The 61,420-nt window shown below is 42.3% G+C and overlaps 7 protein-coding genes across 16 annotated transcripts; 4 read left to right on the top strand and 3 right to left on the bottom strand.

Moving 5' to 3' along the window:
- Positions 1–5,968: 5,968 nt before the first annotated feature.
- On the bottom strand, positions 5,969–11,553 carry cndp1 (carnosine dipeptidase 1). The gene is made up of 12 exons (XM_053881049.1): positions 11,490–11,553; positions 11,109–11,216; positions 10,762–10,905; positions 10,004–10,166; positions 9,574–9,662; positions 9,026–9,223; positions 8,829–8,913; positions 8,424–8,584; positions 7,087–7,251; positions 6,866–7,007; positions 6,323–6,470; positions 5,969–6,247 (listed from the first exon to the last, which is right to left on the bottom strand). Exons 2-12 carry the CDS (start codon positions 11,214–11,216, stop codon positions 6,169–6,171), a joined length of 1,482 nt encoding a protein of 493 aa, XP_053737024.1. The 5' UTR covers positions 11,490–11,553; the 3' UTR covers positions 5,969–6,168.
- Positions 11,554–17,870: 6,317 nt separating this feature from the next.
- tcaim (T cell activation inhibitor, mitochondrial) lies at positions 17,871–22,905 on the top strand. Its single transcript, XM_053880690.1, has 11 exons — positions 17,871–18,006; positions 18,391–18,454; positions 18,960–19,092; positions 19,188–19,338; positions 19,668–19,914; positions 20,904–21,026; positions 21,404–21,501; positions 21,583–21,674; positions 21,740–21,972; positions 22,040–22,171; positions 22,390–22,905. The coding sequence occupies exons 2-11, from the start codon at positions 18,420–18,422 to the stop codon at positions 22,613–22,615; spliced, it is 1,470 nt and encodes a 489-aa protein (XP_053736665.1). The 5' UTR covers positions 17,871–18,006; positions 18,391–18,419; the 3' UTR covers positions 22,616–22,905.
- A 1,739-nt stretch (positions 22,906–24,644) lies between these two features.
- On the bottom strand, positions 24,645–36,826 carry cnot10 (CCR4-NOT transcription complex, subunit 10). 5 transcript variants are annotated; one of them, XM_053880685.1, is made up of 19 exons: positions 36,614–36,826; positions 36,043–36,137; positions 33,897–34,058; positions 33,542–33,692; positions 33,169–33,305; positions 32,381–32,464; positions 32,233–32,316; positions 31,849–31,966; positions 31,620–31,769; positions 30,152–30,354; positions 29,951–30,072; positions 29,418–29,594; positions 29,057–29,137; positions 28,186–28,299; positions 27,968–28,098; positions 27,707–27,739; positions 27,484–27,611; positions 24,993–25,068; positions 24,645–24,918 (listed from the first exon to the last, which is right to left on the bottom strand). In XM_053880685.1, the coding sequence occupies exons 1-19, from the start codon at positions 36,627–36,629 to the stop codon at positions 24,773–24,775; spliced, it is 2,208 nt and encodes a 735-aa protein (XP_053736660.1). In that variant the 5' UTR covers positions 36,630–36,826; the 3' UTR covers positions 24,645–24,772. The 5 variants fall into 5 exon arrangements, with proteins under 5 accessions (XP_053736660.1, XP_053736659.1, XP_053736661.1 ...); XM_053880684.1 differs by having other exon boundaries at positions 33,169–33,308; XM_053880686.1 differs by lacking the exon at positions 36,614–36,826 and adding an exon at positions 36,323–36,470 and having other exon boundaries at positions 33,169–33,308.
- On the top strand, positions 34,832–39,665 carry LOC128768094 (calcium homeostasis modulator protein 6-like). Of its 4 annotated transcripts, none has more exons than XM_053880693.1 (3): positions 34,832–35,307; positions 37,881–38,097; positions 38,583–39,659. In XM_053880693.1, exons 1-3 carry the CDS (start codon positions 35,273–35,275, stop codon positions 39,000–39,002), a joined length of 672 nt encoding a protein of 223 aa, XP_053736668.1. In that variant the 5' UTR covers positions 34,832–35,272; the 3' UTR covers positions 39,003–39,659. The 4 variants fall into 4 exon arrangements, with proteins under 4 accessions (XP_053736668.1, XP_053736667.1, XP_053736669.1 ...); XM_053880692.1 differs by having other exon boundaries at positions 34,833–35,307; positions 37,878–38,097; XM_053880694.1 differs by having other exon boundaries at positions 34,834–35,307; positions 37,905–38,097; positions 38,583–39,657.
- Positions 39,666–41,441: 1,776 nt separating this feature from the next.
- On the top strand, positions 41,442–44,687 carry LOC128768095 (calcium homeostasis modulator protein 5-like). Its single transcript, XM_053880695.1, has 2 exons — positions 41,442–42,111; positions 42,746–44,687. Exons 1-2 carry the CDS (start codon positions 41,569–41,571, stop codon positions 43,133–43,135), a joined length of 933 nt encoding a protein of 310 aa, XP_053736670.1. The 5' UTR covers positions 41,442–41,568; the 3' UTR covers positions 43,136–44,687.
- A 2,540-nt stretch (positions 44,688–47,227) lies between these two features.
- rwdd1 (RWD domain containing 1) lies at positions 47,228–50,182 on the top strand. Its single transcript, XM_053881335.1, has 7 exons — positions 47,228–47,514; positions 47,860–47,925; positions 48,081–48,211; positions 48,586–48,729; positions 49,227–49,359; positions 49,557–49,619; positions 49,813–50,182. The coding sequence occupies exons 1-7, from the start codon at positions 47,442–47,444 to the stop codon at positions 49,923–49,925; spliced, it is 723 nt and encodes a 240-aa protein (XP_053737310.1). The 5' UTR covers positions 47,228–47,441; the 3' UTR covers positions 49,926–50,182.
- A 1,310-nt stretch (positions 50,183–51,492) lies between these two features.
- Positions 51,493–60,423, bottom strand: LOC128768446 (amine sulfotransferase-like). Of its 3 annotated transcripts, XM_053881333.1 has the most exons (7): positions 60,288–60,423; positions 58,924–59,078; positions 56,065–56,282; positions 54,104–54,230; positions 53,714–53,808; positions 53,471–53,651; positions 51,493–53,065 (listed from the first exon to the last, which is right to left on the bottom strand). In XM_053881333.1, the coding sequence occupies exons 2-7, from the start codon at positions 59,072–59,074 to the stop codon at positions 52,947–52,949; spliced, it is 891 nt and encodes a 296-aa protein (XP_053737308.1). In that variant the 5' UTR covers positions 59,075–59,078; positions 60,288–60,423; the 3' UTR covers positions 51,493–52,946. The 3 variants fall into 3 exon arrangements, with proteins under 3 accessions (XP_053737308.1, XP_053737307.1, XP_053737309.1); XM_053881332.1 differs by lacking the exon at positions 60,288–60,423 and having other exon boundaries at positions 58,924–60,257; XM_053881334.1 differs by lacking the exon at positions 60,288–60,423 and having other exon boundaries at positions 56,516–59,072.
- Between the last annotated feature and the right edge of the window lie 997 nt (positions 60,424–61,420).

The following is a 61,420-nucleotide window of genomic DNA, read 5'->3' on the forward strand; positions in this document are numbered from 1 at the left end:
GTTCACCTGGGGTCACCAACTTACAAGCCAGCAGTTTAGTTCACGTTATTATATGTGTGTGTGTGTGTGTGTGTGTGTGTGTGTGTGTGTGTGTGTGTGTGTGTGTGTGTGTGTGTGTGTGTGTGTGTGTGTGTGTGTGTGTATATTTTGAAACGGCTTGTGGGCCTCTCCCTTGGTCTCCATAATGGTGAAGGTCTGAAGTATTGTGTTCCATTTGGTAGAATTTCTGATTATACCATGAATGCCGAGGGAAATTCTATCCAAACCAGTCAAATAAAATCACTGGTATTGAAGTTCCCCTCATCTACTGCAGTCCAGCAGGAGGTTTGACTGGCAGGCTGGTCGGCATCGTGCCTCTCTCTTTTCCTGCTCAGCAGCCAGATGCTGCTTCTCTGATAAGGGCAGGATGTATTAGGGGTCCCAAAATGCTAGCTTCAGTCCACATACCAACCTCTCGGCCTGTGTTCACAGAAATCTGTCTTCCTCACTCCTGTGTTGAGCAAGATTTAGCCCAGGACCTGTTTAATTAATCTCATGACAGAACAGGACGTGCCTATGAAGACGGATTATTCATCAAAAATATCTGTAGCAGTGAAACTCTGAGATGAACTCAATGTGGAACAGTGTAGTGAATAAGCAGACACACAGCTTCTACTCTGGTAAGACTTGCAAACAAACTCCTTACAACACAACAAATATGATAGTTTTCAGATAATTGGAAAAAATAAAAACACATGGCATTTTAAACATACCTAAGTTGGACAGTTGGAAATGCCCTGACTGAAGGTAGGCAAGCGAGAAGCCATGGGCAGGATTTCTCAGATAACAGTTCACCTCATTGAAGCTGAGTTCTAAAACGTGTGCAGTGCCCTTAGAATTCCATTGTGGGGTCATAGTTTTTGAAATACATTTCAATGGTGACCGCTGATAACAGTGATGATTTAATGGTGACCATGGTAACCAACCGTGCAACAATACGGATTGGACTACCCTGTAAAATAGTACACATTTGACCTCCCGAAACTGAAACACACTAAAAAGTTCTGTATAGAAACAATAACGACAGACCAGCATTAATGTGAGATTCAGATTTCCATACATGTGTAATTCTGTATTAACATTTAGTGAATCTGCTCTTCAACTGCATCACTACAAATTCAAGCACTGTGCAGGGCAAGTCAAGCTTTATATACGGGTTGTTCACCACCTGAAATTGGAAGTGAAAAATAGAAATACGACTAAGTCTGAACCTTCCAGTTTCTGAAATAATGATCTTACAGAAAGCCAATTTCAGCCAGCACCGCTTTGGTTTTGGAACTCCTTCCATGAAACTGCTATAAAGAGGAATGCTGTTTAGTTGAAAGATTAAAATACACACAGCAGTTATGGCATTAAAAAATGGAGGCTGATGAAACAAATTCAATGCAGGTTCTAGCATATTAAGGCAGATTGAGTGAGCTGATTTCATGCAGGTACTGGTGCAACATATTTAAACAGGAAGTTTCTCTCTGCAAAATTTTAAATCTTTGTTTTGTTTTGGTGAAAGCATTCTAAATTAGGTGGAAGAAAACAAGATTCATTGAAAGAAAAAGCACTTGTGATAGCAGGAGAAAATACAAACAATTTGGAGGTTAGCTTTTTAAAATATATTTATTTATTCTCACATCTTTCCTTGTTATGGCCATGCTGTGATTCCATCTTTGTGTAATGGAAAAGCACATCATACAGTAGATAAGTGGCTTGATGAATGCAGCTTCACCTCCTCGTTTTCCTCCTCTTTACTAAGTGACTGATGTTTAATCAATGCAGTGAATGTCAGGCGCTGTCTGTGTGATGGAGCTCAGGAAAAGGACCACAGCTCCACTGGGAAACTAAAGACTGCTTTTATCAAGCAGCCTCGCCATATCTCTCTTCATTTAGGGCACATTGTGCATGTTAGCAGAGCTGTATAGTGAGGGGTGGATGGAACCGGAGCTCACTGGACATGATGACCACACACAGTAACAGCTCTTGTGGGGTCTTCTCTGTCCTGTTGTCACTGCTCTTCAAACAAGGCAACCACCTCATCTGATTCGATGTCTGTATTCAGTAGCAAAAATGTTTTACTCTCAAATACAATGTGTTCCAAATAGAAATCAATCACAAAAGGATTTTATAGCTGACTCACTGTCAACCTCTGACCTTTTAGTTTCTGTTTGGAGAACTAACATGTTTATTTCTAAATGATGACATGACAGTTAATGTTGTGAATATTTTCTTAATGAGAAAAGTCATATTTGAGGAGACCAAGTGGCACCACTCAGTGACATGGTGTTTTGGTCATGAGGTATAAACTGATCTGCATGTTTTGTGGTGTACAGGGCGACATAGGAAGGCAGGGGGCAGTAGAGCACCTTCTTTACAACTGAGTTAATCCGATGCTGCTGTTGGCAGAAACCTTATTAACTTGCCCTAATTATGACTGTAGCAAGGTCTTTCGTTTTTTTTCTTTTTCCTTTTCTTTTAATGTTTTCACTAAAAACACACTCCTCTTTTTTCAGGTGAAGTCCTGGCAGCTGACTGACGAAGGAACATAGACATCCATCGCATCCAGTTGCTTCTCTATACAGCTCTGCTTCAGTCTCTTCAGCGTGTTCAGTGGGACTGCAGTCTGTAGGGTGGCCTGCACAGTGGGGGTCCAGAAGTAGTTCTGCAAGAGTGGTGGGAGTAGCTCGCTAACATCCAGTGAACCAGCGATTAAACGCAATTGGTTGACTCCATTCCGAGGCGCCACCTTGCCACTGGTAATAATGTCCTCTCCACCCTGCAGGGGCCAGTAGCTACCCCCTATATCAACCCATCAACCCCATTGCTCTCCTCTCTCAGCACTCAGGAATGAGTTCATTTCCTGCTGCCAACAAAAAGAATGAGTTGTAAAGGTGAGTCGACACTGATCCCAGCACACCAAGGGACAGAAATTAGTGGTCACGTGATCTACTTCAGCCCTGGGGGGGAAAGGTGCTGATTCAGTTGGTTGTTGTAACTAACATTTTCACTCCCAAGGCATCAGACAGTCACCATTTTCACAAGGACTTTTGCATCCCAATGTGACACTGAAGTCACATTGGGATGGTGGAGGTTAGCCATGGGATTGTGCGCCTTTCACTCTGTACCGTATACTTGGGTTTGAGCATAGGGTTGAGTGAAAGGCCACTGGAAATATAGGACCCAAACACAGATAGTGATTGATGCAAACACAGTTGGTGAAGGTGCTGCACGGTTGTGATGAAGGTAACAGAGAATCACAGTGACAGAGCTCGATTCCACGGCAGCAATACTTTGAAGGGTGGACAAATGGAGAGGGGAGCCACCATAGCCCTCTGCCTGAATCGGCGTGTGTGGGAGTAACAAACATTGACATTCCGACACTGTTTGATGTGGAATTATACATCATATATTATGAAACCATAGCCAGTGCAGCATATCAAAAACTAAATGGTTGGGGTAAAGGTGAGGTCACAGTTAAAAGATGTCGCTGATAACCCCTAATTTGGTCATGTACTTTACTCATGGTGCCAGGTGAGTGAAGCACAACACCATATTAGGTACCAAATATACCAAGCAACATCGCAAGTAATGTAGTAATGACAGCTGTGGGTTGTCTACATGTTTGTGACTGCAGTTCCTCAGTGGCGAGGAGGAGCTTTGGAGTGAAGTAAACCTAGGGTGAATTCCAATTTCTGCCTGAATGCTCAATCCTCAGCCTTCGCCCATAGCCGTCAAAAGTGTTAAGGACTATGTGTAACTCAGAAATGGGACACCCCTCAGACACCATGGACAACGTACAAATGATCAAAAAACAGGAAACATGTGAGACATGGGTCAGAAAGTTAAAATCATTAGGACTTGTGTTGAACCACTACTAGTCGACCAGGCTTTGAGCCGGGCAGTTTGTGCTGTGGCCACTAAAATGCAGGGATAATTCCATTATGTGGCATAGTTTTGCTTTTGAGAAACATTAATTTGAAGCCTATGTCATCTTCTTTGGATGCTTGTGTCATTGGATACAGAAGCTGAATGTTGCTTTTTTTTGGCGCTATTTGGCCACCAAATATAACCAGTGCATCCCTACTGGGTAGTCTGGGTCTTCCTCATTCCTAAGGTGGGTGCCGGCAAATCTCATAATTGAAGAAGCTGCTCGCTCCTCAAGTCAGCTTCCTAAGAATCGTTGAACATTTTTGAGGTGGAGGACTGAGGCTGAGGATTAAGGAAGGAGTTGGAATTCAGCCCAAATAGCGCTTGAAGGCTGGGCATGTACAAGAGAACTGCGTGTTTTGTTATTTATGTGCTAAAACATGTCCATCTTCATATCAGAAATGCCAACATTGTTATTTTGTGCGACTGCTTGTGCCGGTGCGGCGGGTCAGCTGGTGTTGTGAATCAGGCCGGTGGAGTGTCAAGACGCGGCTTCTTCACAACACCAGCGTTCCTCTGTGTCACTGTCTGCAAGAATGAACCACGTTCAATCTTATGTACTGTACTTATGTACTCGTATTTATGTACTGATCACAAGCCTTATATTACATGTGTTCAATAAAGCTTACATCTGTGGAGCGACAGCCTGCCTTTTGTCTTCCTGTAACAAAACTGAACTGCAAACAAAAAATGCAGAGTGACATTTGGAAGGCAAATGTTTACAGTTAGGATTAAAATATTGAGTGTTCCTCCAGAAGCATAACATTACTGTCCCTGCCAACCCATATAGGTCAACACTTTCAGCATCTTTTCACACAGTTCATTATTTTCAAAGCTCATTGGGGGGTTGCCTAGTGCAGTTCACCTTTCCAACGGTGGTCCAAAGGTCAATGTGGAATAAGTAAAGTGATTAAGAGGAACTTCTGAATGCTTATCACAGAAATGGCACACCGTTTGATGACCACACCTGTCAACTCAACTGTGATAGGACTTAGTTACAGGCCTTTAGTGAAGCTCTTTAATGTGAAATAAAAACAAGCGCGTCACCATCAACTCAACCATTAGAAAGAAAAAATACTATTTTCTTCCTGTTTATACAAAAAAAAAAATCAATAAAATTACACCGTGATGCAGATGATTGTGCTGCTTTGTCATCATAACTGGGTCAAACACCATCGCCATCTTGTGATGTAACCGGAGGTATGATTCTGTAAACAAGCACTGAAACAGAAGAAGTTGTGTGCAATATCGGTGAATAAAGAGGGATATGTCAACGGAGGTTCATGCAAATAAAGGACTTATTTTTATGGGTACCACATGTGGTGGAAGAAATGACTCGTGTATATCAGAGCATTAAGGTTCTGACGCTGCGGGGCTGGTGAGAATTGGACATGGGTCAGCTCCATTACATTGAGTGGTCTTCTAAAAATAAAGACGAAAATGAAGTGACTGGTAGACCCTCCTAAGACCAGCACAATATATATAATGCATGTCGGTAAACCATGGACATAGCAGTCAGTTTCAGAACCTGTTTGAGGCCAACTTTCAGTCCGAAAGATGCAGAGCAGTGCAGAGTACCAACAATGCCAATGGTCGTCCCTCGTACCTTACTGTTTAAACTTGCTTCATCATTTCTGATGACTCTCCTCATCTTTTGGGGAGAACTGGTTAACATGCTCACCTTTAGAACATCCAGCCGCCATGCAAAGGTTTGGCATCTCGTCTCTGATACTGAAGCTTAAGAGCATGTTTACCTGCTCATATTGCATCCACCAGAGCTGACTTTGGTGACGTCATCGAGGCATGTTTCAGATGTTTCTTATTTGGTGTTCTAATTTAAACAGAACCTACTACCTTGATGAACGACGACATTAAATCCATTACACCCTGTGAGCGGCTCATGCAGGATGAGATTCAGCAAGATTCTAACCTGACACCGGGAACCCAACATCGCTGACTCTGGATGATAAGGTTGCTGCTGTTTCCTTGGTTCACCACACAAATTGCACACTACCATGTTCTGCAGATTTTATTTCATCACTTGCTATCGTACATTGTATGAATAAGAATAACACGTTGACACACCTGGCACCCCACCACACCACACAGAAGGCTGAAAAGCTTTTGAATTGGCACGCACCTATCATTTAAAGTTGAGAGTGGATACATGCAAAACAATGAAATTGGTAAGACGAAAAGAAGCCGAGTGAAACATCACACCGTGCTCTCCCTAATCTGGGCCACTTCATTCAGGTAAGCGACAAACAACTTGGTTCCTTCGATGTAGTTGTACCTGGAAGAGAGGGAATCAAGACTCATACTGGTATCTTTCTGGATTATAGAGTGAATATCCATATAAAATAGTCACCTGTTCATTTTCTCATTCTGAGAATGCAGTCCATCATCAAAACCCCCAATCGGTAACATAATGATGCTTTTCCCAGTCACGTCCTGGAAGGTTCTGGCTATGGGGATGGTGCCTCCCTCCCGGATGAAGTCAGGATCCAGGTTGAACACTGGAGGAGAATAATATGTTTCTGTTATGACCAAGACGTGTGAGCCGAGGAACTCTGGAATGTTACCAAGTGGAGGCGTCAATTTAGTGTCACTGAAGATTGAAAGTAGTTTCTTTGTGGCCACTAAATGGCTGTGACTAAAATGATGAAATAAACTCTATGGCCCCGGTTTCAAACAGCCTTTCTATCTCCAGGAGCTTTTTTCTGTCGCACTCTTGACTGTAGTCTGCTGGGGGTCTGTCTCTTGCTGGATGCTCTTCAGTTTTAAACAGGTGTCAATCGATGTGAGAACTGTGTCACTTTTTGACAGATGTCACATGGCACCTTAAGAGTTTCTCATTACCATTATTCGACCAGTCAGTGATCAACTTCATGATGACCATCAAAAATGTTACCTCTCTTGACAGCTGCCTTTCCCGCCTCATACAGTGGATGGTTAGTTTCAGCCAGCCAAGGCTTTGCTCCGATTACCATCGTGACTTTTAGCTTGTTTGGACTCTTTCTCTTTGCAAACACTGAGTGTAGGTAGTCTGTGACCTAGATCAGATGAGACAATGGAAAGAAGGAGGCTGATTTCCTGACTCGTGGATGGAAGCAATCTTTCTGTAGCAATTACCTGCTTCTTGACCTGAGCAGGGTCCATGTTAGGCACCTGTCGAATGGAGAATTTGGCCGTCACCTTCGCTGGAATAACGGTTTTGGTTCCAGGATCGGAGAAAGCGCCCTCAATGCCATGGATTGAAACAGTTGGGTATCGCCACCTATGAGCCAAGAGGTCCACCTGGGATAAAGACATCAGTCAAGAGTCTTACTTTACCTGCCGCCTGCATCTGGGTCCAACCATAAACAGCATGATACACTGCATGACTATATGCAAGACCAGACCTCACAACACGAGGAACATTGTGAAGTCAAGTGATACAGGAAACTAAAGGAATCTAAAGCTAAACATCACAATACATACCAAGAATCTTCGTCTACAGTTTGACTTCTGATCCTGGAAACTGACCTGCCACATGATCCTGAACCTAGCCTGTCAGTCTGTTCTTTGAAACCAACCTTCGATGTCACTTCCTTTGCCTGCTGTATACGATTCCACTGCCTGACTTCTCCCTCTTTCTCCCTTACATGCTCTGGACCATCCTCCTTTCCCTTACCCACCGAACTGTCCGTCATCTCTTTTCCAGGGTTGCCACATCAAACACAATATAAAACCGGACGAGCTGGATAAAAAGCAGGCTCAGTCAAAACCTCAATGGTACTCAGGGTTGGGGTTCACTGGGAATAAAGCCATTTCTTCCAGCCCAAAATGTTCAAGCCCAATTTGACTGAAATGTGCCAGCCTGGATTTTTGCACTCACGTCTCAAACTAGTCTGGCATTGCCCCATTTGTGTTGTTTTGGGACCAAATCAGCACCTCACGACAGATGCACTGCTGCTGTTGCTACATAAATATAGGAGTACAAATGTTTCCCATTTGGCTTGTTTCTTTGTTTTCATATTTATCCAGAAACACATTTCTGTGCAGATTGTTTACAAGTTGAAGCTTGTCATAGTAATAGTTACACACACAAAAAAATGGACTTTGTTCGTTCGCTCTGATATTGATGGGGGTAAAGTTAAAACTGTCAACTGATCACGCACTGAGGGAGATTTTGGTTCAAATTTAGTTTAGGGAACAAATATTAGCTTAAATAAATGACTGTGCTGATTTATACGTGTATTAGCAGCATATTAGCCAGTAATTATCAATAATCAAACGCTGATTAGCATTGTTATGCCTGACTAAATTTAGCATTGACATGGAAACCAATAATTCACCTGAAACAACACCATAATGACTGATTATTAACAGTGAGTCATTTGCTTATAAATAGATAATATATGTTCCCTAATCCAAAATGTAACTGAGATTTTAATGCTAACAATAATTATAACGAAAGAAAGTTTTACCTTGTTGCTGTACATGAGTTGGCTTACGCCAATTTTGTTCTTGTAGTTTTCCATGTCAAACTCTATATCCTGGTACATTTTCCATTCCTCATCAGAGAGGGGCGCGACTGCCTCCCGGATCCCTGGAATCAAGATCTTTCCAGCAGGGCTGATCAAAGTGTCTGAGCAGGGAAAAGACAAACACAAATGCTGTACTGTAGTTGCCATTGCAGCTATAGCACAATGATGTCCTGGACATTAAGAACCATATTTTTCCCCACTGTCAGCCAACCATAAATAACTTCATATTTTTAATTTTGGCTTCAAAGTTGTTCACAATTGTTGTAGACTGAGTACCTGTCATGGACACAGACCTGTTTACTTTTTGACTCTTTGCTTGAAACCGACACCGTGTGAGTGACTCACCAAGTATTCCAATGACATCCGTCATGGGTTCTATCACAGTGCCTCCATAGACCCCAGAGTGCAAGTCCTGCTTAGGGCCTTCAACCTAGGCACAAACCAATCCAGTTTCTGTATGATAGCCTCTACACCATGTAAAGCAGAGGTAACCAACTCTGGAACAGTTTGGCTACACCTGACGTAAAGTGTGGACAAAAAACCTCTGCAAAGAAGTAGCAGTTTCCCCGAGTGCCATAGGTCAGTGCTGGACGCCTGCTCAGCCAGCCACAGTCTGAAATAATGATGTAATCCACGTCAGAGAAGAAGGTGTCTCTCTGAGCGAAGATCATGGCATCCAGCCCATTGGAGCCGGTCTCTTCCATGCCCTCAATGACGAATTTCACGTTAACAGGCAGGTCCTGAGACACACACACACACACACACACACAATGTCATTCAAACTCCGATGATGGTTGGCGCTTTTTAACTCAACATCATTGTGTTTCTTTAGTAACAGTATAAATATGAATCTTAAAAATGTAATTTGCAAATGTTTTACTGCAGGGAGACAAACCCTTATCAGCCAACAGCCAAAAATCAACACACAACATTGGTCAGTGATGATGCCTCAACTAATACACAGCAAATTAACATAAAATATCCCAACAGCAGTTCCAATTTTTCATACATATGATTTGCCGTCAGCAATCGATCTATCTCCATAAAACTACTGAGGGGTATGAGTTCATGACTGCTGATGATCACGAACCATGTTGAGTTTCTGGTATGCCTCCACAGCATGGATCCATGCTAAGACAGGAGCTTTGTTGTCCGACGCTCCTCTTCCATACAAGCTCCCTGGAAGACGAGGTGTTTTACGTACATTAACAAGCTGCAATCCATATTACAATGACAATATTTATTACCTTTTCTGAAAACTCTCTCTCTGCTCTTTGCTTTCTCTTAGCTATGTAACATTTTTCCATAGTTTATTTAGTTCATAAGTTTATTTCATTCATGGTGAATCAAATAACAAATAATTTGGTGTGTTCTGCCAGCAAATAAAAAAATTTACATTAACATTTTTTGCATTCAGGTCGGCAACTGAAATTCTGTGCACTTTTGACTGTGATTTCTCATTCATGATGAGCGCTTCATGCGTTCACACAAGGATGAAATTTTGTCCTCAGTAGTATTACCATTGATTTCGGTCAGATTATAAGGATCAGTGAGCCAACCGTCCTCCAGCTTTGCGGGCTGCACATCCACATGGCCGTAGACACACACTGTGTGCTTGTTGGAGTCATTTCCAAACTGAGCTGTGACAACTTTAGGTAGTGCGATTGTTTGACCATCGGGGAGCTGTAAAAGTACAGTAGAGTCACTGTCACTGTGGCGGTCGAGACAATACTATGCAGATCAACGCTCAACTTCCTCAGTTTCTGAAGGTTGGTGTGAAGTGACAAACATTCAGTGGTTTGTGCTTTTTAAAGGTGTTGGCCGAGTCAAGACTAACAGACTTAAGTCCTCAACGTATTGGTCTTGGATTCAGTATGCTCTGGTTAGGGTCTTGACACGCACTCTGGTTGGTGGTCTCCACTGCAGCACTATTTAAAGGCATGAGCACATACTGTACAAAGGTACGGAGTCCTGCTTGGCCCTTCATACTGTAGTATCTCCGAGATTCGATGAAGGAGTGAGTGCACATGCACACTAGGCAACACCAAGCACAGCACACTTGAGGCGCTACTTATTTTAGTTAGCCTCAAGACAGTGGGTCCAAATGATAAGAAATTAGGTACAACTTTGAAAATGAGTCTTTCTGGCATGTGACAGTGATGAGCATGAAACCACAGGAATCATAAGATCACTGCACATGCAAGGTATAATGCATACTACACACCAACATTCCACCTCTTTTTGTGATGTTAGGTATGTTTGTGGTATACATACTGACCTCCTGCTCTCCAATGTCTACCATTTCCACGTTTCCCCTCATCAACCGAAGTTTCTCAGCAACCACCTCCATCATGTGGTGCAGTAGTGGTCGCTTCAGCACATTGCTGGAGTCACTCTCGATGGCGACCCACTCACGGAGAGACTGAAATGAGCACATGATAATTGTAGCATAAAAGTAGTGTTTGCAGCTTGTGTTACCCACAGTCCAATTGCCATAAACAGCGCATGAAAGAGCCAGCATTTAATGACAATCTTTTGATGAACAGTGGAAAGCATAGTGTTGTCTTGCAAAAACACTCCCCAATATTCCACAATAAAAATTAAGGAAGAAAACATGTTATGCACCTCTACGTATCGCTCCTTTTGGCTCTCGACATATTGAGCCAACTCACTGTACTGGAAGGCGTTGGCACCAGGAATCAGCAGGACGAACAGCAGCACAAAGACTCTCATCTGGTGGAGAAGAATTCATTGTTGATAATTAATAAAACTACTTTCTGGGTAGGCATCCACTCCAGATGCAGTCTGAAGAAGTGTTCAATCAAACTACAGAGAAAGAACTTTTTGTCTCTGTGCGTGCACATTGCATTCTCTCTCCATAGCCAGTAGCAAAAAAATAGCAATCAAGATGATTTTCCAAGCCTTTCTCTAAGCGGAAAAAGCAGCCAAACTTTATGTTTTCAAAATGTAAATCCGCTCTTTTCAAGTATAAAGGAATGGTCAGACCTTGATGGTTCCCTGCTGGACGTCAGTGTGTCCTTCTCTTTCAGCAGATGGACTCTGCACTGTGTTGCTGTCAGGCATTTATACACCCCCTTCCCTCACATCTGTCCCCTACTGGGTGCACCGGGGTCACATGTTTGCTCAGAGTCCAGCTACAAATGAGAAACTTCATGCTGACAGGCACAAATTAAACCTAATCTATGGATCCTGTGCCAAAAGCGCGCAGTGCGTGTGCTGGAGCAGACTTATTTGTTCCATATTAGTCAGGTATCACGGCGCGAGGCACTTCACAAGCAATCCCGACTGACGTGCTGCCGCTGTGTAACCCTGCCTGCTTGTAATCCCTTCACATTCTCGTGTGCATTGATTAAATTGTCAACCCCCCCACTGTCCCTGTCGTATGCTTGCACTCAGTCTGACCATAACTGAAGCACTCAACGGAACAGACAGCTAAAACTATTGGCCATAAACCATCACGTGCAGCCGTTACAGCAGCGCCACTGGACCGAGTAATAAAAAAGGGCTTAAAATTCACCCCTTGATGTGTCACCCCGGTTGAATACAGATTCATTCAGTCTCAAGAAGTACTCATTCAACCTGTTTTTGACCATCATATCTGTAAAAACTAGTAGGGCTGGACAATCCCAGAAAATATGAAAATGCTCAGACGACCCATTACCATATCCTCTCCAACAAAAAAATGTGTTGTTGCCATAATGAGATTTTTGGACTGGTGTAATAAAATATCTGGAAACACATTTCTAATTATTTGAACAGATTAAGGCCCATTTCTCATCTGTAACTGACCCTTCACCTTCTCATTTATCCTCAATATAATCACTAGAATGTTTTTTAACTCCTATTTGTGCTATATAACGATTTTATTTCTAACCTCTCTAGAACTGTATGTCTTGTTTTTTGTGACTGTTGCATCTGTAAATATCTATAAAAATCATCCTTCTCCAATCCATATTTTTCTTTGTATGTATCGAGTCCAGTGCAGACAGCAGTGATCCCTTTTTCTTCCCAGATTTTAAGTTTCTTACCTACTTTTCTTGGGATGAATTCTGTGTCTGTATGCTATTATTACTTAGATAAGGATTAGGATTGGAGTTCTTCTTCTATCAAGTCCTCTTCAAAGAAACCCAGGATCACAAGACTGAATTACTACAGGCCTGTGGCACTGACGTCTGCAGTCACGAAGTCCTTTGAGCACCTGGTTCTGTCCCACCTGAAATCCATCACTGCTCCCCTCCTGGACTCAATGCAGTTTGCCTACAGAGCCACCAGATCTGTGGACGATGCAGTAAACCAGGCCCTTCATTTAATTCTGGAGCACCTGGACTCCCCAGGACCCTATGCCAGGATCCTGTTTGTGGACTTCAGCTTTGCTTTAAACACAATTCTTCCAGCTCTGCTTGAAGACTGTCTCACTCACAGAGTGTTTTTGTGACCCTTTTGTTACTTGAAGTATCCCTTGCAGGTTTCGCACTGCAGGTTCTGTCTCGGGTGGCCTGAGTCCGATTCGCCCCTCGCACATCTGCGTATCAGGCGATGTCCCTTTTTTCTCCTTAGCTGGTGGCGCTCTGCACAAAATAGCTGGTATGTGACCCACGGCGAAGCACGTCTCAAGGAAGTTGTCATCAGCTGCGCAACAACCTATTTACCACCAACGGCTTGACCACCTTATTTCTATGTCAATTTCTAGCACTACGAGTTGCCCTCACCTCAGATATTAACTGATGATGGAGCTCTGCCACAATTGTTACAGAATGTGGCGTTTCACAGCCAAAACTAAACACATTCAACATTGGATGTCTGGGTCAGTTCCTGGACGAGTGGCAGACTGTGGTGGTGGTTCCCCTATTTTAAAAGGGGGACCAAAGAGTGTGTTTCAACTACGAAGGAATCACACTCCTCAGCCTCCCTGGTAAGGTCTACTTAAAGGTGCTGCAGAGGAGGGTTCGAGGTGTTGAACCTTGGATTCAAGAGGAGCAATGCGGCTTCCGACCTGGCCATGGAACTACGGACCAATTGTTTACTCTCTCAACAGTTCTCGAGGGTGCCTGGGAATATGACCTGCCAGTCCACATGTGCTTTGTGAACTGGGAGAAATCATATGACCGGATGCCCAGGAGCAAGTTGTCGGAGGCGCTTCAGGAGTATGAGGTGCGAGGCTGCCTACTGAGGGCCATTCGATCTCTGTATTCCAGGAGCAGGATTTGTGTCTGGATCCTTGGCTGCAAGTTGAATGTGAGGGTGAGGGTTGGTCTCTGCCAGGGTTGTGCTTTGTCTCTAATCCTGTTTTTGGTTTACATGGACAGGATTTCAAGGCGCAGCTCTGGTAGGGAGGGTGTGCGGATTGGTGGCCTGAGGATCCACTCGCTTCTATTTGCAGATAATTTGGTTCTTATGGCTTCATCACGGCGCAACCTTCAACTCTCGCTGGATTGGTTAGCATCTGAGTGTCAAGCGGCTGGGATGAGGATCAGCACCTCTAAATCCGAGGCCATGGTTCACAACAAGATAAGGGTGGATTGCTATCTCTAAGAAATGAGTCCCTGCCTCAAGTGGAGAAGTTTAAGTATTGTGCGGTCTTGTTCGGGAGTGGGGGGTAAAGGAGTAGGAGATTGGTCAGCAAATCAATGCAGCAGTGGTGGTATTGCAGTCGCTCTACCGCACTGTTGTGTGTAAGAGAGAGCTGAGCCAAAAGGTAAAACTCTCTATTTACCGATCAATCTTCATCCCAACCCACAGCTATGGTCATGAGCTGTGGGTCATGAGCGAAAGAATGAGATACTGGATCCAAGCACCTGAATTGTTATTGGCGTAGGAACTCACTAGGAAGCACTACTTTGTCTTATAACATAATGTGTTTCTTGTACAAAAGGGAACCTGCATTAGGTGTCGGTCTTCGACTTCAGGATTTTTTTAAGATTGACAAGTAATGGATGACTTAAAGAAATGCGTGGTTTGCACAACAAAGAGGAATTCCCACTCCCGTCGTGTTCACTACCTCGGCCGAAGACACGCTGAAGCAGCGGACAGTAACTGCTATATATGCCTACTCCAAGCATACCAGGCTTTCCTCCTCTGGTAGCTGGAGGGTAACGCGACACTGGAGACCTACTTGGAGCTTCATGAGAAGATGGATTTCTGCCTCAATATTGCGAAGGGAGCGACTCAAGATGCGGGATGGATGATGGGTTTCTCTGTGGTGACTCATCGCCATCTATGGCTGAATCTGACGCAGATGTTGGAGAAGGAGATGAACAGACTCCTTGATGCGCTGGTCATGACCTCAGGGTTGTTCGGACCTGTGGTGAACTTGATCACCCATAAGTTTGAGAGAGCCCTCCACAACCTCATGCCTTGCAGGGCTTGCTCTCAGATGTGAGAACCCCGCCAGGACCCGTTATGGCAGGGACTCTTCCTTCCATGGACGAAACCAGAGCACGTCTCAGAGCCACTGAAAAACACTTCATAGTGACATTACCACCTACCTGCTCATGTGTCCTCACCGACGAAGTGTTTGCTGACACCTAAGATCCACAGACAGTACATTCTCCCACAAGACACATAGAGAATCTTTAAATAGAATGTTGTTTAAAATAAATAAAACACAACAAGCCAAAATTTTCTGTGCATTTTTATAGTATAATTTCATTTTCACACGTGGTGTCATCACTTGATTTTTATTTTCAATTTTCTTCTTTCTTTGGATTTGACGGCCCCTCTCAACGGTCACAATATATAACCTGGCCCCTGTGGAAATTCTCTGATCCTTGGATCTAAAGGATGCTTATTTCCACATCCCAGCCCAGTTGTTTCCGTCAAAGCCCAAACCAGCTCCTTCAAGGTTGGCTTGGGCTGGACTCACAGAAAAGAATGTCCAACTTTTTTATGCGCACGTAGCTGCCATCTCACTCTTTCCGGAGGATGACGAAGAGACAATGCACTCAGTGCTTGAAGAAGGTGAGTGTGGCCCCATGGGTTTGGCCCAGAGAGCTTACCCCCTGGACGAGATGACTGAGCTCTTCAGGTAGGCCGGGGAAACACTCTGAGTGCCCTTACCCACAGAAGAGGAGTCGGGAGAGGAGGACTTCTTGGCATCTATGTACACCAAGACGCAGAAGAAGTCTGCAAGGACAGTCACCATGTGCCCCAAGGTAACGTGGAATCACTCGACGAAGGACCTGGAGTTGCTGCGGGTAACTCCACAGTGTGTACTGCTCCTGAAGTTTCCCACCACTTGGAGACACCCTGGACTTCTTCCTGGTGCCATCCACCATGCTGTGGACAGACCCTAAGCAGTGCCTCCAGTAGGAGAAGGACAGCATGACTGCGCTCTTCCTGGGCAGAGCATACTCATGCGTGTCCAGATATGGCTGACATCAAGGAGCAAGAGCATCATATGCTATTGGGAGCTCCCATTATGGACAACACTCTCTTTGGGTCTACCAGGAAAAGAGGAAGAAGATGATGAAGAAAATATCAGCCTAGCTCTAGGAACACTTTTAGGTTCGAGAGGCATCGTGTCCCCTCCCTACATTTCATCGACACCATCATTGAGGCCGAGGGAGAGGTCTGGCAGGAGGGAGGTTCAAGTACAGTCCCCAAGACTGAGTGGACAGGATCAGCCCTCCTCTTCAGTGGGGACCACTCTCGCCATGGATTATCAGAGTGCAGAGGCTACAGTATGTGCTTCAGTTTGTCAGACAGCCTCCCTTGTTCAACAGGGTTCATAAGACGTCAGCTCGCTCTCATCCAGAATGGATGTGTTTGGAGCAGGAAATAACTCTGCAAGTGATCTTCTGGGTAGTTTGGGGATGCCTCTATGGCAGAACTTCAGGGACGTTGATCACCTTGGTTTCTAGATGCTTGGTCTTACGTTAAGCCATGCTTGGAGGAAACTTATCCTAATGACCTCCCTGTGGTTTTTAACCAATAGCAAAGGCCATTAGAGGGCGCAGCACATATGACGTAGAAATACTGGTTCTGCAATGTAACCCCAGTTCTGTTAATATGTGCGGTGCCCTCTAACTGGCTGCCCAGCAGGCGTGTGTCCTACTATTGAGTTTCAAAAGGAGCAGAGTAGTGTGAGACATGGGGGTTTATATATTGGTGGGCTGTGCCTCCCTGGCCAGAGAGCCGGTCAATCCAAGTCTCAGGCTGAGGCAGGTGCAACCAATAGCACAGGCTGTAATAGGGCGACGTACATAATCATAGAACTGGGGTTACATTATGGAACTAGTATTTGCTTAGGTTGACTGGCAGTTCAACTGGTTCTTTAACATACATGAAAAAACATGAGTAATGTCGCAAACAAGTTTTAAACACTAAACTCTGTGTGCTACTCCACTGACTTGTGCATCGTGGAGCCTTGAATAAAAACACCTAAAATGACATTTTTGCCTGCGAACACCTCTATATTCCTCTTAAATGAGATTTTTCAAGCATTGGCGTCACCTGGGAGCACTGATAGGTGAGATGACCTAATGCAACAGATACAGTTTTCAAATATGAATGTCAACTAAGACGATGAGGTTATAAACAGGCCATATTCACGGCAACGTTCCCAACAGAAGGTTTACCTCAACCAGGGGCCTTTCCGTCAGTAGACAGCCTGTTGTCTCCAGTCTCCCACCATCACTATCAGAGCGGTGAGGGAAGTAGCGGGCCAGAGGCAGCACGCCTTCAAAATAAAATCACAAGAGTTGAGAACCACTAGGTTACATTTTTAGGTGGGACAAATGTGCCCGTATTAAGTGCCACATGTCCGCCCTACCCCTCTTGTTCCTGTGTGTGTGGGTCCTGGCGGGTCCTGCCAAAACTGTTTTTGTTTATTTTGTTTGTTGTGTTTTTTAATGAAGAGACTGTTTGTTGATGGCCCCAGTCTTTTTAAACATCTTCAAAAGATGCAGTATGCAATCCTGAGGGGCAGCTGTAAGCAAATAAAGTGCAATGATCTCCGTCTGAATTACAACACAGTGAGAGCCGTGGTGTTGCCTAACCACAGGACATGGAGTACCTTAGTGGCTCTTTACTGAATATGTACTCATGCAACCTCATTTCTTTTAGATAACGGTGAAGAAGTTAATTTCAATCCCGCTTTACAACACACAAACTTGTGTCAAGTCAGTGATTGAAATAGAGCAGTTTGGCACTAACCCTGTTTCAGCATTCTGTTGTCCCTATGGTTTCATCCTGCAGCCCAACTGCTTCTCCTCTGAGACGAGTGGAGAAACAAGATTGTAAGTTACCTTCCAAGATAAAACTCACTGGCCCCAGAGAAAAACGAAACGGAGCTGCTTATTTCTATTATGCAGTTATTTGGCGGTTACGGTGCTGGCCGCAGTCGGGCCAGCTGGGGGCGACAGACACGAATGGACACCACCGTAGAAGAAGAAGAAATAAAAGTCAACAAACATTCGGCTGTCGTGACCCTGCTGTCTGGACAAGGTGCGCACGTCTGTCACCATCGTCCCTCGTTTGTTCATGATCTTCTCCGGCATCTCTTGTAAGTTCGCTCTGCCTCTTATTGTTGACACGATGTTGCTTGAAGGATTTGTGATTACATTACTTTACTAGCCATTTGAGCTAACTGGAACTGTGTTGGCACATTAGAGATTTATTGTTTATCTTACCTATATTTACATTTTGAAACTATCTTTGATTACAGTGTGTTTTATCAGTGGAATGTACACGCCTTGTGCAGCCGGGACAGTTTATACCGGTGAACTCAAATTAAAAACCATTTGTTTAACATCCTACTGGAAAAAAAATCCCTGGCATTTGCGTTCAACTCCCTTTGCTTCGCTTCTCTGTTTCCCGGCTGTGATTGTAGGTTTCATCCTGGGATTCAGAATTATCTCTTGTTGCTTTTTTGTCTGTTTCGCTTCAGGTGTGATAAACTGAGATCCTCATGACATCATGTCAGTCAACTCCCTCCTGCGCTGCACCATCAGGTACCACTAATGCATATGTCAGAGTAGTGTAAGTTATTATTCATGAAGACATACTGAAGAAAAATGTTGGAAAAATCTTCTGCACTCAAAAAAGAGAAAACTTTATACTGTATAACCCATGCAAAACATAAACATTTAACTGTAACTTTAAGTAAAACAAGAGAAGAGAGTTTATATTTTAGGAAATGGATCATGGTCTACACACATTCATCTTCTTTACAGGCCTGGACAATGGCCCTTGACTATAATCATCTGCTACTTTATTTTAATCATATTTATATACATAATAAAATACAGGTCAAGATATAAATCAAAGTTCAACAAAACTAAGAAGCAACGGAAGCCAACGATTTCTGCAAGTAATGGATATTATAGGTCAGAATGTGACTATTTTCTTTTGCACTTGTTTAATGTGACTGGGCCCGGGGCATCACCAGTGCGATGGTGGACCTCCACCCACTGCACTGTGGAAATGTGAAAACATCTCATGTTTCTGTGGTGACAGGCTGGAGAGGAAACATGTGGCCACACTCTTGATCCCTCGAAGAGCTCTGTCTGGAGCAGAGGCAGTTAACGCACTGCGGCCATTTTACTTTGCCGTCCATCCTGACTTCTTTGGCCAGCATCCCAGGGAAAGGGTGAGTCTGCTGTGATGAAAGTAGCCATCAGGTAGAGCTGGGATCGAAGGTCTGACAATTGAGACTGTTTTCATCTGTTTTGTTTGTGCTGGCAGGAAGTGAATGAGAACTCCCTGAAGAGGCTGAATGGCTATTTAGAGAACCTGCAGCGTCCAGGCTCATGCTCGGTGCAGCCGATGAAACTCACCTTTTTTGTGAGGAACACAAAGGAGAGCATGCATGAGCAGGAGGAACTCCTCCCCTCTGGTATTGAGCAGCTTGTGTATATACTGGAAGATTAATCAAACTTGTTACGTCAGTGGTTAAACGAGCAAACATGCTTCTCAGTAAATTGTGCTCCTCAAACAGCCTCCTAATTGGTCAGTGACGTACGAGCTTCGGCATTAAACGTTTTTATTGTGATAAAAGTCCTCCCACTGTCTGTAGCTTATATATAAAAATGTGTGTATATATATATATATATATATATATATATATATATATATAAATAAATTACAATGCAGTACACTCCAGTGGCCCTCTGAAATAGAAGTCCTTCACACACGGTCCTGATCTTTCGATGCTCTGGTTCGCAGGGTTCCGCGTGGTGAGTTTCATCCTCCGCACCAGTGACGTGTTGAGTACAGTGAAGAATGTGCTGAAGTCCTGTAACCTGCCTGTGGAGCATATGGAGCAGATGGAGGTGCCGTCGAGGAAGCCAGCTGATGAGCATGCCACGATCTACAGGCCCATTAAGTGGGACAAGAGTTACTACGCGTTCACTGGATTCAGAGATCCAGAAGAGGAGCTGCAGCAGGCCCACAGGGTGGAGCCCACGCTCGAGTCAGTAGCTACACTCTGATTTACTCTTTGGGCTGAGGTGCAGCTTCTGTCTCAGAAGGATGGTTATTTGTGGTAATGTTCTTTTATATCAGGGTTCTGTTATCTTATCGGTCCATATTTAAATACATATTTAAAAATGTAAATGTTATATATCGGATATATATTTAAATTAAGGGTGGGGATCCTTTAAAAAAAATAGATAATGTGTGATTAATTAATCTCCATTAATCGCAATTTAATGGTATAAGAATATTTGCCACAAGAAACCACATTTTTCAATTCAAATGAATATGGTATATTACTGAATCAAATGATGGATCCATACATACATTTAGACAACAAAATATTGTTTATTTTGCATCAGTATGACAATAGCACAATGAATCACAATGTTGATATTTAAACGAAAGCTATTTTAATGTCTTGAAAATATTTGTATACAAATTTCAATTTTATAAGAATTTCAAGTAAATTCAGAGTAGTGGAAACAGATGCTTTTGTTTGGTTCAGGGATTCCTCCATGTTTGTTGTTGTTGTTATCATCCGAGCTGCCACGTGTCTTGTGCATCAGTGTGATCAGTGGACCAGGAACTCCTGCACTTACAAAGGTTCCGTGTTGTCTGGAGAGCAAATTGTTAAATTTAATTAAATATTTTTTTAAAATAATTTTTTGTTGTAATGAATTAATTGTAATTAACTTGTTAAAGTCGTTGTGTGAAGTTTGTTACTCACCACAGATCACACTGACATAACCAAACAGCTTGTGTTTATTTTGGGAGATGTGGGTTGTGAACACAAGGTTACACAAACTGAAGGGGCCTATATTTTGGTTGCACAAAGGCCAGGAGTCGAAAAGCATCAGCAGCATTGATGGTGAAGTTCCCTGAATCATCATAGATGATCATGCTGTAGGTCATAGATGAGTGAAAAAACATACCAGAGTGTTCTGTAGATCATGATGCATGACTGATAGGGTCTTCTGTTTGTAGCTTGTGGCTGAGGAACAATGAGCCAGAGGCGGCCAAGAAGCACTCAGCTAGTCTTCCTCGGAGAACAGAACTGAAGCGACTGAAGAAGGAACTGTGCATGAAGTTTAACGTAGCTGACATCAGGTACTGTCCGCTTGTATCATTCTGAGATATTTCAGTCTTTCTTACTGTACCACTCCCCATTTGGACCTGACACTGCTCGGTGATTCTGCTCATTTTAAAGTTAATATTCCCGCCCAGTGGAGCATTATGGTGTGGTGGAAAAGCATTTATATATATATATATATATATATGAACATAAATGCTAGTAGTAGAATACAGTGAATACATAAATTATGAGGAAATAAACGTTTACATCTAAAAATATGACATCTTCATAATATGTTCGCATATATGCATCTAAGTATTCATTGTATTTATACTATTGTTTATTGTTTAATTTTGATCTATTAAACGGGACCGCAAACAGACATCTTTGTAGTACCATCTGTGCCCTGCAGGTGGCAGCGCAGCTGGGGAGTGGCCCACAGGTGCAGCCAGCTTCAGAGTCTGAGCAGACTGGCTCAGCAGAACCCAGACTCCATGATCAACCTGCAAGGTAGAGCTCCAGAGTCAACCTCAGATCTCTTCAGAATAAGTGTACGAGAAGAGGAGACTTCTTCTCCATGTCCCTCTGCAGGCCATACTGTGGTGTTCTCCGACCACTCTGGCATGAACGCGTCTGGCTATGTGATGCTGGGAACCACAGACGTCCATCATCAGTGGGCCAAAGTAACAGTGTGGCGACGCTTCTGCTGACTGTGTGCCGGTCCTGATGCCTCTCTCTTGTGTGTCAGCTGTTTCAGCAGCTGCCGGTGTATCGCAGCCTACAGCAGCAGAGCGAGTGGCTGAGGGAGAGGATCAGTCTCCTCTTGGGCGGGACCCAGGTGGTCCACATGGAGCCGCTGGGATTGGTCCAGTCCATCCAAGAACATTACAACACCCTCAACACCTTCCACAAGGGACTGATGTCAGGCAGGCTCCGACTGCACCCGCGCGGCCTGCAGGGGCTCACCATGACACTGGACAAGTACCGCGCTGCACCGGCCTGCTGCTGCGGCTCCTCCACACCTCTAACATGGCTGATGTCCTTTCAGCGACAGCTCCAGCTGTAGACTGCATGAGCTGGGCCACTTCGTCATCCCGGTCAACTGTGACATGCTTCAGCTGCAGGCCTTCCTCCTGAACCATGCCAGCCAGGCCAGACTCAAAACCCAGCGCAGGATTCAGTGAGTGCAACCACAATACATACACAAACACAGCAACAGTCAGGGAATTGCTACCGTGAAATGGTCTATAAAACTGAGGTCCAAGTCTGTTCTTCTCTCCCCTAACATCTGCAGGGTGCAAGTTTAAGTACGGATTGTTGTCACATGGATGATGAGAGTTGAAGTTTCTCTGTCAAGCTGTGATTCAAGTGTGTGTGTGTGTGTGTGTGTATATGTAGACTGCAGGTGGAGGAGGACGCCCTGGTCAAAGAGTGTGTCCAGAGTCTCTCTCTGAGGGAGCTGTCCAAAGAGCCCAGTCTCAGCTCCAGTCACATGATCCATTGCTGCAGACGCCTGCTGGACATGCGCCTGCCGCTGCTCCAGGGTCTCCACATCTGTGTGTCCCACTTCTACTCTGTGATGCAGGACGGGGACCTGTGTGTGCCCTGGGACTGGAAGAGCTGAAGCCCACTCTTCTTGAAAGTAGTCAACTGATCTGCTGCTAAGGGAGGAACTGTGAAGGGGTCTACATTTCCTCAATCATTACTGTTGATGCTAGAAGCACTTTCAGACTAACTGCTGCAGAGGGCAGCAGAAGAGGTCACGTTTTACTTTCTTCTGAAGTTGGAAAAGAAAGCACTTTTGAGTTGGACCGGTCAGTGTGTTCACCAGTAAGTCAGTCTTGTTTTGGCTGTGTTTGATGTGTGTTTGTATCCAGTCGTACTAACAAATGGTTCTAATAAAGTTGCATAATTTTTGACACATTTTGTTTGTTACTTTGTACTTGCTATTGAAAGGTTTGAATGAATGTTTATTTTAATCCCACATCAAACATACAGTCATGGTCGATATTTTTTCAGATAATGATGTATTACTAGCAGAAGATTATTGCGATGATACACTTATTACCTATGTGTGTATTGAAACAATACACAAAAGCAGAGAAAAAAAGATGAATTTGACATAATTCCACGGTAAACTTCAAAATTGTTGGCAGCCTCAACTTAATATTTGGTTGCACATCCTTTGGAAACAAAAATCAAATGCTTCCTGTAACCATCAACAAGCTTCTTGCACCTTTCAATTCGTCTTTTGCAAACTGATCCACTTCTCTTATATTTGTAGGGTGCCTTCTCCAAGCAGCAATTCTAAGCTCTCTCCACAGGTTTTTGAAGATCCAGACTTGCTTTTCATCCATTTCCACGTGCTTTAGTAGTAGGTTTGGGGTCATTGTCCTGCTTGAAGACCCATGACCTTGGGCACAAACTCAGCTTTCTGACCCTGGGCCTTATGTTCCGACCTAAAATACTTTGGTGTGTTTTACCAGACGGCTCTATCTTATCCCTATCTATCTATCAGTCCACAAGGCATTTTTTATGTTGCTGTGTCAGCAATGGGGTCCTCATGGGTCTGCTTCCATAGCGTTCCATTTCATTCATGACGACGGATGGTTGGTGTTGGCACTGATGCTCCTGGTGCTTGGCGCTGCTTATCCACCATTCGGACAATCCTGCGCTGCAACCTTGCATTAAGTTTTGTCTTTCATCCACGAAATTCATGATTATGAAGCGCACCATGGACAAAGGAACACCAAAATTCCTCGAACAGTATATAGTAATATAATAGTATTACTTTCATTGAATTACTGAATAATTGTTTGTCATGGAGTGTAACCTTTTGCTGTCATATGCCATATGTAGACATTAGTTGGCGACGTACAGTAGTTGTATGCGTCTCTTAAACTTACTGAATACATGTTTCAATTTAGCCCAAATATGTATGAAATTAGTGTACAGTATTCTTACTACCCTATGGTCTGGATTATACTAGTGTATTTATATTTGGTAAAATGAACTTCAAGTACACTAGTTTTTGCTAAGTAATTCTCTTCTCATAACCCTCTGTTTAGAGGCTGTATTTTTATCAACAAGCTCAATACTGCGATCTCCCTCTTTAAATCTCCAAAGAACATTTTATGAGTCATCCCTTTGTTTCTTCTCAATTTGTTGTCTTTTTTCCTCTTGCTGACTTTGATGCGTCATTGCCACCTATATTCTCTATTGGGTTCCATAACTCCTCCATTTCCTTCAGTTATTTGGACATGATGCGGCTGCACTCCCAGCTGAGCACGTAGTGGTTTCATCTGTCGGGCTCATCTTAAGAGTCAGACAGCCGTCAGGAGGCAGCAGTTAGTTTCTTTTCGACAACTCACACTTCTGTTCATCCATTTCCTTTCTTCAGAGATTCCTTTCTTCATAGTTGTCACACCTCATCTCAATATCCTAACTGAGGAAGGGACCAGAGAGAACCCATGCAAGCATGTGGAGAGCATCCAAACCCCACACAGAAAGGACAGAGGTTGCCTGGGGGTGGCTGACCATGGGATGGTGCTGTTCGGAAGTAATCTGCCTGTTTCTTAATCCAAGTTGAATCATTCTAACAGACAGCTGCAGCACAAATTCACATTCCGTCAATTAGTGAAACACTCCCCACGTTTACAGTAAATAAAATGTATTTAATTGCCAAAACAGTTCAAAATTAAAAAGACAGCTGGAGCTAGTGTGAACTCAGTCCATCTGTCAGCAGCAGGCGGCGCTGTGCTGTGGGTCGAGTGATGGGGGCTCACTTGCGCTGCACTTGTGTGAAGGATGACGGGAGCTGGATGGGCTGGATGGCTTTCTTGCGGGCTTCAGGCGGGGAGACCCTCTGGACCAGGGTGGGCATCAGCTGGTTCCTCTTGATGATCTGCAGAGCCAGTTGGGTGTTTCCTGCAGACAAACCCAGTCAGTTCCCACAGGACGCCAGATGCCAGGTGACAAATGCTGCAGCAAACACCACTCACCATTCTGCAGCTCCAAGTAGACGCCCAGCAGAATGGCTTCAGGAGGAATCTCTTTGGTGTTGACCATGGACGTGGCCTGAGGAAGGGAGAGCACATCATTCAGAACTGGACCTCAGTGCTGCAGCTGGAGGTCCCAGGACCAGGTCCCAGTGTGTGTGACCTGTACAAGGCTTGCATTGTCCTTGTGAAGTGTGAAAAGTCAATATGTAGCACTGGAACATCTGCCTTTAAAGGAACCAACGTATTTGTATATCACCTAATGAAATATGTACTAAACCAAAACTATATTGAACATTTTCCATTTTTATTTTCTGGACGTGTTCATTGATTCTTGCTCAAGGAACTGTCCCAGCAGCAGGATAAATGGAAGGCACCATATGAGAGGCCCACAATAAGCTGAAGCCACTGGATGCTGCTAATGAAATCCACAGAAATGAAGAACAACTGTTGTGTCATAACCAATAATGGAGGCACTGTGGGAAGCACTAGGAAGAACTCAGACACCATCAGTGCAGCGCAGACATTCTGTCTGGAAGCTGCAACAGACGAGCTACGGAAAGGTACATTTGGAAGAAAGGTGGGGGAGTCTGTACTGATGAAGAGTACAGAGCAGGGGGGTCTGAAGTGTTCCAGAAAGGGCCGCAGTGGGTGCATGCTTTTGTTCAAACCCCTTTAACATGCACTGTTTAACCAACCTGGTGTCAGCTGAAACAAGCAGCACCAGACGGACCATCAACTGACTACAGTCTTCAGACACCTGACAGGTGAAGCTGCGTGTAAGTGTAACAGTTGGGTCGGAACCAAAGCCTGTACCTGGTGGACCAGTTTGGGCACCCCTGGAATAGAGGCACTGAATGACCTCGTGCAAAGACAAATGAATGATACCCAGGAAGAAGTGAGAGAAACACTCAACCAAATCCCAGCAGAATTGTTCCAGATGTGCACAGAGATGAAGGAAAAATGGTGCTGATGAAGCAGACTCTCAGATTAAGATACGAGGATGTCGACAAATGAAAGGAAGAGATTGAACATGATGTGTAACAAAACATGACCTCTCACTACTGAGAGTCCAAGAGGAGAAACTTGAGAATAGTTCCACATGCAAACACTTCACTGGACAACAAGCATGTGATGTGACCAGAGGATAAAATGAAGCAAGACCCTGGGTTCATAGTCTTAGGTTTGTCAAGAGTAAGGGACATGATGATGTATTCACTGCCAGAAGAAATAGAAAATGATATCAGAATCTTTGTTGAACACTCAGCAAAATGAATCAGAAAGTCTCATGCAGAGGGTGAGAGAGCTCACGGCAGCCACGCTGGAGTATATTATGAGAGAAAGAAGCATGTGGGAATAAGCAAGAAGGTCCTGGGATGTTAGGCAGATCCACAAGCTCAGAGTTCAGTTTCAAATTGCCCCAAATCCACCCAACCACAAATGTTGTGGATGTCTTCATCTGAAGATAATCCACAGGATGAGCACCTGAGAGTGAAGAAACCAACTAAACAACCTTGCAAAAGTCACTAAACATTGTCCAGAAGAAATTGGATGAAGGATTGCACTTTGCTACCACCACAACCTTCAAACACAACATGAATCACATTCACTAGCTCATTCAAATTACTAGTACCTTTCTCTATAGTGACCCTGAAAGTGCATAGACAATAAACTGACCGACAGAAGGCATATTGCTGTGGACAAATTATATCCAACAAGTCCGTCTCATGGACCTACACAACCCACTGCCACTGGTTACAGCCTTAATATCCCTGACTTGGGTATAACTGCAAACCATGAATGTCCCTGCTACTTCGAGTCTTCAAAGCATGCGCACTACTGTGGATGTTGGGAAAAGAGCATATTGAGCGTGGTATCATAGGAATGCCCACAACCAAACTAATACTTTACTAGTACTTTTGATGGTCAGTAGTGGTTGAGAAAGAACTGGACCGGCCAATACCACAGTACCAAGAGGAAAAACAAACAAACCCTCTGACAAATCAGCAGAAAGCCCAACATCCAATCGACGACAATTTTAGTTGCCACAGCCCAGTGCTGTGTTGAGATAACACTTTCGTTTCTATCTGCAGTGAAATGTTTTTGTGTGCTGCACTTGAAGGCCACCTACTGCAGGACATTTAGCACAGGGCTGGGGAATGATAGATGTCACAAATAAGTCAATGTTTGAGATAGATAATCTACTGAAGAGCCGCTCCTTTTAATGTATGACATCACGTTAATGACACCGGTAATGTGAATGGTAATGATAACCCTGACTGAACTGACCTTTACTCTGAGGAAGTCCTCAAACAATTCAAACAGACATGGTAAACTAAGAGTTAATGAACAGTAATTCTGAGCACAAATCAAAACACAGCTCTGTTAAATCTATTTAAAAACTGACAATGAATAGTTTAATACTTTTTCATCGTCTTGGACAGAAACTTCAATGTAGCACACACGTGAAGCAGATTTTTTAAGAGATGGTCACCTGATGCAGACACTTGCGGGCCTTGTCGTACTCGCTCCTGAGGCAGTAGGCACTGCCGAGGTTGAAGAGCATCATGGCCCGGGCCGAGGTCACACAGCTGGGGTAGCATAACTGGGTCTGCTTCCCTGCTGCTCGCACGAGAAAAACAGAGCCATGTGACTCAGAATCAAAACAGACTTCAACTCTACAATTTTAGTGCAAGATAAGAGACCTTTACACTTACATGATTCCACAGGCTCATCCCCCTTTTCCGACCCTGCAGGGAAAAAAAACACGGTTAACAAAGCAAGCTTGCAGTCAGAGGTGTGGCGGTCCATCAGCAGATGCCTTTAAGACAGTATTTGGAGAGAGTTGCTTTAGACAAAATGATCTCATTTGCTCTCCCCTGGTGGTGACAATGATGTGTTCGCTCCACTGTGCTGCAAATGTGGGTCACTATTGTGTTTGTCAAAAGATGACATTGACACAGTGTGCAGAAGGTGACCTTGGTCCTGCTCCGTGTTCAGCACTCCCATGGACACGTCTGTGACATTCTCAGGATTCAGGTGGGCGATGGCATCAGAGATCCGGTCAAGTGAAATGAGGGACTCGGCTGCATAGAGGTGACCCAGGAACCTGTTTGGGAGTGAAGCCGGAGTAATGACATTGTGAAGATACAACTGATAGAAGAGTAGATACTCAGTGAAGTTTTAAGTGACTCACTTGAGTGACCCTGAGACCTTTGGCTGATACAGCAGTTTCTCTGCATGGTTTAAAGCCATCAGATTGTCTCCCAGTGCCAAGGCAACATAAGCACTGCAAGCTAGGATGGAGCACCTGCATCACAAAGGAGAGGACTCGTTCACAGTGACATGTTTCAGACCACAGCAGATCAGTCATGATGGTGTCATACTAGAAACATCAAAACATCTAAAGCTGCGATGAGCACTGGAGTTTGTACTTTTCAAATAGGAAATTCAAACCAAAAAAATGTTTCCCCTTATTAGCTGCAGTGTATTGGTTTCTTTTTGTGTTTCATTTAGACCAGCCATTTTTAGAGTTCACTTATGATGTTCAGTCTTATGATAAAGGGTGTTTAGTAAATCATCTTTCAACATTATTTTCCTACATTTGATCTGTCACTTGCACGAACAAACAAAACAAACACAGGCTTGGGGATCCTGTTCTATTAGTATATTAATGTTTCTAATTATAATTCATTTTTTAACGGAATTTCATTGAAGCAAGATATATTGTAATTGTTTCATTCGATAACAAGATTAAATTGTATTAGAATAGAAAAAAATGTTTTTCAACACATTCCTGTTGCCTTAATGCACTATTTAATAACATATTAACGGTACTTGACTCCAGAGCAGCTTTTCTGTATCACTGCAGGCATGTAATGTCATGAACAAGTTTGATAACCCCACAGCATTATAATAAATTATATTTGAACAAATCTGACCAAGATATCTCATAAATTGCTATTATAAAATATGTTGTAAATGACAAGGTGGACATGCTGATAAAATAATTCATACTGATGAGTAGAACTTGTAAGCCAGAGAGTGTCGTAGAATAATTTACTTGCCTGAGGTTTTCAACTTCCTGTTTCCTTAGAGGAGATGAAGGTGGTGCAGGAAACAACTTGTCAGATTCTGCACTCTTCCCACTGTCACACCAACACCAGTGATGAGATACATACGAGACATAATTATTCTGCACTCAAACAATGCCGCACACATTCTCTTCCACCACAACACATTTTGAAAATGCCATCACGGCTATTAATAATTGAAAATCACTTAGAAATGTTGACGAAATGAGGTATTTTTTTCAACAATAGATTTGGATTTTGTCTCCATTACTTAGACTCTCCATCAATCACAAAAAACACAACTGAATCACAGAGTAACGTGCACATGAACAACCATTATAAAAACATAACCCACCTGCAGGTGTCGCTGTTCTCGTTGCAGCTCTCAGTGCTACCTGAATGGGTGGACATTTTGGAGCTGTTCTCCGTCTTGACTTCCTGCTGCTGTTCAGGGAGGAGCAGCAGTGCGTTTCTTAAGCAGATGGCTGCAAACTCCATACTTGCTACAGGGATAGCTGCCGACTGGCCCTCACTGAGCAACACACAAATCCAGAGTACATATGAACCAGCATTCGGGTTATCACAGTCACAGGAATGATGGACATCAATAAGTTACTAATTTTCCTTTGTCCAGCACTAGGAACTGTTTTCTCATTTTGTTATTCTTTTATTTTTGCAGGAGACACTAAATATGCATTTTTATTTACCTTTTGACAATCTCCCTTTGATTCAGTGGATGCATTAAAAGACATTATCCTGCTGTTTTCCTGATATACTCAGTCTTCATTTGAGCAATCCTTAAGAGCTGTGTCATGTTTCATGAACCGTTTGCATCTGATTTTAACTGTAATTTGTTGTTGGAGATCTTTGCTGCAAAATAACACTAACCTGTAGACAGTGTTGAGTGCAGACTGTGACGCCAACACAATCTTGCGATGGTAACCTTGACCAACAACAGACTGAACAATTCCTTTTTTACACGGTAGACCTTTGCTCTCCTGCTCCAAACCCTGGAATCGAACCAAACAAAGCAACTTAAAGAAGCAGCCTAAAAATACTCACAAGACATTCTCGTAGATGTGGTCATACCCCTTTGTTAGCCAGGATACAACACTCGGCGAGCCGTAGCCACAGACGTGGATTGGAATGATAAACCTGCACTGCCTCCACCAGACACTCGAAAGCTGCTAAAGGCCGACCGATGTGCAGCAACTGGATGCCAGAGTTGTACAAAAGTTCATAGCGCTTGTTAGCTAGCAGTGCACACATGGGGATGCCTGTGAAGTTCTTAGCTGGAGAACAGAGGTGACAAAAGGGAAAAAATAACCGTCACAACACACATTACACTCAACATCTTAGATCAACAAATGTCAATACTGCAAATTCCAGACTATAGACCACACCGGAATATTAGTTGCACCCAATAAAATAGATCTTGTTCATAAACCACAATGGTCTATAAGCTGTGGGGGCAGTGTTGCACCCGGCTTAAAAATGCAAAAATGAGGATCACTTCTAAACTAGTTTATGAAAACGAGGTCCAGCATCGAGACAGACTCTTGAAACAAACTCGCCAATGTTCTGAACTTGAATCACCGTCCAAAAATCCACATATTAGCTGCGCTGCAGTATGAACTGCAGAGTTCAGAGCAAGAGAAAAAAGTAGCGGCTTATATTCTGGAAATTACGGCAATCACAAGAGGAACATGATGTCTAACCATCAGTGCCTCTAAGAGATAAGAAAACACATCAGATATAAGTTGAAGAAAAGAGGTGGATGAATATATCTCGAAACACTCAGAATTGATTTATTACATATTACATATATATTATTTATTTTACATTTTAATGATTACAATTCACTAAATTCATTGAATTTTGTGGTGCAATTATCAGCAAGTATCATCTCACATTATTAAACATTTTCGTTCTGTTGTCATTGAGCTCTTGATTTATAAATTTGTCACAGAAATATGTAATATATATACAGATAACTCAGTGACTTCAAGAATACTGCACCCATTCGAGAAAGCTACTTGCCTAAAGTTTATGGTTCTATAATGAAAAACATTTGAATTTCTTTTAAATCATATTTAATATTCTATGAATAAGCCCCTTTCTGACATAAAATAAATGACAAGGGGAGAAGAAAAAAAACAAAAACCCCAATCACTTGCATAATTGTCTCTGAAAAAAAAACTGAAATCACAGTTACAGAAAAAAGCACTTTCAGTAGTGATTGTTTTCCAACATATTTTAATTAATTTTTCTCATCCAGAAATGAATTGCATTTGTTTAAGCTATTTTCGATGAATGCACATTTGATAATTCTTTTGACATTCTGTGATTGATAACTCAAGATCTGCAGGTGTGAGGGGCGCCATTTTATCACACAGTAAACTATGTTGGCCAACATGGCAAAAATCTATGTACAATTACTCTATTCAGCGAGTCTGTTACAATTATTGATGAGGGACCGAAGCTCAATCACAGCACATATTCTTCATTGGCTTATTTTTTGGCCTGTCAGCAGCTAGTGTAGTATTATGTTACTCACATTGACCATTGCTGCCATCTCCAAGCTGCGCACAGGTGTGGTCGTTCTCCTGCAGTGCCTTCTTGAAGTAGAAAATGCCCAGGTTGTGTTTACCCATTGCAAAGTGGATGCAGCCTAGATTGTTCCAGAACATGCATCGTACACATTCACCTGACAACACACATAAAGACCCTTTTTAGTAACCAGTCCGTGACCAGTAATCATTCGTGACTACGGGACAGAACCTCACCTGTCTTGATGGGACCAGGGTGCTCCGCAATGTTCGAGCTGTTGAGCAGTTTTATGGCCTTACGGTAGTTTCCTCTTAGGTATTCGAAGTTGCTCTTGAGGAATAGTGAGGGAGCAGACTGGAGAACATGAAACAATAATCAATATGAATTGTCTGCTGTACTGTTCCTTAGTCGACAGTAAAAGCTACTGTCGCGAATATCTGGGTTCCAATGTTCAGACACAAAAGGAGGGTTCCTCCTTAAAGCTAATCTAGAGTTTTGTTTTGTTCTTTCTCTACTGGGTGACATCAGTGAGGCAGCTACGTTGCATAGTATTTAATTCGCTTCTATTGCCATACAAGACGTAATTTGTCTTGGCAAACACATTGGAAACAAGGACTTACATTTCCCGCTGTGTTCATCACAGACTTAATCTCCCTTTTACAGGCTTTGGACGACTTCATCTGGATGTAGGCTCGGACTTTGTACTTCAAACGAAAGAAATGATCAAACAACAAATCATGGAACAAATCATCCAATGCTGAAGCCTACCTGGTGGATTTTGGACTTTGCCGCCTCTATCAAGGCTGTGAACTCTGCTTTCTGGCTCCCTATGTCTTTGCTGGAACTGTTGAGCTGGAGTAAATCAGAAAAGATGGAGTTTTAGTATATCTTATTGAATTTCAACAGTATATCATTTTTATGTATTTTGAATTTTCTTATTTCTGATACTTCAGGGGGAAAGCTAATTTCTTCAACAATTGTGCGACATGATGCAAATAACGGATTAGTCTAAACTAGTCTACAAATTATTCTGAAAGATTTCCAGACAGAGCCTCATCATGTTGGCAGATTAGAAAGATGACCTTTTCAGTACCTTTTTTTTTACATTGTAGACACGGGAACCCAGTTTAAATCAGACATGACGCAGAGCAGTACGGACTGAGTCTGATTGCTCACAACCCAAAGACAAACTGAAAATGTACAGCATTATGTGGGAACTGCATCCAATAAAAGAAAATGCGGTCGGAATCACAGAGGTGGTTTTGGTTCCCTAACCATAACCAAACAGCAGATTGAAACTGGGTTTCAGACTCTCCATTACCGATATCAGTTTATTTTATGCGGCACTGTGACCAGTTGAGATTTGTCAAACACAGCTCTTGATATGAACTTGACACATTTATTTTAGATTCCTTTCAGTCTTTTTTGATTCAAGTGTGACACTTTGGGTTTGTCTAGGGAGCACATTAATTGAAGGCTCTGTTTTCTGTATTTTTCGTAACAACGAAAACAGAAAAAGCATAACGTGTATTGCAATGGCTGCTCCTGAATCATACCTCCCCTTTGCTGTTCTTATTGCCTCCTTGGACTGAGAGCTTGTCAAGCACAGCCAACAGGTGGAGCGCCTTCTCTGGCTGGAAGGTGAGCAGGTACAGGTCCACCAACAGGAAACACACTGCCTGAGCAAACTTCTCTTCTAGGACAAATTAAACAATGATTCCAGGCCAAACATTGTCGGACCAGATCAAAAGCTATCAACTGTATTGTCAGCAAAGTGGAAAGATACGTGATAAAACAATGGGCAGGTGGTCATCATGCTGCAATTCCCATTTCTATCCTATCAAACTGCATTGTTGGTGAAATTCTAAAGACAGAAAAATAGAAAAATGTTCTAAAATGTATAGGAACAGAAACAAAGCAAAACCATACCAAATGGCTCCAGAAACTGGTAGAGCTTCTCCCCGACAGAGATGGCCTCGGAGTACTGTCGCATGTGGTAATGGATGACGGCTTGATTGTAATACAGCAAACTATTCTCCACATCGTCCAGACCATCTACATCCTCTGCAGTAGTGTGTACCTGATCAGACAATTGAGTAGTCATGTGTCAATCTGGGGATTCCCTATTAAACCACTCGGATAGAGGACTGACACTTTCACAAAATTAAACACGATTAAATACAAAATTAAATACGACCATTCATCAATAATGGGATGGCATGACATTAATTAAGAGCCTCACTGAACACATGGGAACATTTACTGACAGCATTATTGAAATTACCTGGTTCTTTATTGCAAGCAGCTTCTGCTTCAGGGCTCCAGTGGTGGTCTGGCCACTTTTGTAAAACTCAACAACAGCTTTATTCATAGCAATCTTGTAGTCTGCTTTGGTTAGCTCTTGGAGAGCAGCAAGGTGTTTGAGGGATTCATCGTACCTGGCAGTCTGGGAAAAAAATAGATCAGTGGAAAAATATACATTTGTTCACAAGATGGAAAAATAGCAGACAGAAATCTACATTTTTGAACACATTAAAGAGCTTTTTTTTTTTTTACAAATACATCTTGAGGAGGAGGACAGCCACTGAGGTTCATAGGAGCACTGTGAGGTACATTAAGAGGATATGGGTGAGATGATCAAGATAGGTTGAGGTGGAGGAAGCCATCTGAGAGTCAAGACGAAGAATATAAGTGACCTGAACTGGCAAGAAAATTCACAAAGCTGATGGAATAGAAATTAGTCGATAAATAGAGTAAAACATCACCTGAAAAGTCAAAGCAAATATAATTGCATAAAACTTGACACAGAGAAGTAAAAAAAAATAAAATAAAAATACAACCAGCAATATTTATCATAGTCATTAATTTAGTATTGCCACCAAAAAAGTGATGTCGATGTCGAAATAATTCAAATCAATATCTGTTTCCACAACAAACAAGCTCCAGTCTTAATTTGACAATTAAGGCACCGAAACTGATGGATACCCATTTAGTTATTATTATGAAATTATACCTTAGGCTGTGTGTGAGTATCACAATGGGAGAGAAAGACCAGTTTCGATGATGAGTAACATTAGCTAACAAAAAGGCTTTATCATTGACCATGCATTAAAGGCAACAATAGTAGTCACTGCAAACTGTTAGAATATCCAAGAATATAAAGCAATGCTTGCAGCTAAAATGCAGACAGATATCAATATTTATCAGAAAATTGCTTTAGCCTAGCTGTAGCTTCCAAAAATGTCAGAATGTGCAAATGTAACCTTTTCCAGGCTAAAGCAAACTTATGAACGTGGAGAAAACAAAGGCAGGAAAATGGCCTTCTGATGAGCCCAACTCGCAGTGCACTGCTCTGATTGGTCCACTTGACTGTATGACTTTGTTGTCAGAAATCTGCTCACTTTGAAGAAGAAAACGTGCCTTTTAAGCATTTACTGCGATTTAAGATACTTCATCCCAAAACGGTATTGTTATGGCTTATTAGGTTTGAAGCCATGTCACCATCACAAGAAATTCACGGGGCTCAAACATCACAGACACATGAATTAATCAGCAATGACGAGTATAATTGGTGATAAATAAATTACCCTGGAACTCTGGCCTACCAGTAGTTATATATACACCACTGACAGCACACGCATTAATCTGTATCCTGGCGGCATGAACTGCACACCGACACGGTGCTCCATAACTCGGTGAGTGTGATTATCTACAAATACGTCAATTTAATTCAATTCAATTGCAACTCTTTATTCAATCCAAATGCACTCATATGATATCACGGTAAAACCATTAATTTATTAATTATTTCTTCTTGTATCTTAGATGTAGAAATGAAATGGAACATATGGAGCCTTTTCATTAAACACTACCTATTCACCTATTCCACATTGGTAATGGGAAACACCTTTTATAACACACATGATTCAAGTAATATTTCAAGTACATCAATAAATGTGGCATAATTAAATAGTCAAACAAAAAGTGAACAGTTAAATGAGATGCTGTTCATTTAGTTTTGATTTAACATAGAAATGAGTAAGTGAACTGGGAGAGTTTTCAAGTTGATGCTGTGGAGTTTTTCAACAGAGAAGATTCTGCACAATTCAGTATCATTTAGACACCATTAAAAAAAGCTAAAATTCGACCTTTTAAATAACTAAATAGGTATGTCATCTTATTACAACGTAGTTAGAACATTAATGAAGTTAACATCGATATTTAGATTTTAGGCATGTAATGTATTTGTCAAGATTGAACATTTCATAATGTAAATGAAAGAGGGCAGTTTGTGGGAGAAAATATGACGTGCGCTAACTATACTAAGCTAAACAAGCAAAAAATACAATTAAAATTACAATTGTTTTTGTTTGCCAAGAATGCCTTCAGAGGTATAGCAGCACGTTTAATATTAAGACGTGAACGTTTACCTGAAACGCTTCATAAGCACCGGCTGCCATCTCCTTCTCCTGATCTGTGATCCCGGGTGGTGGTGGTGAGTTGTCGTGCTTCGCATCGTTTTGTTCTTTTGGGACACAGAACGAGTTCACATTGAGAGCGAAGTGCCAAGTCGATCATATTTATCTGACGCTTAGGTCAAATGTTGCAGTTCTAAGACATTGCATTATCCAATTCAAACGAGTCCAGAAGTTTCACGTTCACTGACTTTGTGGCAATGGTGTAAATACGTGAAGTGCACAAGCAACTTACAAGGACATCAATCTTGATGTCTGACTAATACTGAGAGGACAAACAACAGTTGAACATGAACATTCAATCAGCTAATGTCTCTGCTGCTAAGCTACACGACAGGTCAAAACCCCACTGAGGAATGCAAAGGCAAGCGCGGAACTTCTGGCGCGCAACGTACACGATGGCATGATATTGACGAAGTGATGACCAAATAGAGGTAAAACCCAAAGGCGGTACAGTGCATGAGTTTAGAGACAGAACTCACTCTGGTTAGCAGTGGCTATCGGACTAGCATAGCACCATCCTCACCTGCATTTTCTGCCATTTCTGAGGCTCGTTCAAGGACAATTCTGCTGTGTTTCTGAGCAGAACGGACACTTTAAGCGTGGCTTCTACTTAACAACAGGAGACCGGTAGATATATTTTTGAAACTTTAGAATAATAGTGTTACACATTGAATTAAGTCGCCAGAATCTGAACGGATTTGTTCTAACCAAATGCTTCACAATGGTTGGATGACAGTTTGCTGCACACAGAGGCCGGCGGTGGCACAGCGCCATCGACTGGTCTGGAGGCGTAACAAATAGACCTCTGGGTATATTAGCAGTTCAGAATGCGTGTAACATGTGACATAATTTGCAATGATGTCTGTGTTAAAGAATCAAAAGCGACAGATAGCAATACAAATTCAAAAAACACGCATGCATGTTAAATTAGAGTCATGTTTAGAAAGAAATAGAGTTGTTAGTTAGATTACATTTTGCTCTGTGTTATGCTTCACGTCTTCCGTCTTTCACCCTAGCTCTTTCTCAGCTTTGGCAGACTTCTTCTTTCTCATGGAAAGGGGTCTTGTCTCCAGCAGGACCAAGTTCTTGTTGCCAAGCTGAACAAATGATCGGTTGGCTGTTTGCATAGCCAATTGAATATTTTTCATTTGATTGTCTGATTTTGCGTCCCTCAGGTCAACACGTTGTCATAACAGCTGTTGTTACTGTCAGGAAAATAATTGCTGTTGTCAGAGTTGTACAAGCATGTTCTCTAGAGCGGCACCATGTGGCGATAGACCGTATGTACATCATTATGCTCATGAGTTTAATCTCATCCTGTCACATGCTTTACAAACCGAGCGGTTACTGAAGTAACTCAGCTCATTGGTAAAATGAGTTTTCATACTGACACACTCTCCCCCGCCCCCATCGAGGCGGGGGAGAGTGTGTCAGTATGAAAGTGAAAAGTCCAGAGTCCAACACCACCCGGTCAAAATGGAAAAGTTTACTCTCTTCCTAAACCTTGCCAAACAACAGCAATCCAATTTTTTTCTTGGATGCGTCTCTTTGCTGACGGCTTGGGGAGAAAGGATTTTCTCATCTGTGCTCTTCAAATGTCCTTGCAATCGCCTGAACTTCTGGTATGGGATGGTTTTCCTTCTGGTGCCTGCGATTGCCCTACTTTTGCTGGGATACATAGTCAGTACAAAGATGTGGCGACTGGTGACAGGCGTGTGCCAGTGCAAGAACATGTCCTGCAGTAGGAGGAGGACCTCAACATGCATGTGGAACTTTTTCCGTATCAGCAGCGCAGCTTTTGTGGCCCCCTGCAGCTGGATCGCAGTGGCCTTGCTCAGCGGCACTTATTATGAGTGTGCTATGAGTGAAACCATCCAGGTGAAACAGAGTCAGAGGCTGTGTCGTAAAATGACTGAATACTCCACCCAAGACTGTCTGAGGAGGTTTCCCTGCATTCCAGACTCTGATGCCCAAGAGGCTCTCATCATCATCAGAGCTCACTCTCAGGTCAGATTGGTCTTTCTTTTTCGTGTTGTTTCAAATTCAAATTGAATGTAACTTGATTATGTCATATATATAGTATCAGATATGTCAGCAAGACTATATCTGTTAATAGCAATCTGGCCATATACATTTCAGCAACAGAACCTGCATCTTAATTTCTGGATTATACTGCACGGCACATATTTAATTCACCACTGACTATGTTGATGTGTATTTCATTGTGAGTGCCATTTGTTGAACAGCAAAAATGTTTTCACTTCCTTCTTTGGCCTGAGACTCTGTTCGGCTGCACATGTTGAAACAGGAAGTTGACATTAACTTCATACATTAAATCAGATGGAACTTCTCCTTTTTTGAGCCAATTGGCAAAATGGCAGTATTCAAATATATAATGTAAGTTGAGAATATTTGTATAAGCATTTCTTTAAAGAAGCACTAATTTCACTCATGTTGAATAAGAGGCCCTTTGCATGCTCACTGTCCATCAGATTCTTGGCTGGCTGGTGATCGTCTCCCTCATCCTCTTCAATGTGTTGCTGACTTGCCTGGCCCGGTGCACCTCCCCTATCAGTGACCAGCAGCTCAAGTTCTGGTGGTCGTATGCCCAAGAGGAGGCTAGCCTCATGGACCAGTACACCAGTAAGCATTCCAAGGCACTTGCTGAAAGGAACCTGAAGAGCTTCTTCAGCCAGATCCCACCGGAACAGATCTTCACTCCCTCCAAGGAAGATTGGGAGAAGATTTCCTCCCTCTACAAGTTCAGCACCAAAAGCCAGTTCTACAGCACTCTGCACAAATATGTGGAGAACCATGGCCTGGCGAGCATGGGGTCCGTCAAGTCGGTCGACTCAGCAGAGGCTAATCCAGCTGTTCTTGATTTCATTGATGAAGGCCGAGCAGTTATATAAGATGTGGCATCCTTTCTCACTTGTCATTATGAGTGAAGTTAAACATGAATTTCCAACTAAGAGCAAGACTTGCCTGTAAACATGATTCAAAGGTGAGTTGGCTGTTTGACTCCCAGCTTAGCACGCATTCTTCTTCTTTCTTGTGAAATGCTACTACTTAATGCTTTTTTGGCAAAACATTTTTATTAAAATTTTCACAGAGAAAATAAAGCTTATTGCATATTTTGAATGAATAACCACGCAGACACATGCCTAAAAAATAATCATCATGCTACAATTATTCATCCAAAGGCTGCTCAATAATTTTAAGACAAAAATATAGGTTTTATACAAGATATATATAATATTCAAGTTCCTTGCTTAATAAACGTCTCCATATTTTGCTTTGCTTCTCTCCAATGGAAGTCATGAAAGCATCATCCGTGTCAGGGAATAATCCTGACACAAAATAATTTGGAGTCTAATGGTGTGCAATTCCATAAAATTTTAGCCATTTGCTAATTTATTTCTTAACAAAAATCCTGGTCATTGCCACATTAGGTGAAGTTACCTTCACAGTTCTAAATTTTGTGCAGATATATCTATTGACGTCAACCAAGGGCACGCACGCCTTCCTTAGCCTGTGTCCTGTGTTTTTACCCAATGTACTATATGTTATAAGCACCATTTTGTCATTTCGTCTTTTGATGGCTTGTATCACAGCATGCTTCAATAAATTTGCTGTTTACAATAAAAAGCTTTGAATCTGTTTTTGGTGAAGTCATTGAGTTGACCAAATAATTGATCAGGTTATTTACATTTTACCTAATATTCCTCAGTTTTGATCTACTGTTAGTTGTGTGTGTGTTTAAGTATATCTATCCTAGTGAGGTCCAATTTTGGGGAAAACAGCTCCTAGTGGGCCCTTATGGCTTTGTGGGGCCCTTTTGCCGGACCAACAAGGTAAGGCCTCAATTTGAGGAGGATGTCTTCAAAATAACTGGGTCACTATAATTAGGTTTAAGTTTGGGCGTCCTGGTTAAGGTTTAGCCATGTGTTTTGGATGGTTAGGTTTAGGGTAAGAGGCTGGGGAAGACATTATTGCAATGAGCGGACCCCACACAGATAGCGATACAAACCCATGCGTGTGGTCATTGTATAGCTATACTTGTGGTGACCAATTCTTGGAAACACACTTACTTGTTGCAACCTTAAGCTTTGTGGGGAGATCTTATCTATTTGTTTTGGTTGTTCAGGTTTAGGGTGAGAGACTGTGGAAAGCATTACGTTTATGAAATACCTCCACAAAACATAAAAGCATGAGCGGATGTAAATGTGTATGAATAAATCTGTTTCATGGTGGTTTTTTTTAACTCTGATCACGAGGAAAATCTTCAGGCAAGATGGTAGTCTACAAGACATTTAGCTTCTTCACTGACTAGACACGATACATATTGGTGCAAATATTGGTACTATGAATGAACTCCGGCAATATGAATTCATTGGAGCTTCACACTAAATATGATTTCGATGATCAGAAATTAGCTGTCATTACTAGCAATGAGGCAGACAGAAAAAGATGAACAATTTCCCAGAGAATAAACTGGTGTCATCTAATAATACAAAGTGTAATTTGATGGTCTTTATTAATTCTTATTATTTATCATTAGTAATCAATGTTTATTTGCAGATGTGTTACTTGACAGCATGAACAGAAAAACAAAACAAGTTGAAGATACTTAAGACATACATTTCAAAATGAAACAGAAAAACTGGTGTGTTTTCCGTATTATTATGTGTTACCAAACGATTTCTTTCCACTTAGTGATGCCATTAGTGTCGGTGGCACTTTGCTGCTGTCAGTCCTCATACATTACCAGCCCCTCTCAACTTCCACGCTCCTTATGGGAATGGAAAACCACTGAGAGGATTGTTCACTTGCTCTTTCTGCATTGCTGCTGACGCCTGGTCTCTGCTCAACAGACAATGGTAGGCTCTTCATATCTTCAAATACAAGCGCTTTTATTCTAAATGTAATTGATCTAATTCAGTTTGCATCATTTTATCAATTCGGTGCAGTTTGTGTTTATTTGACCGAACAGCATGGCCATTATTTGTGATCGTGCTGACACTGCGCTGACACTTCTGTGACTTTAGAGAACAGGTCTTTTTCTGCGCTCCAGATTTTGGGCCAACTGTCAACACACTGAGCAGTAGACGTCCAAACTGGATTTGCAGGATTTGTGCTTCATGTGTTCCGCTTTTGTAGGTGGAGCTGAAAAGAAAAATACCAGTATGTATATGAAGACAGAAGCCTTCAGGGACGTGTCTCAGTGTGCAGATCTAGCTCTGTCCTAGGAGAGCCAGGGTTTTCCGGACACAACAGATGTGGTAATTAAAGAGACATGGGTGAGAAGGAGGAGTCTGAGGGGGAGAGAAGAATCTGAAGGGTGGGGCAGAAAGCTGGTTTCTTTTCAGCTGAGAGAAACAGGAAAACAGCAGCCCTTTTTCACTTCATCATTTTATTCTTTTTGTTCTTCACGCTGATTGACATCCGCAGTGTGGGCGAAGCATCCCTGCTGAAGTCATGGATAACTTTCAGACCGTCCTGCGCTTCTTCATGAACCAAAAAGCCACTATTGGATACAGCTTCATGGCTCTACTGACTATCGGTGGAGAGAGGATCTTCTCAATGGTCTCCTTTCAGTGTCCGTGCAATCGTGCACAGAACTTTGGCTATGGACTGACTTTCATTCTGGGTCCTGCTATAGTTCTGTTGGTTCTTGGTCTGTTCTTCAGCACCAGGCTGTGGAGACTTCTGACAGGTTGTTGCATCAATCCCTTCAAGCTTTGTCCTCGTGGAAACTGTTTTGGCTGCCTGAGAGTACTCACCAACATCTTCACTGGTGCATGTGTGGCCCCTCTGATGTGGCTCTCAGTGGCCTTGCTCAACGGCACCTTTTACGAGTGTGCTGTTAGTGGTCTGGACGACAACCTTGTGGTAAACTTGCTCTGTCATAACAAAACCATCAAGTGTCGGGAGGAGCTGGCTCGTGTGCCGTGTGACAGGTCCACGCTCTCCAGTGATGAACGAATGGAGCTGCTGTTAATGCTGCGAGCTCAGTCTCAGGTAAGAAATCCAAACTGGAAAAGCATTGAGAACGCATGGCTTAGCTTGTATAGTCCTAGGCTTGTATATGCTGCATTGTTGGGGTGGATGCGCTGGATGCCTAGACCATGAGTCTGCAGACAAATGCTTGTTACCGTCACAATGAAGAATCACTAAGCTCCTAACTTGTTTGGGAGAGATTTTTAAAGCTGATTATCAGATGACTATTGATGTGGTGGAGAGAATCTGAAATGCAGCCCCTGAATATATGTCCTTATTAATGAGTGTTTGGAACCATAATACAAAGAAATATATAACAATAATGTAACTTTTGGCATTGCTTCCGTTCAATTCAAATAGTATACAATCTACTTGTGAGATGAATATTCATCCCAGAGCTGAAACCTTCTTGCTGAGTGCTCACCATTGTCCCACTGTGCCGCCCCGAAAAGATCATTGATAATGAATGAAAAATAATGAATATAATACTTTTGTGTGTTGTTTAGTCAACTACTCTGTACAGTTGCTTAAATATTTGCATGTCATAGTATAAATAAAGCACATAGTGCTGTTTTGTAAAAAAAAAAAAAAGTATTTTTAGGAGCAAAGATTTGGATAAACTATTGGGTTCAGACCGTTGATGTTTGTCTTACAGATCCTGGGCTGGAGCATCATCATCATCGCAGCGGTGGTGGGCCTTGTTACATCTTGTATCGCTAACTGTCGCTCCAAAGTCAGCTACCTACAACTCACCTTTTGGAAACGCTACATGGAGAAAGAAAAGCAACAATTTGAGTCTTTCGCCGGGGAATATGCTTCCAAACTTGCAGAGAGAAATATGCAAAGCTTTTTTGACAACAAGGACCCTGCACCATTCCCTTTCCCCAATCACCGAGCCTGGGAGGAGATCTCTGAACTCTACACCTTCTCCAGAAGTGAGCAGTACTACAGCACTCTGCAGCGCTACGTGGAGAAGGTGGACAGAGACTACACACCAGAGAAGAGGCCAGTCATGGAACTGGAGCATGGAATTGAGATGAGCTAGGAGAGAAGGGTTCTCACTCATTTGTTGTAAACTGCCATGGTAGGGTTTTTCACTCTGGCATAATCTGGCATAACATATTTGACATCCCCAAGAGGAACATAGGAATAATGTGACTGACAATCACTTCTGCTTAGAAATGTACTGTATGCACTAATAATCTCACTGTTCACGGTACCTGGTCTGACTAACTCAGACTATGTGAAAACATGTTTGCTGCTGCAGTGATGGACCTAGAGGCTTGCAACAGAATCTGGTTGTATTGGGTTGCTAATTGAAGCATGGTTGACACAATATGAGGTTGTCATTGCGTAATTACAAACAAGCTCTAAAAAACATGTGATCTTGAGGAACTTGTTTTTGAGTTTATGGCCATTGCTGTGTTATTTTGCTGACTCAAGCTGTTGTGAAAATAACTATGGATGTTGGTGTGTGAAGCAGTCACATAGCTTGCTTGAGAAAGCCTCAAATTCCATCCAGACAGATATTTGACCTGGTGCGCCCCCAAAAGTCCCCGCCGTCTTTGCTGCAGAGAAGTGACCTCATCTGAGTCATTTTATATTTGTCTCTGTTCAGGGTGTCAATTTCAATTTTGATATTATTTTGCAAATATTGCTAAATATTTTTTTAATCAACGCCAATATTACAGACTGACTGTGATTGTCATGTGCAGGTTTTAATGAGGGTAAACAGACTTATTTGAATTATTAGCGCAAGGAAGAATAATTAGGTCTAAAGAGATATCACATCACTCCAGATTGAGTTATGCTTCACCACTTTGACATTTCTTATCATTTATTTTTTTTAAATCCAATCTAATCCACTCTTGCTCTGGCTTCCAGCTGTGTGGATGAAATGCTGACAACATAAGAGTCAGTACACTGTAGATACTTGTTGTACCAAGGCAGAGCCCTGAATCAAAGGAGATTAAACCTTTTCCATCAAGGTGCCTGGAAGTCTAAACACCTCAAGCTTTTTTCCCCAAAGCACTTTGCCACTCAAGTTTTAAAGGGGGTATGTAAAGAAGGCATGTGTTATTATCATTGTTTTTTATTTATTTATTTATAATTAAGAATCTTGATTTAAGTTCTCAATTCCATTTTCTTTTTGGCATGGAAGACAAAAATGTAACAGTTTCAAATATAAGTTTGTCTGTTTAAATGTGAATGCACGTCAAAACGTGCAAGAAATAAAATTAAAAACTCAAGGATCACGACGAACAGGCGAACAGGCCACTTGAAAAGGTTTAAGAAGAAATTTGCAAGCATGTGAAAACTTGCATGTCACTGGGGTCTGGACATGTGACAACATGCTGGGTCCACACAAGAACAGCTTTCTCAGTGAATGTGGTCATTGACATGATGGATTCACTGAATACGTCATAACTACGGTGCTTTGTCTTGTCCTTACAGTGCACCCATTTCTCTCTGGTGAACCAACCACAGTGTATCCATTGACACATTTCATGATACCATTCATTAGTGCATAGCATGACTGATGGTACCACTGTTTATGGTCGACAAGAGCATTTACCAAATAAACAATGCTAGTCACTTTACAGCAGCAGCTGCTGTGTTTTTCTTGATTTCTAAAGTTGACCAAAATGAATGAATAAACAAATGAAAAATCTATAAAATCACGTGACATGGACTTCAGACGAGTCACAGTTCCTCCAGTCCTCCTCATGATGGCTGAGTCGCCCATTTCCATTGTGGACTTCTTCCACTTCCTGGGAACATCATCACCAAGGACCTCAAATGGGAGCCGACCATCAGTTCCCCCATCAGGAAGGCCCAGCAGAGAATGCTCTTCTTGCGGTTGAGGAAATTCCAAATGCCGACTAAGATGCTGGTGGAGTTCTACTCAGCCATCTGTCCTCGCCTTCTCTATTACCATGTGGTACAGCAGCACTACCTCCAGGGACAAGGGCAGACTGCAGCGCATTGTGCAATCTGCTGAGAAGGTGATCGCTTTCAGACTTCCACCACTTCATGACCTGTATGTCTCAGGACCCAGGTGGGATCAGAGCCGATTCTTCTCACCCTTGGTCATGGACTGTTTGTCCCTCTTCCCTCTGGCAGGTATAATTTCCTGCTTTGTGTGTTTCTATGTTCAAAGCATAACTTTTATTGGTTCCACAGGGTCAGCACACATAACTCTAGCGTGAATAAAGTTCCATTAATGTACAAAACCAAATACAAATTAATATACAAATTCTGACATGGGTGATAAAAGTTATAGGCAATTATATTTTTCACTCCACGTTTTTGTATTTTCAAAAGCACTTGGTTAAAGAATCTTCTTTTCCTTTCAGCTTCTCCCTTCAGGGGTTGCCACAGCGGATCATCCACCTCCATCTCACCTTGTTCTCTGCTTCCTCTTCTCTCAAACCTACTAACCTCTTGTCCTCCTTCACCACCTCCATAAATATCCTCTTTGGCCTTCCTCTCGACCTTTTGCATGGAAGTTCCAACCTCAACATCTTCCTACCAGTGTACTCGCTATCTCTCCTCTGTACATGTCCAAACCATCTAGCCCCCCTGGCTTTGTCTCCTAAACACCTGACATGTGCTGTCCCTCTGATATACTGGATCCTGATCCTATCCATCCTGGTCACTCCTAGAGACTACAGACACTTAGCTAAAGAATAAGAAGTGAGTAATAGTGTATTATGGGGAGCCTAAGTCCCGCCTATCTCCTTCCGCCTCATGGGACCTAAATCAACAATAATATGAACGAGAGTCAATGGAGAGATAGATGTTATTTTCGGATCTTGCTTGAAATATGCCATAGATCTCACATCTGATATCTGTAAATTTGAAATATATATTATAATGCCGTGAGACAACTGCTTTTCCACTGGCATCAAAAGTTATTTTTGTTTTTGTTTGATATGTGGTAGCGAACTACAATGCTCGTCGCAGGCTCTCACTTGATGTGAGACAAGCTTCACAGCTAATGTTTGCTAGCGTCTACCTTTGATGGTTTAGTGCCTTTAGAATCTGCCTTAGTGCCAGAGATCATACATGCAGGGTTTGATTTGTAGTCCAAATAATTGTGTATTTTCACAAATAAATCACCAATTACATGACAAACTCACATTATTTATCATTCAGTATATGTGCAGACAAGGTAGACCAGAAAATAAATTTTAGGTCCTGTTGTCGCGGCCCTTATTCCCTACTTGGTGCTGATTCCCGACCAGGTCTCGTTTTTATGACACATTGACAGTAGTCCCTTCAACCGACCGGAAAGGGGCAGAGATTCAGGCTCTATATCGTCCGTGATTTAAAGTCACAGTCATCTTTTCCCCCATTGATCTCTTCAAACTCACTATGACTCACTATGACACCCATTGTGTCTCCCTCTAAACCCAAATAATTCCTGTTGGTGGCTGTCAATGCCTGATCTGGTCCGCCTGCCCGATATGGTCCGGAAATTCCGGTGCTGGAACCGGAATTCAGCAACGCGCATGCGAGTTCTACCGACTGACGTTTACAGGTAAACGCATGCGCTGCTCAACTTAGACCACACCTAAATGTGGCTGTCACTGGAAGGCGGACTGTCACTGCCTGGCACTGCCCTATGAAGAAGCAAGAAGCAAATAGGAAGATGAGGAAGAAGCAAATAGGGCAGTGACACGGACCACATCAGGCAGCGACAGCGATAATTACACGCATGCGCGAATATTCACTCTGACGTCGTCTTGTGCGCGCAAATGTATGCAGGATTTTAAAAACTAGAATAGAGGATAAAACGTACAATTTCCAGATTATAATGTGAAAAGTAGACTATATTAATAATAATTACACAACTAAATGTACAAATTTGCACGATATAATCATGTGCACATACGCTCACGAATTATAAATATACTAGTTAGAAATATACTCAGGTTTTATCAACTCAATACAAAAATATTGTGTTTTGTCAGGAGCTACCATCTCCAATTGGAGGCAAGGTCAAATCAATGCGTGTATTCCAAATAAAGTTTTCAAGGGGGAAAAAAAAAACAGAAGTACAGAGACATAGACAGAAGTAGTCAATAGCAGAGTCCCTATGTACTCGTCTCTGATAGAGGTTAGTGAGCCAAATGAACCATTAGAATGTGACCGTATATTGAAATAATTATGCGTCATATTCCAGGTACTTACATTGTGTCTCTTGAGAAAATAACAAAGTAAGACATAACAAATCGACCAAGTAGCTAATCGATCGCCAGCAGCACACGCCGCGGTGGATGCGTGTTTAGTACGAATAAAGCGGCGATGTTCGTTTTAACTTTGAGATAACCATCACTAATACCAATATGACTGACTACGGCGAGGAACAAAGAAACGAACTCGAAGCTATAGAGTCTATATACCCAGACTCTTTTACTGGTGAGTAACTGTGAGACGGCTAACTGCTGGCTAGCACGAGCGTACACGCTTACTATTTACTATGGTACCTGTGGGTTAGACGTTAATACTCGTCTCTTTAAAATGTGCAGTCGATCTTGTGTTTTCCATACAAGCTACATAAAGTCAATTGCTTCGTGAGTCCTGTCAGCTTCACCACGTCTCTTTATGTAAGCATGAAACTACTTTATACAAGGGATATTCTGCGGTAAAATGGGATCCGTTTTCATTCGTCTGTGTGCGACTATACTTGTGTTCTGCTGGTTGCTGCCTTTTGACTGCTAACTTGGGCGTAAATTTTAACATTTGTCAATTCCATGTTTGCAGTGCTGTCAGAAGACCCAATTAGTTTTACTATCACAGTGACGTCAGATGCAGGGGAGAATGGTGAAAGTGAGTACGTTTTTGTCATTATTGTTTTTTGTTATTTTGTATTTCGTTTTCATCTGTTTATCATAGAGCAAAAATGACCATGCTTTACTCGAAGATTATTTAAGAATTTATGGCAGTGTTTTTCTCTCATGTTGATTGTGTTTTGTGTGTTGCAGCGGTGGAAACAACGCTGAAGTTTACTTATGTAGAGAAATATCCAGATGAACCCCCGCTGTGGGAAATTCACTCACAGGAAAACCTAGAAAACAATGATGTGGACATCATCCTTTCTTTACTACAGCAGCAGGTGGGAATATGTGGACAAGTAGTGATTACTCTTCTTTTGACACATCTTCTTTTGTTCGATGTGAGGGTCTTGCATCGACCAAGAAAAAAAAAACTGTCTAACCTGCCGATACCTGAGTACTTCATATACGCTTCTTTCATTAACTACGCACTGCTGCTTGAAGTATGGCTTTCAAATTTTCCAAAAGAAAAATCAACGGTCTACTGCAGCAGTCCTGCTTACTTTTAGACACTTAAAGGGCCCACTTCATCTGGTTGACATCGTTGTGGTTGTGTTGAATGCACACAAGCCATATACACATGGGCCTGTCTATGTGATTAGGAAAAATATGACAGACTTCTTGACTTGATGGGTGGAAATTTGTGTTTCTCCAGGCCGAGGAAAACCTGGGCATGGTGATGATCTTCACACTTGTGACGGCAGTTCAAGAGAAGCTTAATGAAATTGTGGACCTGATGAAGAACAGACGAGAAGAGGAGAAACAGCGAAAGGAGAAGGAAGCAGAAGAGGCAGAGAAGGTGAGACATTCCTGCATGTGAATTGAAGGCCTTGTTGAGTATACTGTTGGTCTTATGCCATGGAAAAGCCACAGAAATGCCACCCTTTTGTGGCTAACATTAAAAGATATATTTTATTTTATTCATTTTTTAAAGCCTGGCTCAGAATTGGGTCACCCAGACAAATAGCGAGTCCACCATCACTCTCTGTTTGTCAATAAATATCTAGCAGCTTGTTATTGTTTTTAATATTTTTAATATACTCAAAACAGATCCTCCTGTGTAATGTTCTGTTATATGCCAAAATGTCAGATCCCCTATATGCAGACTATTGTTCTGAGTACTGTTTGTCTGCTTTATATGCATGTTTTCAAATCCATGATTTTTCCCATCATCATATGCATATGTGAGCTTTGGATCATGAGCCAAAACATGATCATAAATGCGTGCAGTTGTCAATATAAATGATTTGTGTCGGTGGTGTGTCTCCGTGTGTGTGCGTGCATGTGTGTTTTCAGGTGGCTTTCCAAGGAACTGTGGTCACCATTGAGAACTTCCTTGCATGGAAAGCCAAGTTTGAGCTGGAGATGAACGAGTTGAGACGGAAAAGGCAGAAAGAAGAGGAGCAAACAGGCAAAGCCAAGCTTACTGGTAATCCTTTGCAATTATTTTTTCTCATTTTCAGTCTGAAGTAGTTGACTCTTCCCTTTTTTAACACTTATTTTATGCAGATATGCTCAACAGCACTCTGTGAGCATATGGATGTTGATTCAGTGTGTGGGACTCATTTTCCAGGAGAGTGAAAAGGTCTTAGCTCATTTAACAACAGGTGTCTCGTGTACTCGCAGGCAAGCAGCTTTTTGAGACTGACCACAACTTGGACACATCAGACATTCAGTTCCTGGAAGACGGTAAAGTTTTTTTCACTCCTAGAGATGATACACAAAAAACACTTTGTTACAGTAAGTGACTTGCAGTGATTGATATACAGGATGAATTGGTAGATGCACATAGAGTCAGTTATCTTGTCTGAGAGGCTCATGCCATGATAAGAAAAACACTTTCTGAAGAGACCAGGCTCTAAAACAGACTTCTCACGTGCAGCTGGAAACAACGTGGAAGTGGATGAGTCATTGTTCCAGGATATCGACGACTTGGACCTGGATGAAGATGACCCTGACTATGACCCCCTTGAGATGGGCAGTGATGAGGACTGACCACCTTATCACCAGAGGTGATGAAGCAGACAAGCTTTTCAAAGACTAACTCGTAATGGATGATGATCAACTGACCATAGCTTTGTCAAAAAACCCTGCCACGCCAGTGCAGCAAATGTCCACAAGATGGCAGCAACTTTGAACTCTTGCTCCAAAATCTAATTTTCTTCTTGAGAAGGGATACTGGTGTTGAACAGGCTGTTCGCTGCTTTGTTATTGTCGAAGAAACTACAATAAAGGTGGTGATTATGGATGACTACGAGACAGCGTTGTGGTTCTTCTCTGTAACGCCAACAAGGTCAAGGTCAACACATTAAATGTCACAAGCTAACTGAAAGCAGTGAGAAAGAGAGTTGTGTTCTTGTGAATGTTGATTGTTGATGACATTTAAAAATAGAAATGCCAGTGCTTCTCTATGTAGGACAGAATGTAGCTCTTCAAAGCTCAAATGAGAATTTATTAAATGAAACTAACAAATTAATGCGGCATATTTGCTGATTGTCACTTGTATTGTCATCTGAGCACTCTACTTCATCTTGTTGTTGGGAACTATCTCAGGTTAATTCACCATGTCACCAGCTTCATGGACAGTGTTTGTCAAGCCCACAACAGCAGCTGGTAAGGTATGGAAGGCTTTCCCGGGGTGAAAGATGCTGCTGCCATTGTAATCCTGCACAGTTGTGGGTTCCAGAATCATGCCTGATTGAGAATGTCACTATTTACTGCAGACGTAGTATGAAGTGTAATAAGATCTTGAAGTCCTTTGTTTTTGTTCAGTTGTACATCCTGTGCTGGTTGGACAGGTCTGTTGAAGCACTGGCGTTCTACCATGCATCATTTGCAGGGTGTGTGCCCTGCTGAAGGTCTCAGTAGATCCCCCACTTCAGAGGATAGTTTTTCTTTGTCCTTGGATACAGGCATTACATTAGAATTCCATGGGAACATGACGCCCACCCTTCCTGTGGGACAAGGTTCAACAGTGACCTGTAATTCAATCGGCTCAAAGATTGGATGGGTTTAGTGTCTAGACAAGTGTGAAACACTTTCAGTTTCATCACTTTTTTTCACCTTTGTTAAGCATGTGATGATCTTGTGGTTTCCTGATGGATCAGGGTCCCTTTGTGTGGGCTGCACCTCTTTTTTGACTAGCATTCCATGGAGTCTCCGTGTCTAACTTGGAAAAGCATATTGATTTTTGGTGTAAATATTAGTCACTGGTCACATGCTACTGTGAGGGAAATCAACTGCTGTTTGTGCTGAACAGTTCTTTTCTAGAAGTGGCGCTGAGAGAGCCTTGGTCATCAGCGCTCCTGTCCACAGGTCCTGCCGAATTTGAGTCATCAGGATTCCTCCAGACACAGCCACCGACAAACGTGTTTTTCAAGTAACATATATCGGTTCTATTCAAACCTACACAATGAATGAACTCTGGTCCAGTTCAGGAGTGATGATCTATCTTCTGCAGGAAACCTATTCAAGCCACAAGAAGTACTTTTGTTAATGTCCCGGTGTTAAGAATACCCATTCACTGGCACAGCTGCACAAATAAAGAGCAGAACAAACTCAATTCCCATCTCTCTTGATTTTAATCACTCAGTCCAATGAAGCACAGCACAAGGAGTTGTCCTGTATGTGTCTTTTGACAGTATTTCTCTCAACGGAGGCAGAAGAGTTGATGATTGAGAGGTCAGGTGTAGCAATTCTGGTGTACCAACAAAAGTGAACAACTTTTTGATACCTCGGCTATAATTTTGTCATTGGTAAAGGCTATCTTCAAAATACACAGACAGCAAAATGGTATCAACCAGACCAGTTCCCCAGGAAGGAGAACTAAGTCAAGACTCTCACACTGTCAGTTATACAGTTGATTCATCAAACTGCCATCAATGGCTGCAGAACATTTATCATCTAATGAATCACCTTTTTTTTTTACGACTAAGATCATGCTGAACTCCCCCGGTCCATAATAAACATCAGGCGTCTAAATAAACTTTGTGTACCTGGTTAACACGTGAAGATCTCTCTTGTTAATAATTTTATTGTGTGCATGCAAGGCTGTGGGACTATGATCCTGGCACGACTTTTCACTCTCTTCTCTGAATGACGAAGCTGCAGGATCAACAGACACTCCTGAAATGAGTACCGGTACATTTAGACAATAAGAAGTTATAAAACTCCTCCCTGGAGGGCATGTTATCTGCAAGAGCCAGACTCGGCTTTGGCTCCAGAAAGAATCTATCCACCCATGAACTAGCTTTGTGATCAGGTTTGTGATTTTAAAAACAACCAGTTTTACACCTCTGCAAGAAGAAAAAGCCAAAAGAAACCTGCAAATAAAAGTCTCAGATGATCACTAGATCACTGAAACTACTCAACTAGTTTGTCTGAGAGCTATAAACAGACTTATGGGTGCTCAAAGATGTCGTTTAACTGTCCTGTTAAACGAAGTGAAAGACAACTTAAAAATCGATCAAAAACACAGTTTTAAATCGAGTAGATAAGTAGTAATTTTATGATTCAAGAATTCTATTGGCTCATGGCGGTGTCTATTTTTTTTTGAATGATCAAATCTCTGTCAAGTCTTACATAGAGACTGGAAAATTTCCAAATGAACAACACCATTTATCAAGTTATCTAGGCGATGCTTAGTCTAGTCAGACACCACCACCATTTAACCATCTGTTCCTTGTTCCATTATCAACATCTGCTGAAAGTTTCATGTAACCATGTCTGGAACTTTTCAAAGTATTTGGCTTACAGATGAACATACAGATAAACAAAGGTGGTGACAGGGCCTCCTCGGTGGAGGCAGTAAATAAACACATCTGAGCACCATTCTCTCTCACCAGAGCACCTAGAAATCTGTTGCGTTCTAAGTTACATTTAATCCAGCATACAATATAGGAATCTGAAAATTCAAGGTAGAGGCTTGACATGACAGTCAATGTACGTGAACCAAAATAGCCAGTGAAGAAAAAAGCACAAGAGAGATGAATCGGTTCTCTGGGGTTCCTCAGACACTTATCCCTCTGTGTCCCAGACAAACGACAGGGGAAAGTCCTTCATTTCTTCTTGAAACACTTTGTCAAACGTTTCACTCTGAGCCACCGTGAAGTGACTTTTCCAGTCACCAACCTTTCCTGTCAACACACAATGATTACTATTATACAACTGACTCAACATGCTGTTTATTCACTGCTCAACATCACATGTGCCAAAAACACAGCATTCTGTTGCTGTGTTTTGAAACTAGGAGCCCAGGGTTTTATCTTTGATTCTTATATTTAAGACTTTGAAGTTTGTGTTCCTTGCTCTTGTACCATGTTTTCTACTTTTGGAATCAGGTTTCTACTACGGCTGTGAATTCACTGGAATTCACGTTTGTCTTTGACTACAGTTCTCTGACTAGGGTGTTCATTGTCCATTGAAGATGTACTTCTGTGTCTCTAATTATTGGTAACCAGATAGACGGAGAATGACACAAGCATTGCTCTGCATGTAAAATCACTGAACTAAAAAACAGAAATATCAAATACAAGCTTCACCTTTCCTCATGAACTTCCCTTGGTGGTGGTTCAGCAGGTCTCCCGGCACCTGCTCATAGTTAGCCAGAGGCATCTTCCTCATGATATCAAAGGTGCTATGTTTCACCACGCTTTCCAGCTGCTCCTCTGTCAGCTCCTTGCCCAAGAAAGCAACAATGTTCCTCACAGATGAGTGTAGATCCTGAACCACAACAGCGTTAGTGCTTGAGCCCACAGATATACAGAAAGAGGGTGAGCTCCTACTCGAATCATTTCTTCATAAGTGATGAACAGCATGTTTAGCTCCTCCCTGTGAGAGTACCACGTCTTAATGTGCTCGAACCAGCGGCACCCATACACTGCAGAGAAGGAAACATGTATGCAGCAGGATTGCACAAAGAGCAAAACACAAAAATTATATTTAGGATATAGCAACTGTGCTCTGTGCCTCAAGGCCACTGCATTGCCGAGTGTGTGTTTTGGTTTTTCAAGTTGTTGGTCATACTTAGGTTTTTCCGCTTTGTCACACTTCTGGTGTTGGTGCTTTCTGCTTTTGTTAACTTTAATTTCTTTCCAAAGGTTTAAGATTTTTAAAAATGGTTTAAGTGAGTGTTGTTTTACAGTGTCACAGTGCAGTCGTGTTGAAACACTTACCATCTCCTGTCATGAATTTGTCAAAGAATTCATCAAAACTCTTGGGTGTTTCTAGCATGGTTGCTAATTTGTGGAAGTGGAAGTAAGAAACCAGGACATCTTTGGGATTTCTGGCAATGTATATCACCTGTATAGAAGGAAGGCTTGTGGTTAGAGTTAAGCTAGTCACTGTTACCAGCCATCATTCAGAGGGCGTGTCAAGAACCGTCCCTTTTGATGGAATTTCATTCATTCATTCTTTCATTCCTTTGAGCACTTGAACTTCAGCCACCACGTGTGTGGAATAATTGAACATCATGCCGCTGGTTATGAGTCATATGAGTCAACTCATCCTCTGCCAACTCACCAAAACAGAACAATTGAAATGCTTCCGAGTCTTTCTGCTGCCAAATTCAAATGTGCTGAGCAGGATTTGGCCTAAACTACAGCGGCAAGGACAACCTGTTCAGGTTGCTGTGGATAGAGTGACAGTCTTAAACCCTTTTATGTACAGAACAATGACCACAAAACACTTTCCCCAGAACTTCAAGCAGTATTTGAAACCTGATGTGTACATTGAAAATGCACTGTCTGAAAGTGACAAAGGAGGAGCAGGCTGGGCTACAGCAACTTCCCAAAGCATTATGTTACTCTACCTGATATGCAAAAAGAATTCTCAGCAAGTGGATGGGAGGGTCAGGGCTACTGTTGGATGCATCAAGAAGGCTAGTCCTGGTTGTGAAGCAACAGACCCAGCTGTACCTCCACCTTCTTTTCAAATAGAACTATTTTTGGGCCCAGCAGTAGTGATGGGCGACATAGACAAAAAATGATCACGATAAATGTTGTAATTTCAGTGATAACGATAATTATCACCATAAACACATTTTCATTCTATTCCATGTGTTAGACACTACAGTCTCTCGTGAAACTGTTTTATGATGAAACTTATTAGTGGAGTTTGTCTCCAACATCATTATTTGTTTATGTTAAATAGTTAAGTAAATGTAGAGATGAAATATTCAATGATTCACGTCTCTCATAGAAGTCGGTCTTGTCTTGCGTGATGAAAAACCTTTTCAAAATGATCTCTCCTTATATGGTTGTTTTCCATTGCCTTATTGAAAATTTCATGAATACTTTGACCGTTTTAGAATTTGTTGATGGTCCCATGCTGTTGTAGCATTAGCACTGCCTGTGAGAGTGTGTACGCAATCAGTGAACCTTAATCCGGAGCGGACGCTGCGGCCTATACCGGAGCGGAGCTCTATATATGCAACAAAATATGCAATATGCAACTATTTTCATCAGAGTGTTTCGCCAAAGCGCCAGCACATGCAGCTGCATGTGATAAAAATAAGTTTAAAACTACGATCGTGACCACCACTCCACACTCCACAACTGTCAAACACTGTGCCAGCTGTCAAACGCAGCGGAGCTGGAGAGCACGACGCGTCGTCATGGTCTCATCATGTTCATCTATGCAAGTCCAAAGCAGCGAGTGTGCTGCGTGTTTATCGAATTTATCGTGAGATGCAGAATTGTCATCGTGGAGATTGTGTTTGGCGGTATATGATGTATGATAAGTTGTCCCATCCCTACCCAGCAGTAAATAATTTACCCTATATTTTTATACAGTCTGCTTGGCAACCTTGGATCCCTGTACATCCAGTTTCCAACTCATTGGGGATATGGGCCGCAAGAGCACCAGATATCCACAATTGCAGGGACAGAACGCGCCACCTTCTTGCTGCAAGGAGAGTGTGCTAACCACTGAAGTCCTTCACTTGTTTTGCAATGACTGGTTGTTTATCAACGGCCTATTGAATGTTCTTGTTCATTCCCTGGGTTGGGTTTAATATACAGCTTGCTTTTGATGCAAGTGTGAATAACTCTAGACTAGATGTGCTAAGTTAAGATGTAAGCCCTGTTATAAGTTTCACAGGTAAGAAGTGTCATAGATGATCGAGTGGATGACTGACCTTACCCTTCCTCTGGGTTAAAGCAGCAGGCATCAAGTGGTAGGGCAGGTGGGTGACCCTGAGCCTGGGTGAGGGTGCAGCTGCAAATGCCCGAGAGTGACCGGTCAACTCTAGCCATGGCATCAGGTCACCATTTGACAGTTTGCCCTTCCCACTGATGGCCTTGACATCACCCTTGGCTTCGATGAGCAGAAGAATCTGCTGCATCCAGATGGTCCCTGCAATACACAAGCAGCATGCATATGTAGTGAGATCGACATGAAACATTCCTTCCAAAGATTATAGTTTAGGCAATAAGGCGTACTTTAAATTAGGAAGTGGATATGTATGATAAAAAGAAGAGCTTTTGGTAATGTTCAACTACTAACGACTGAGCATCAGGTAGTGCAGCGGCTCAAAACCAACCCTACTTAGCACATTAACATGCGATTCAGAATTCAGGAAACCATACCGGATCAGCTGTCGCCTGGTTTAACAAGGTTGGCCTTCGGTGTTAGCCTGCAGGACACCAGAGGAAATGGTGCTACTGTTGGCCAAAGACGAGGACAGAAGATAAGAGGAGGTAGACTTAGGGAGAAAACAAAGATCAGACTAAGTGTAGGAACAATGTTATGGAAGTGAAGAAGGAGCTAGATGTAGAAGAAGTCATGATAACCGTAGTCGGTGCTGAAGCATCACAGCTGAGATGGCAGTAGGAGAAGAAAGGGAGAGAAATTAGATGAGGTAATGTACAGTGTTCCCCAGAGGGAGAGAATAGTGGCATAAGGAGATTTCAATGGCCACACAAGTGAAGGAAACAGAGGAGATGAGGGAGTATTGAGCAGATATGGAGTCAGGAATTCAGAGGGCCAGATGGTGGTAGACGTTGCTAACAGGATGGTGATGGAAGTGGTGAACACCTACTTCCAGAAGAGAGAGCAACACAGGGGAGCTTACAAGTGTCGAGGGAGGTGTTCACTGAGGGCATAGAGAAGTGTAAGGTGCATCATCAGGGAAGAGAAAGGAGGACAGAGAGACTTGGTGGTGGAGTGATGAGGTCCAGGAATACATCAGAAAAAAGTAAACAGGGGTTACTTTGTGTGTAGATGTCAGGCAAAGAGAGAGGTTGCTGAGGCTAAGACAGAGGCTTATAGTGAGTTGCATGAGAGACTGGATAACAAGGAATGATGAAGGGATGTATTCAGGATAGCAAGTAGGGTGCTAGAGCACTGATGAGAAACCTGAAGAGTCATAGGGAGCAGAGAAGGATGTGCAACAGGTTTGGCTGATCAACAGCAGCAAGTAGGAGGGAAGGGTGGATGGAGTGCTTGGATGGAGAATGATAGAGAGAGAAAGAGGTGGATAAAGTCAAGACAGTGGTCCAGGTACTTAAGGAAATTTGCAAGATGTAGGTGAGGGAAGCACTTAAGAGGAAGCAAGAGCAGAATGGGTGTAGGCTTAGACAAGATACCAGTGGAGTTGTGGAGAGAAATGAACTCAGTGACTAGAATGTTCTATAATTTTGAAGGCTAAGTGGATGACAAGTGGAGAGATAGTGTAACAAAGTTTCTCTGCAGCAACAATAAAGGGATGAAGTCGATGAGTCACATCACAACGAGTTGGGACAGAATCAATGAGACCAGGTTTAAAAGAACAGACAGTATTAGTGAACAGGAGTATGGGTTCATGATGAGACAGAGCACCAGATTTGTTGTTCTCTGGGGATGTTGACAGAGATGTAAAGAGAAGGTTACTGTAATTGCTGTATTGTATGAGGAAGTCAGGAGGAAGTATGTGAGGGTTGCACAGGACATGTACATGGGAGATAGAGGCAGGATGACTCGTGAAGAATAGGGACAAGAGGTTTTGAGAAAATATGGCTTCAAACATTTGGGAGCAGCATATACTGTTGAGTGATGGACAGGGATTGAAAGAGAAGAAGAGGAGAGTACAGGCAGGGTCGAATGGGTGGAGACGACTGTCAGGTGTAATCTTGGTGTAATGATGCTTGGGTTTAACTACTGCAAGCAGAGTTAAAAGACTGTCAAAGATCATGATGCTCAAGTTTTCATTGTAATTGACCAGAAAGGACCAAGATTGAAAATGAGTATATCGGAGGGACCTCTGATGGAGAAAGGTTTGGAGACAAAGCTTGGGAGGCTAGACTCAGCTGGAGAGAAGAGACAGAGAATGGTAGACATGGAGGTACCAGGCAAAAGAAGGAGAGGATGGCAGCCATTAAGGTTAGTGGATGTGAAAACAAGGACATGAAGAAAAGAGGTACAACCAGGGAGGATTGTCAAGATAGGGTAAGGAACAGCAGGCTGACTTGCCAAATGCCGAAAGAGGAAGACGAAAGCTTGTTTGCTAGTGTATCTTCTAACTTTATCACTAAGGAGCATGGTATATTTCAAGTTTTGTTGTGTTTATGTAAATATTCACATTGCAGAATGGACCTCAAGACTAATGACTTCTTCAATAACTAATAGGAGGGAGGTGTTGACCGACAAAGAGTCTGTCAGCTGAGGACAAATATCTGGCACATCTTGACCAACTCATCTACAGGAAGTAAAATATTACACAATAATGGGGGCGTGTCAAAACACCCTAAAAACACTATAGCACAATAGTGTTCCACAGCATTACCAATGGTCTTCTGTGGAAGAGTGAAACCAGAGTTGAGTTAGATGGCAGAAAAAAAACCAATTATATATTATTAATAATAAAAACATGGAAACATGTTTTTTTTTTCTTGTAGCATTAACATAAACAGACTATGAATGTCAGTTTTGACTTACATGAAGATCAGGTGATATTTGACGACCAAATCATGCAGAAATCAGCTAAATCCAACTGGTATCTACATCCATGAGACCTCACCTGACTTAGGGTACGTGACCACAAACACATCGGAATCTCGGACCTCAAGATCATGAATGAGGTCCACATCATCGGGGTCGTGGGTTCCTTTGATTAAAGTAAAGCCTCTGTGTGGCACCAGCTCAAAGTCATGGTCTTGATGGTCATTCATGTCTCTGAAGGTGAGAACAGAGTTCATATGTTCTGTAAATATTCACTGTAGTGAGTCTCTAGCATATGAAATATGAACCCAATGAAATAATGAAACGTGTTGAGTATCTTCTGGCGTTCTGCCTTTGATCTGGAGGTGGTACTCATTTGAGGTGAGCAGTTCCTAAGAGTACTTACAGGCACTGTTGTGAGGGCAATGAGATACCCAAAGACCCATGTGTCAATGGCACAATTCACCGAATCATTGGGTGAATTGTAGTAGAATACTTGTGATTCCAATGTCAGAGTGCTCAGAGACATGTCTGATGTAAAAACAGTTAGATGAGCTCTAGTGTTATTAAGGGTTGATCTTGTCTGACAGACCAACACATTTGCATCATCGCTCAAAGACTCCTTTAATGATCATCACAAGCGCACTAGTCTTCACGCTCACCCATTCTCCAATATCTAAGTAACACCTTCAAACCTTCAGAGTTTCATGTGCTGAAAAGGTAATGTAAATGACAAGTTTAAATTAGATCAGATTTTACTTTCTCAATGAAATCTATCTCAGGTGTCAAATACAATTCATATACAGTTACAATTAATGTATTTTTTTTAATCATCATTACAGATACACATGTAGAGCGCAGATGGTGATAGAGTTGTGTTAAATGAATCAAATCAAATCATCAGCTGAAATAAATCTGATGCTCTTCAAAGGCTTCTCTCAAGACCATTTTTTCTCTGACTGTATGGTGCTTCTATAAAGCGTGAGCAATGAACTCCCGCGATGTTTGGATTGTTGCAGGCAACCCGGGCGCCCGGGGAGAGCGCATCAACACCACACAGACAGGACTCGCTTCGCTTGGAGCTCGAACTCTTTTCCAGTTAAGAAGAAAATCAGATCATGTTGAACTTTTCTCTTCCCCTTTCCGATGAAAATATTGTTCTGTCGTACGTGATCGGAGAACTGCAGTTACATCCAAGTGATATAAAACCGCAGAATATTAGATACAAATAAATAAGTAATAATAAACTAATAACTAAGTCATTCAAAGCTAATTGTAATATTCCATGAAAAAGACTGCTATGAAAAAAAGTATTTGGCATCCAGTGGGTCAATTTCGTTTCCTTTAAAATATTAACTGGCTAATTCCTTTTGACTCAACAGACGTAAAATGCGCTCGTCAATAACTAACGAAAGAAGAATTGCTTTTCATCGCGACCCTTACCAGCTGCGTGCTCCGGGGTGAAAACCGAACTCTGCTGCCTCAGATGACCCCCGAGTTGTGGATATACGCCGCGCTGTTCGGCACCGCCCCGAACAGTTTTGCATTGCGACGTGCAGGGAGAGTGACACACCTCCGATGTCAGGACTTCCTGCTTAGGCTTGATCGTCACAAACAAACCAATGACAAGGATTTCAGACGCAGCGACCCACATACGCTGCTCATGCAAATCCAGCACCAAAACCAGGTCTCGACGTTCCCGACACACCTCTCCTCACCAGCCGGGTGTCTGGAGATGAGGAGAGTTCAGAGATGAACTTGGCCCAAGCACAACCAAACATTATTTATTATTCATTATTTAAACCTAAACAAAATAACAGAATCATTAAATAAATAAATATTTGTTATGGCATTCCATGACACTTCACATATACTCCTACTTGTTCAGACTAAGTTCATGTACTCGTTGTTGACTCGATGTTTTTGTCCACAGCAATATGATTCATTCAGTAATGATGGCTAGCTCAAATCAAATTCCACAAACAAATCTCCAGTTCAGCCAGGATCACTTTGCCATCCCCTAAAATGGACAGTATTAGCCTCATCTATGGCCTTGTTGGAGGGTTGTCAGGGTTGAAAGATCCAACAATAGTTGTGAGCCAACTATTCATATGATTAGCATTTTTCCATTTTACTCAACAACCTGAAACTCCAGTGTGTGTTTGCCAGTCACTGTTTTGTTTTGTTGCGTTAATGCCCCTGCTTAGGAAAAATACACAAAATAAAGCAGAATAATCACATAGATTCAATAATGATATTCAATAACAGTGGGCAACAAACACAGAATCAACCGAGTCTATTAAAGTAAAGGGCCAACTGCTACACCCAGAGTACCCAGAGTATATAATTTAAAGGCTCCCAACATCAGATGGCTGCAGCTGGTTGGTGGAGGTCACAAGGACAAACCCCAGGCATCTGGCGAAATGGTTCGCAATATAGTGTAACAAATAGGTCTGGGCCGTCACAGTTGGCATTTTTTACTTAATTATTATTTATCATTGATATAATTGAAAAAGATATTCCAATGCAATTCTCTCAAACCAACATCAGGAGGCAGTAGTGTTACAGGGCTCATC

This window comes from Synchiropus splendidus, chromosome 12 (assembly GCF_027744825.2).
Source record: "Synchiropus splendidus isolate RoL2022-P1 chromosome 12, RoL_Sspl_1.0, whole genome shotgun sequence".
In the NCBI taxonomy this organism is placed as follows: Eukaryota; Metazoa; Chordata; class Actinopteri; order Syngnathiformes; family Callionymidae; genus Synchiropus; species Synchiropus splendidus.

What these genes read in the sequence shown, in the direction of transcription:
- cndp1 (XM_053881049.1), bottom strand. Translation starts at nt 11,216, where the DNA reads ATGAGAGTCTTTGTGCTGCTGTTCGTCCTGCTGATTCCTGGTGCCAAC. An exon ending in TAGACATTGGAGAGCAGGAG is followed by an intron (nt 10,167 to 10,761) that starts GTCAGTATGTAT and finishes GTACTTTTACAG; the next exon opens with CTCCCCGATGGTCAAACAAT. An exon ending in CTGCTCAGGTCAAGAAGCAG is followed by an intron (nt 7,008 to 7,086) that starts GTAATTGCTACA and finishes CATCTGATCTAG; the next exon opens with GTCACAGACTACCTACACTC.
- tcaim (XM_053880690.1), top strand. Translation starts at nt 18,420, where the DNA reads ATGTCAGTCAACTCCCTCCTGCGCTGCACCATCAG. An exon ending in TTTAACGTAGCTGACATCAG is followed by an intron (nt 21,027 to 21,403) that starts GTACTGTCCGCT and finishes TGTGCCCTGCAG; the next exon opens with GTGGCAGCGCAGCTGGGGAG. An exon ending in TCCATCATCAGTGGGCCAAA is followed by an intron (nt 21,675 to 21,739) that starts GTAACAGTGTGG and finishes CTTGTGTGTCAG; the next exon opens with CTGTTTCAGCAGCTGCCGGT.
- cnot10 (XM_053880684.1), bottom strand. An exon ending in TGATGAACACAGCGGGAAAT is followed by an intron (nt 31,967 to 32,232) that starts GTAAGTCCTTGT and finishes CATGTTCTCCAG; the next exon opens with TCTGCTCCCTCACTATTCCT. An exon ending in GAGAACAGCGACACCTGCAG is followed by an intron (nt 29,138 to 29,417) that starts GTGGGTTATGTT and finishes TTGGTGTGACAG; the next exon opens with TGGGAAGAGTGCAGAATCTG.
- LOC128768094 (XM_053880691.1), top strand. Translation starts at nt 37,567, where the DNA reads ATGGAAAAGTTTACTCTCTTCCTAAACCTTGCCAAACAACAGCAATCC. An exon ending in TCATCAGAGCTCACTCTCAG is followed by an intron (nt 38,098 to 38,582) that starts GTCAGATTGGTC and finishes ACTGTCCATCAG; the next exon opens with ATTCTTGGCTGGCTGGTGAT.
- LOC128768095 (XM_053880695.1), top strand. Translation starts at nt 41,569, where the DNA reads ATGGATAACTTTCAGACCGTCCTGCGCTTCTTCATGAACCAAAAAGCC. An exon ending in TGCTGCGAGCTCAGTCTCAG is followed by an intron (nt 42,112 to 42,745) that starts GTAAGAAATCCA and finishes TTTGTCTTACAG; the next exon opens with ATCCTGGGCTGGAGCATCAT.
- rwdd1 (XM_053881335.1), top strand. Translation starts at nt 47,442, where the DNA reads ATGACTGACTACGGCGAGGAACAAAGAAACGAACTCGAAGCTATAGAG. An exon ending in AAGCAGAAGAGGCAGAGAAG is followed by an intron (nt 48,730 to 49,226) that starts GTGAGACATTCC and finishes GTGTGTTTTCAG; the next exon opens with GTGGCTTTCCAAGGAACTGT. An exon ending in AGGCAAAGCCAAGCTTACTG is followed by an intron (nt 49,360 to 49,556) that starts GTAATCCTTTGC and finishes GTGTACTCGCAG; the next exon opens with GCAAGCAGCTTTTTGAGACT.
- LOC128768446 (XM_053881332.1), bottom strand. Translation starts at nt 59,101, where the DNA reads ATGAACTCTGTTCTCACCTTCAGAGACATGAATGACCATCAAGACCAT. An exon ending in CTTATGAAGAAATGATTCGA is followed by an intron (nt 53,652 to 53,713) that starts GTAGGAGCTCAC and finishes GTTGTGGTTCAG; the next exon opens with GATCTACACTCATCTGTGAG. An exon ending in AGGGAAGTTCATGAGGAAAG is followed by an intron (nt 53,066 to 53,470) that starts GTGAAGCTTGTA and finishes GTGTGTTGACAG; the next exon opens with GAAAGGTTGGTGACTGGAAA.